This window comes from Triticum aestivum, chromosome 6B, assembly GCF_018294505.1.
Source record: "Triticum aestivum cultivar Chinese Spring chromosome 6B, IWGSC CS RefSeq v2.1, whole genome shotgun sequence".
Lineage (NCBI taxonomy): Eukaryota > Viridiplantae > Streptophyta > Magnoliopsida > Poales > Poaceae > Triticum > Triticum aestivum.
Genome location: NC_057810.1, coordinates 665,880,566 through 665,952,654, shown reverse-complemented (window position 1 = coordinate 665,952,654; position 72,089 = coordinate 665,880,566). Strand labels below are relative to the sequence as shown.

Sequence of the window (72,089 nt, the reverse complement as noted above, 5' to 3'; positions counted from 1 at the left end):
GATAAGACATAGACCCGGGGGCCATAGGTTTCACTAGAGGCTTCTCTCGAGATAGCATAAGTATTACGGTGGGTGAAAAAATTACTGTCGAGCAATTGATAGAAAAGCGCATAGTTATGAGATTGTCTAGGCATGATCATGTATATAGGCATCACGTCCATAACAAGTAGACCGACTCCTGTCTGCATCTACTACTATTACTCCACACATCGACCGACTCCTGCCTGCATCTAGAGTATTAAGTTCATAAGAACAAAGTAACGCATTAAGCAAGATGACATGATGTAGAGGGATAAACTCATGCAATATGATATAAACCCCATCTTGTTATCCTCGATGGCAACAATACAATACGTGCCTTACAACCCTTTCTGTCACTGGGTAAGGACACCGCAAGATTGAACCCAAAGCTAAACACTTCTCCCATGGCAAGAAAGACCAATCTAGTAGGCCAAACCAAACTGATAATTTGAAGAGACTTGCAAAGATAACTCAATCATACATAAAAGAATTCAGAGAAGATTCAAATATTATTCATAGATAAACTTGATCATAAACCCACAATTCATCGGATCTCGACAAACACACCGCAAAAAGAGATTACATCGAATAGATCTCCACAAGAGAGGGGAAGAACATTGTATTGAGATCCAAAAAGAGAGAAGAAGCCATCTAGCTAATAACTATGGACCCGTAGGTCTGTGGTAAACTACTCACAACTCATCGGAGGGGCAAGGGTGTTGATGTAGAGGCCCTCCATGGTTGACTCCCCCTCTGGCAGAGTGCCGGTGAAGGCTCCAAGATGGGATCTCGTGGATACAGAAGGTTACGGCGGTGGAAATTGTGTTTCGTGGTGCTCCTGGATGTTTTCGGGGTCCGTAGGTATATATAGGAGGAAGAAGTATGTCTGTGGCTGCCCGAGGGGCCCACGAGACAGGGGGTGCACCCTACAGGGGGGCGGCCCCCTATCTCATGGGGTCCTCAGGAGCTTCTTGACTTGCACTCCAAGCTCTCCGGATCACGTTCGTTCCAAAAATCAGGCTCCCGAAGGTTTCATTCCGTTTGGACTCCATTTGATATTCCTTTTCTTCGAAATACTCAAATAGGCAAAAAAACAGCAATACGGGTTGGGCCTCCAGTTAGTAGGTTAGTCCCAAAAATGATATAAATGTGTAAAATAAAGCCCATAAACATACAAAAGGGGTAATATAATAGCATGGAACAATCAAAAATTATAGATACGTTGGAGACGTATCACAGCCTCGCGAGGGAGGCTGGAGGGATCAGCCTCATGAGGATCGCCCTCAGGGCAACACAGGCCTCCCTCCTCTGCCACCACCACCGAGAAGGAATGAAGACCATCATCAGGACGAAGGGGCTGGGGGCTTCCAGGAGCCGCGCGCAATCGCTTGCATCTTGGGCGGCGCTCAGGCCCCAGCCTCTCAGCGCATCTTCAAATAGTTTGCTCGTGAGGTGAATGCAGTCCTCCCCAAGCTTGAGGCCACGCGCCCTCTCAGGTGGTCAGCGTGCACTATCATGTTCAGCTCAGCGGATCAGCTCAAGTGCGCAGCCACGGGCGGAGTCCACCCGATGCTTTGCTCCCCAGTCATCAGCAATGTGCAAGTCACCAGGACCCTCATCGATGGCAGCAGGACTCAACGTCCTGTCCGTCGAGACATTCAACAATCTCCAAGTGCCATATGATCAGCTTCAGCCAACCAAGCCTTTCTCAGGAGTCACTGATGGTTCCACCATTCCAATAGGGCAAGTTCGCCTTCCTGTCACCTTTGGGCAGCGCAACAACTACCACACCGAGCTCATCGACTTCGACGTCACCCACATTCGCCTGCCATACAATGCCATCCTTGGGTACCCAGCTCTGGCCAAGTTCATGGTAGTGACTCACCATGGCTACAATGTCCTCAAGATGCCAGGAAGTAGTGGAGTCATCACGGTGCCTTGTGAGGAGAGAGATGCGGTGTGTTCTCTTGAGCGTGCTTTTCAAGCCGCAGCAATCGAAGACCTAGATCACAGGAGCGGAAGACTTCCCGAGGCAGTCCCTAAGAAGAAGAAGGCATCACCCGATCCGAACCCTTGGGAGGTAGGCCCCTCCAATAGCGTTGTGTCAGGATCCGCGCCCGATCAAGGGGTGCCTCCTTCTGTCGCATAGGAAGGCGCGTCCGGCGCCCTCCTTGGGCAAGGCTAGGGGGCTCTCTCCTGGAGGGCCACCGACTTTGCCAAGGTCACAAGGGAGGCACTCGGGCACCACTTGGAGGCGTGCTTCAAAGCACGTTTCCCTCAGGAAGGAACGAGGCAAGGAGGGCCAAGCCCTCGGGAGTTCATCACGAGAAGCGTTCAGGAGCTGCAGGAGTCAAGAGTCATGAGTGGCAGCCGCCGCTTACCCGCCGTAGCTCCCCATCCAGGCAGGGATGGTGGGTTGTGCGTCTGCATCGACGTACCAGGGCTCAACCGAGCTGCATCTCAAGAGCGCCTCTGGCCTTCGTGCGTGGGGTGTTGTGAGGGTCCACCTCACAGCTACGTTCGCATGCCTTTCAGCCTGCCGAACGCAGTTGCCGCTCACTAGTGCCTGCTGAGGAGCATTCTGGAGGCTCAGGAGGTCAGGCATTCCGCAGTCCTGGCAGGGGTGGAGATGGCCTTTGAAGAGCCGCCTGCGCCCCTGGAGCCTTTCGAGGCTCCTGGGCCTGGGTGCTCGTGAGGACCGGCTTCCGCAGCGCGCGTCGTCTGCTACTTCAGCATTCCCTCATCTCCAACTTCATCAGGTGACATCCTTTGAGTTTCATTTTCAGCTGGGAGCGCCCCTAGGGCTGCATCATTCCCAGGCCGCGTGGGTCCGTCCCTGCGACATGTATCTCTTTTGTTCATGCCTTTAGGTTACTTTGTTGGGGGCGCCCCTCAGGCTGCATTATCCCAAGCCACTCGGGCCTGACCTAGTGGCATGTATCTTTCTCGCATCTATTCAGGTCGTGCATTTGACCCGCCATGATTATTACTTGATGCCTGTGACGACGCCCTTCTTCCCTCATGCCAACCGCTTGCACGTTAAAAGAGGGGTACCTGAGCATCGCGACTCATGGACTCTTACTGGCTCTCCAGCCCTCACCTCCTGGCCTTGTCCACGGCATCGCAACCTGGCATACCAGCGACGGTTGAGCTCGCTCGAGGGCCGGGACCTGAGGACGTAGAGCATCGGCATCTAACCAAATTTGCAGGAGCACATTACAAACAAAGGCCCAGAGCCAAGCGCAACCCTCCTTGAGGTAGGGCCCCGTGAGTCCCGCGCTGGCTCACGGGTGCCCAGATACACCTCGTCAAGCCCTACCATGCTAGCCACATGTCAGGGCGGGGCTGTACACGCCCCGGGGACTCCTCCTGGAGGGGAGCCCCCTCCCACGCACCAGTGGAAGCACCATGCTCCATGCTGGCTGACGACACTACCGAGGAGCGGCTATGCCCGTACACATACGGAAGCGCTATGCTCCGCGCTGGTGATAAACAACTGAGGATGGCCCACGGTCGCATCAACCTCAGGGAGCCCAGAGCTCAGTGTATGGCCCTATCGTAATGCCTCCCCTCGAGAGTGCCGTGCGAGGGGGCTGCGCACGGGGGCTGCGCCCGGGCCACGCCCGAGTGCACGCCACCCAGCCAGGCCCCTCGGGCCTGGTTCGTCGCGCGCCCTTCCCTGAGCGGAGCTAAGGTACGAAGGCCGTTTGAATGTCAAGGGGGACTCCTGAGCATCGCGACTTAGGAGCCTAACTGCTGATGTAGCCCCTCACTCCTTGGTCCCGTCCTGGTTTCCGGTCGGGGCTAATGGCGGTTGAGGTATGCGCGGGGCCGGGCCCTGCCGACGTAGAACGGTAGATCCACTCCTATGCCTCCCCTCCCTACTTATTGTTCGCGCGTCAAGGGGGACTCCTGAGCATCGCGACTCAGGAGCCTAACTGGTCACGTAGCCCCTCACTCCTTGGTCCCGTCCTGGTTTCCGGCCGGGGCTAACGGCGGCTGAGGTATGCACGGGGCCGGGCCCTGTCGACATAGAAAACAGGCAAGTAGGAAGGAAAAGCGCAAATCTCAAGGAATTCAGAAGCAAATATTACAGTCCATAGGTTGTTTTCACAATGTCAAACACAAGTTTAAACGCCTCCATGAGGCACGATGCATGTTGCAGGAACTAAAACAGGATAGAAGCCGCGGAGGGGTCACTTTTTGGCGGTGCCATCGCTGGTGGTGGAGTTGTGCTGGGCGGCTCCACCTCCCGAAGCCCCAGGGTTGGCAGCATCTCGCCTTGGTCTGGTGCTGAAGGCGTGGAACCTCGCCAGCAGGGCTTCCTCTTGACCCTTCACTGCCTCAGCAGCAGCAGCGGCAAGCTTGCCGCTCGCAGGCTCCAGCAGGCTGTCAAGATCGACATCGGGGTCGTGAAGATAGACATGGGTGAAGACACGCGCCAACGCTGCAGAAGAAAGGACACGCGCCTCGGCCTCGGCCGTGGGGCCAAGGCCGTCCGTGACATCTTCAAGTGCGCGGACTAGGAAGGGAAGCAACTTGGCAGGGCCATCCTCGGCGCCAGCTAGCGGCTTTTCTAGGCCGCCATCATAAAGTGTCTTCAGCGAGGCGTGAGCCCTCTCCTCCAGCTGCGCGAAGGCCACACGATCCTCGTCCAGGACCCTCGCCTTGCCGTCCAGCTTGATCCTCTCCGCCTCCAACGCCTTCTCCAGCGTCTCCAATTGACCACGACTTTCATCAAGCTCGGCGTCCCGGTCCCTGACAGCAGCTTCTCGAGTCTTCATCTCCTTCTCCTTCTCCTGGCGGTCACGGACCTCCTTGGCAAGCTCGTCACGCAGGCCTTGCAGCTCTCTCTCCAGCGCCTTGCAGCGGCCCCGGACATCCACAGCCTCACCCAAGGCGGTGTCGCGAGTGGCCTTGGCTTGGAGGATGGCCTGCTTCTCCTCATCGCAGGCCGTCACGGCCTGGACCAGCGCCGCTCAAACAGAGGCATCAAAGCGGACCCAGCGAGAGGCCAACTCCAGGCGCCCGGCCACCAGGCGGGGGTCGGCGCCCTGGAGATCTTCTCGTAGCCGGTCCAGCTCAGCAGCAGCACGATCCAAGACAGTGGAAGGTGTCGGGGAAACAATGGTTGGCGGAGTAGGAGGAGAAGATGGCAGCGTGATCACGACATTAGGCGTCGGGACCTTTTGGGCCCCGGCGGCCGCAGCAGTGGCATCGGGCATGGACGCCTAGGGAGTCGCCTGGGCCACGGGGGCTAGGGCCACGCCAGCGTGTCCCACCTAGCCTCGCGAGGATGAGTGGGCAGGGGAGGCTCGAGCCTTGCCACCTCCTTCCTCTGCGGACGGAGGCATTGCCCCAAGTGAGGCCTCTAAGGCCCCTTTCAGCCTTTTCACTGCAGGCACCGGCCTAGCCAAAGGATGCGGATGTCAAGCCTCGGCAACAGAAGCAGGAAGCAAAACAAAAATCAAGCACTTACTGGTCATTGTTCACGGACTCAAGCAGCCTCCGGCTGAACTTGAAGCCCGAGAGCCAACTGCTGGGGTCAGCCTCAGGAGACTCGAAAGCAGGGGGGACGTTAGAGGAATTGAAGCTAGCTTCAGGCCGCCTTGGAGCCGGAGCAGACCCGCGGGGAACCATCCTCGTCCTATCCTTCCTTGGGACCGGGGGCGAGCTCTCCCCGTCTCGCTCCCCGCCTCGTCGTCGTCCGGCATGAGGCGAAGGGCGCGGGACCTGCGCTGAGGAAGGGACTTCCCTGACTCTCCGTCGGTCGCCTCAGAGTCGGACTCCTCTTCCTCCACCTCTTCTTCCTCCTCCATGCCGGAGTCGCTGAAGGTGGGCATGGAGTTCACCACCCGCTCCCAGTCACCACGAAGGAACAGGGGTACAGGAGCACCCTCCAGTCTCACCACATCTCCTCCAACCAAGGAATGGAGGACCGCGGCCAGATCTTCGTCGGCCAGGGCTGCGGAGCTTAGGAGGAGGGCGGCATCGGCTTCCCCGAGCCTCCACAGTGGGAGCGAGTGTTCCCGAAGAGGAGCCACCCGGTGCTCCAGGAACTCCCTCAGGAGCGTCGCCCCGGTCAGCTTCGCTGCCGCCAGGTTGCCTGGCCTCAGGTCCGCGTCCATCCTCTTCAACACCGGCATTGCGCGGGGATCGACGAGCTCCACGCAGGACCAAGCATCAACGGCCTTAGGCTGCCCCGTAGGCAGCACCAGCCAAGGGTGGATGCGCCCAACATCCACCATGACCCACTTGCCCTGGAAGCCTTCGATCCTCTTCCCAGGCTTCGAGATGGCATTGGAGCTGGAGTATGCGACAAAGCTCACGCACACGAAGATGGGGCCACGAGAAACCCGAAGGTAAAAGTAATGGCGCAACAGGGCCACCGAAGGCTTTACCCCAACGTGGGCCTCACAATAATAGGCGAAAATCGCCAGAAGGAGAACATAGTTGGGGTGGAGGTCCAGAGCTTGCAAGTTGTATTGGCGAAGAACAGCAAGGAAGAACTCTGAAAAGGGAGGCACCAGCCCAGCAATGATGGCGCTCACGAAGAGCGGGTAGAAGGTGCTCCCCTTGTCTTCAGGCAGGGCGGAGCCGACCTTGAGCACGGCTGCCCCCTCGTTGCCCTGTGCCACCATCATCTGGCGCGTGAGGGCAAGGTTCTTCTCCGACACGTTCGGAGGATCCAGAGCGGGTGAGTACCAGGCCTCGGCTGGAGTCTGGCGAGGCGCCATGGCTTGCCGAAGGTGCGGGATTGAAGCAGATCTGGAGGATTTCGGGAGCAAGAAGGAGGAGATCTAGAAAGGGGATCTGGGACAAATGACTGGTGAAGGCAAAGAAGGTCCGGGGCCGCCCTTTTGTCTAGACACACAGTTGCCGAGGCGTCATGGGGAAGCGAGGACGCCCATGTCCAATCAACCGCCACGCGGCGCCCAAGGCCACAGGCTGTTGGGGCCCGTGGCGCTTCGCACTTGCCCCTTCGCTTCTCTGCTAAGCCAAGTCCGGGCACGCCTTGGGCCCGGGGGCTACTATCGGTGTTCTGGGAATGGGGGTACCCAGACTTGCCTGCCTGCGGCCTATAGCGTGGCTCAAGGAATGGCCCAGTCCGGCCCATCTTCGCCAACGCAAGCTCAAGACCCTCGCGAGAGGCCAAGCCTCGCAGGGCAAACGACGGGAAGCTTCCTCAGGCGCAGCCTCGTCAGGCTGGCTCGCGAGGAGGCGGAGAGATCAAGGCGGGGTACCTCACGAGGTGCCCGTGACGCAAGCCATGACGACCGAAGCCAGGCGGGCGCCAGGCGGGTGCCGGCCTGGGCAGTGTCCTTGTTTCCCCTTCGGTGCAAAGGGGGCAAGAACAGGCCAAGGCATTAGGCAAAGGTTACCATTTCGGTGCAACAAGACCAAGACCAGCAGAACGGCAGGACGGAGGTCATCGTGGAGCCCAGGAAGGCATCATTGTCAGAGCCCTTTGGCAGGCGAGGACCAACTTTAGTCAGGATAAGTGTACTAGATGTTCCCCTTCAAAATGGCCAATTGTTGGCGCCCTTCCCGCTCAATATTTGGGAAGAGGACCAGGGCCTTGCTCTATAAATAGGACTATCCGCTCTCAAGGCAAAGGGGACGGACGGAACGGGACGGAGAGAAGAAGAGAGACAAACAGAGAGGGGATCGACCATTCGAACCCTAGCCAGAACCACCACACCAACGCAAGAACTCCTCCCCTCGCGAGGTTGTTCTTCCCTTGTATTGTTCATCATCAGCCCCTGAGGCAATCCACACACCACACACTGGAGTAGGGTATTACAGCACAATGGTGGCCTGAACCAGTATAAACCTTGCGTCCCTTGTGTTGTTCTTCGTGTAGCCTAGATCCTTTGCGAGGCGACGAGACATGAGCCAGTAGGGGGAGTGATCTCCGCGCGCACCCCAAAGTTCGAACCTTAAGGGTCTGCCGGAACCCGAAATCCGACAGATGTGTGCACCATCATCATATTCCCATCTGCATCTAGTTCGGTTCTTTTGCCTGTTTTGTGCCATGTCATCTGTCTGGCCGTCTCTTCAACCATGAAAAGACGTTGAAGTCTTGGTACGATTGGCATATATCGAAGAACATTAACGGGTATTTTGGTCTGCGTCTTCTCACCCATACCGTTATCTACCACAACATACGTGGAAGAATTACAAATGGGACAATAGTTCAAGTCCTCATACTAAAGCCTAAATAAGACACATCCTTTCTCACAGGCATGTATCTTCTCATAGGGCATCTTAAGAGCATGGACGATTTTGTCTGACTGGTACAGGTTTGGAGGTAGCACATGGCCTTTGGGTAGAAATCGTCCGAAAACGGTCATCATTGCATCGTAGCATTCTCTGCCCAAGTTGAATTGAGCCTTCAAAGCCATTATTTTTGAGATGGCATCCAGCTGACAAAGCTCAGTGTGCTCGTGGAGAGGATGTTTTGAGGACTCCAACATTTCAGTGAAGGCCTTTACAGATTCCTCCATCTCCTCGTCCGAGTCCCGAGCATCGTCAAAGTCTTGCATCATGTATGCGGTCCCGGTACCATGCTCGTCGGTGCGACGACGAACCACCTCGGCTCTGGCACATTGGGCAGACTCACCATGTAATGTCCAGACCGTGTAACCAGGCGTAAAACCAAACTTTTGGAGGTGTTTAATCATTTCAAGCTCATCCCTCTGATTATAGTTGTTGCACCGGACACAGGGGCACCAGCTAAATTTCTGGCCATTTGCAAATGCAGCTGTAACAAACCCCTTAGTTTTTGTTAACCATTCCTTGGTTCAAACATACTGACTAGTGTAACCGGTGTACATCCACGCACGATCACTCATATTGACTTCCTACTGGACACACAAGAAATATATACATAATTAGGCAAACCATATCCATCAGTTAATGGAGTTTGTTAGTTTTATTACGTCCATGCAACCTACACGCTAATAGGTAAGGATAGGTCCTAATCCCACCTGAGTATGGGTAGATCGGGTTCGTTTTCCAATGCTCTGCTCCGGATCCGACGCAAAATTTCGGCAGCACCTCCCCGCTATTCTCCTAATACACGTCTCGGCAATAAGCAGAGAGGATGTGTACCCGGAGAACAACAGGGAGGCACTGGCAAAATTCTGCATCGGATCCGGAGCTAAGCATATGGGAAAACGAACCCAATCTACACATACTCGGGCTATCCATGGATAACGTTGGACAATTCGAAAGAATCACAATTATAAATATGCAAATGCATGCATATTTATAGAAGTAACCCTTTCGAATGGGAGACGCATAGTGGTTACGCGTACTGATGATTGACACCTATAGCTAGCAAGTTTCATCGGCACGAAGACCGGAACAGAGCAAATGAAGGGGGGAGGAGGAGATGTCATTTGTGCTCACCAATGAACGTAGGGGCGGAGCTCATCGAACACTAGACCCTCGCAACGACGAAATAACTGCATATTTAAATCGAAAGATGAGTAACATAGCAAGTATTCGACATCGACGGCCACATGTACCTCGCACTGATGATACTTGCTATTTACGATACCATCGACACCGAGGAACCCTCTAACCCGCTTGTCCCCGGGTAAACTAAATAGCAACTACCATCGGTGCAAGGTACATGAGGCGGTTGGTGTTGAACACTAGATCCACATCCCACAAGTGAAGCCGGCGCCCGGCGTCCCGCAACAATAGTTCTGCTGGCCGATGACGGTCGAACACCTTGGCGAATTTGTCTGGCAGCCTCTGCGATGAGGATTAAAACCAAGTTTTGCAATTTTCAAACAACCAAACCATTTCAACACTTAGCTTTCAATCGTCATCTCTAAGGCTGCCAGACAAATTTGCAATGGTGTTCGACCGCCATCGACGCCGAGAACTGTTGCTGCTGGACGCGGGACCCCTGTGTCACTTGTGGGACGTGGATGTAGTATTCGACACCGACGGCCACATGTACCTCGCACTGACGATACTTATTATTTAGGGTACCATCGACACCGAGGAACCCCCTAATTAACCCTAAATAGCAAGTATCATCGGTGCGAGATACATGTGGCGCTCGGCGTTGAACACTAGATCCACATCCCACAAGTGAAGTCGGCGCCCGACGTCTTGCAACAATAGTTCTGGTGGCCGATGACGGTCGAAGACCATCGCGAATTTGTGTGGCAGCCTCTGCAATGAGGATTAAAGCTAAGTTTTGAAATTTCAAACAACCAAACCGACTTGAGTCAGTTTGGGTGTTTCAAGTTTCAACACTTGCCTTTTAATCATCATCGCAGAGGCTGCCAGACAAATTCGCGATGGTGTTCGACCGCCATCGACACCGAGAACAGTTGCTTTGGGACGCCGGACGTCGGTGTCACTTGTGGGACGTGGACGTAGTGTTCAACACCGACGGCCACATGTATCTCGCACCGACGATACTTGCTATTTAGGGTCTTCTTCTTCTTCTTCTTTCTTCTTCTTCCTCCTCCCTCCTCCTCCTTCTACTCCTCTTCTTCTCCTAAACTAAACTAAAACTAATATAAAATAAACTAAAATAAAATAAAATAAAACTAAAACTAAAACTAAACTGAAAATAAAACTAAAACTAAAACTAAAACTAAAACTAAAATAGAAACTAAACTAAAAGAAACTAAAAAACTATAGTAAAAAGGGGGGGGGAGAACAAACCTGCAGGGGATCGTCGGTGGAGGGCGAGGTCGGCTGATGGGGCGGGGCGGCGCAGGGGCCGCGGGGAGGAGGGCGGCAGCGGGGCGGGGCGGCACAGGGCCCCGGGGAGGGTCCGGCACCTGGACGGCTCGGCGCTGGCCTCTCTGGCGATGGGGCGTGGCGGGGCAGCGGGGCGACGGGGCACGACAGGGTTCCTCTTCACGGGGGGGAGGGGGAGGGCTGGACGGCGGTGGGGGCTGGGTTCGGGGGACGGGGTTGGTCGGCGGCGGCGGCAGCAGCGGGGAAGGAGAGAGGCGGGCGCGCGGGAGGGAGACAGAGAAAGAGAGAGATAGGGAAGACGGCTCGGCCCATTAAGTGGGCCTTCTTTGCCGTCTGCTAGCAGACGGCAAAGAGGGCAGACGTTAGGGCTGGCCTACGTCTCCTCTTTGTCGTCCGTTGGCGTACGGCAAAGAACCTGACCTAGCCACGCCATGCCCTATGGGGCCCACCTGACGGCAAAGAAACAGCTGACGGTAAATAGCCTTTTTGCCATCTGCCCTTTCTTTGCCGTCCGCTTTGTGGAAGCGGATGGCAAAGAGCCTCTTTGCCGTCAGCTGGTGGATGACAAAGAGGTGGCAGACGGCAAATTGCCAGATTCCAGTAGTGTAGGACTTTGGCGCACAAAGATGGTGAATTATGCAATATCCTCCAAGCTTGTCTAGCTAGCATAGCAAGATTAAAGGAGTATAAGTCTCTAAAGCCCAACCCATCGTCCTTTTTTGGTTTAGACATTTTCTCCCATGACACCCAAGGAATTTTGTTTTGCTTATCCATTTGACTCCACTAGTATCGCCCTATCATGGAACTTAGTTCCTCACACAAGGCCTTTTTTATGTCAAAACATGCCATTGTGTAAACCGGTATTGCTACCTTAATTAGTATCTCCTTTCCAGCTTTTGACAACATCTTCTCCCTCCAGCCCTGTATCTTTTTCCACACTTTCTCCTTTATATACTCAAGGTCTTTTTCCTTGCTTTTACAATGTAGGTTGGCATTCCTAGATACTTTGATGACAGACCCTCTACCGAAACATGTAGAATCTGTCTTACTTCCTCTTTCTGCCAAGGTTTAATGTTCTTGCTATATAGAATTGATGATTTCTCTTTATTTATCATTTGTCCCGAACAAGCTTCATAGGTATCTAGTATGTAGTTTACTTCACGAGCATTGCTAGCATTCGCTTCCATTAGGAGCAGTGAGTCATCTACGAATTAAAGATGGTTCATGCTAGGTGCTCCATAGCAAATCGTGATTCCTTTATCTCCCATTTTGTTCAGCATCATAAATCATGGATGAGAAGCCTTCAGCACACAATAAGAAGAGATAAGGAGATAAGGGATCCATGCATTTCAATGTAACTTTTCCTAGAATTTCAATGTAATTTTCATGCTTATCTTTGTATTTCTTCATATTTGAGGTTCATTCTTGTTTAGCTTTGCTTGAATTAAAGTGGTTTTTATCTTTGACTAGTGTGATTATTCTATGTAGTTCCTGGGTTATTTTCATTTGCAATTCCTTAATGTGATTATTCTTTCCTTCAATGCTCGTTTGTACTAGCACTATAACAAGCTCTGCTTTGAGTTGTTTCTATGCATGCCTTCATCTGATAAGGCTTGTGTTCTTTTATGCTGATAGGTTTGTGTCTATATCTAGGACTTCATCTGAATTTGCCTGTATTTTCTGTACTTATTCTGTTCAGCTTTTGCTTGAATTATAGTGGATTAACTCTTTGGATTACAATGTAATACCTCTCACTTTATTTGTAATACTCCCTAGACTTGGAGTGTAATATATCCTAGAATTACATTTTAAGATACCCCAGATTAACGTTGTGATATCCCCCAAAATTACATTGTAATTTAGCTCTGAAATCTACACTGTAAATTCCTGCGCTTTAACATTGTAATTCCTGTGATTTTTCTTTGTATCTTTGCCCATTTAACTATGTAACCCGCCTCAGAGTTTCACTGTATTATGACTATTTTTACGATGTAGTTCGTTTGGTTCTCACACTGTAATTTTGCCCCAGAGTTACAATGTAACCCCTCCAGTTTTACCCTGTAATTTTTAGCTTTCATTTTGCATTATATTATGATTGGGATGTAATACGTCTCCAACGTATCTATAATATTTTATTGTTCCATACTGTTATATTATCATTCTTGGATGTTTTACAATCATTTTATAACAACTTTATATCATTTTTTGGGACTAACCTATTGACAAAATGCCCAGTGTCAGTTGCTGTTTTTTGCTTGTTTTTTACATCGCAGAAAATCAATACCAAATGTAGCGAAACTTTTTAGAGATTTTTTCTGGACCAGAGAACACCTATTGGGCCAAAGAAGTATCAAAAGGGAGCTCCGAGGGAGCACAACCCATCATGGCACGCCTGGGGCTCAGGCGCACCCAGGTGGGTTGTGCCCACCTTGGTGGCCTCCCGCACCGCCTCTTCGCCCTATAAATCCCCAAATATTCCAGAAACCATATGAGAGTCGATGAAACACAATTACAGCCGCTGCAAGTTACAGAACCACGAGATCCAATCTAGACACCATCATAGAGGGGTTCATCATCCTCATTAGTGCATCTCCGATGATGCGTGAATAGTTCATCATAGACCTACGGGTCCGTAGTCAGTAGCTAAATGGCTTCCTCTCTCAATTGATTCTCAATACAATGGTCTGTTGGAGATCTATTTGATGTAACTCTTTTTTGCAGTGTGTTTGTTGGGATCCGATGAACTTTGAGGTTATGATCAGATCTATATATCCATGAAAGTTATTTAAGTTTTGATCTCTTATATGCATGATTATTTATAACCTCTTTATTCTTCGAATCTTTGGTTTAGTTAGGCCAACTAGATCGATTTTTCTTGCCATGGGAAGAGATGCATTATGATGGGTTTGATCGTACGGTGTTCTTTCCCAGTGACAGAAGGGGCAGCAAGACACGCATATATCGTTGCAATTAATGATAACAAGATGGGGGCTATTCCTACATGAATAGATCTCGTCTACATCATGTCATCGTTCTTATTGCATTACTCCGTTTCTCCATGAACTTAATGTTGGAAATATGCCCTAGAGGCGATAATAAAATGGTTGTTATTGTATTTCCTTGTTCATGATAATTGTCTATTGTTCATGCTATAATTGTATTAACTGGAAACCGTAATACATGTGTGAATACATAGACCACAACATGTCCCTAGTGGGCCTGTAGTTGACTAGCTTGTTGATCAATAGATGGTTACGGTTTCCTGACCATGGACATTGGATGTCATTGATAACGGGATCACATCATTAGGAGAATGATGTGATGGACAAGACCCAATCCTAAGCATAGCACAAGATCGTGTAGTTCGTTTTGCTAGAGCTTTTCTAATGTCAAGTATCGTTTTCTTAGACCATGAGATTGTGCAACTCCCGGACACCGTAGGAATGCTTTGGGTGTACCAAACATCACAACATAAGGTGCTCTACAGGTATCTCCAAAAGTGTCTGTTGGGTTGGCACGAATCGAGACTGGGATTTGTCACTCCGTATGACGGAGAGGTATCTCTAGGCACACTCGGTAATGCATCATCATAATGAGCTCAATGTGACTAAGTAGTTAGTCACGGGATCATGCATTATGGAACGAGTAAAGTGACTTGCCGGTAACGAGATTGAACGAGGTATTGGGATACCGATGATCGAATCTCGGGCAAGTAACATACCGATTGACAAAGGGAATTGTATACGGGATTGATTGAATCCCCGACATCATGGTTCATACGATGAGATCATCATGGAACATGTGGGAGTCAACATGGGTATCCAGATCCCGCTGTTAGTTATTGGCCGGAGAACTATCTCGGTCATGTCTGCATGGTTCCCGAACCCGTAGGGTCTACACACTTAAGGTTCGGTGAAGCTAGAGTTGTTATGGGAAATAGTATGTGGTTACCGAAGGTTGTTCGGAGTCCCGGATGAGATCCCGGACATGACGAGGAACTCTGGAATGGTCCGGAGGTGAAGATCGATATATTGTACGAAGGGTATTGGAGTCCGTAATTGTTCTGGGAGTACCGGGTGACGACCAGCGTGACCGAAAGGTGTTTCGGAGGCCCCGACAAGTGTTGGGGGGCCTTATGGGCCAAGGGGAGGGGGCACACTAGCCCACTAAGGGGCTGTGCGCCCCTCCCAACTCCTCTCACATAACCTGGAGAGGTGGGGGCGTCTCCCCTAGGGCAGCCGCCCCTCCCGGCTTGGGGGGCAAGTTTCCTAGGGGTGGGGGCACCCAAACCCATCTAAGGTTTCCCCTGTGGCCGCCACCCATCCCCTAGGGAACCCTAGGGCGCCTCCTCCACCCCCTTCCCCCTATATATAGTGAGGGAGAGAGAGGGCAGCCGCACCCTTCCCCTGGCGCAGCCCTCTCCCTCCTCCAACACCTCCTCCTCCTCCGTAGTGCTTGGCGAAGCCCTGCTGGAGAACCATGAGCTCCACCACCACCACGCTGTCGTGCTGTCAGAGTTCTCCCTCAACATCTCCTCTCCCCTTGCTATATCAAGGAGGAGACGTCCCCTGGCTGTACATGTGTTGAACGCGGAGGCGCCGTCCGTTCGGCGCTAGATCGGATCTTCCACGATTTGAATCGCCATGAGTACGACTCCATCATCCGCGTTCTTGTAACGCTTCCGCTTAGCGATCTTCAAAGGTATGAAGATGCGCATCCTCTCCCTCTCTTATTTCTAGAATCTCCATAGATTGATCTTGGTGATGCGTAGAAAATTTTGAATTTCTGCTACGTTCCCCAACAGTGGCATCATAAGCTAGGTCTATGCGTAGATTCTATGCACGAGTAGAACACAAGTAGTTGTGGGCGTTGGTTTGTTCAATTTGCTTACCATTACTAGTCCTATCTTGATTCGACGACATCATGGGATGAAGCGGCCCAGACCGACCTTACACGTACGCATACGTGAGACAGGTTCCACTGATTAACATGCACTTGTTGCATAAGGTGGCTAGCGGGTGCCAGTCTCTCCCACTTTAGTCGGATCGGATTCGATGAAAAGGGTCCTTATGAAGGGTAAATAGCAATTGGCATATCACCGCTGTGGCTTTTGCGTAGGTAAGAAATGTTCTTGCTAGAAACCCATAGCAGCCACGTAAAACATGCAACAACAATTAGAGGACGTCTAACTTGTTTTTGCAGGGTATGCTATGTGATGTGATATGGCCAAAAGGATGTGATGAATAATATATGTGATGTATGAGATTCATCATGTTCTTGTAATAGGAATCACGACTTGCATGTCGATGAGTATGACAACCGGCTGGAGCCATAGGAGTTGTCTTAATTTATTGTATGACCTGCGTGTCATTGAAAATGCCATGTAATTACTTTACTTTATTGCTAACTGTTAGCCATAGTAGTAGAAGTAATAGTTGGCGAGACAACTTCATGAAGACACGATGATGGGGATCATGATGATGGAGATCATGGTGTCATGCCGGTGACAAAGGTGATCATGCCGCGCCTCAAAGATGGAGATCAAAGGCGCAAAGATGATATTGGCCATATCATGTCACTTTATGATTTGCATGTGATGTTTGTCATGTCTACATCTTATTTGCTTAGAACGATGGTAGCATAAATAAGATGATCCCTCATTAAAACTTCAATAAAGTGTTCCCCCTAACTATGCACCGTTGCGAAAGTTCGTTGTTTCGAAGCACCACGTGATGATCGGGTGTGATAGATTCTAACATTCACATACAACGGGTGTAAGCCAGATTTACACACGCAAAACACTTAGGTTGACTTGACGAGCCTGGCATGTATAGACATGGCCTCGGAACACAAGAGACCGAAAGGTCGAACATTAGTCATATAGTAGATACGATCAACATGAAGATGTTCACCGATTATGACTAGTCCGTCTCACGTGATGATCGGACACGACCTAGTTGACTCGGATCATGTATCACTTAGATGACTAGAGGGATGTCTATCTAAGTGGGAGTTCATTAAATAACCAGATGAACTTAATTATCATGAACATAGTCAAAAGGTCTTTGCAAATTATGTCATAGCTTACGCTTTAGTTCTACTGTTTAAGATATGTTCCTAGAGAAAATTTTAGTTGAAAGTTGATAGTAGCAATTATGTGGACTGGGTCCGTAAACTGAGGGTTATCCTCATTGCTGCGCAGAAGGCTTATGTCCTTAATGCATCGCTCGTTGTGCTGAACCTCGAGCGTCGTCTGTGGATGTTGCGAACATCTGACATACACATTTTGATGACTACGTGATAGTTCAGTGTGTAATGTTAAACGGTTTAGAATTGAGGCACCAAAGACATTTTGAAACGTCGCGGAACATATGAGATGTTCCAAGAGCTGAAATTGGGATTTCAGGCTCATGCCCACGTCAAGAGGTGTCAGACCTCCGACAAGTTTCTTAAGCCTACAAACTAAGGGAGAAAAGCTCAATCGTTGAGCATGTGCTCAGATTGTCTGAGTACTACAATCGCTTGAATCAAGTGGGAGTTATCTTCCAGATGAGATAGTGATGGTTCTCCAAAGTCACTGCCACCAAGCTACTAGAGCTTCGTGATGAACTATAACATATCAGGGATAGACATGATGATCCTTGAGCAATTCGTGATGTTTGACACCGCGAAAGTAGAAATCAAGTAGGAGCACCCATTGTTGATGGTTAGTAAAACCACTAGTTTCAAGAAAGGCAAGGGAAAGAAGGGATACTTCATGAAACGGCAAATCAGTTGCTGCTCTAGTGAAGAAACCCAAGGTTGAACCCAAACCCGAGACTAAGTGCTTCTGTAATGAGGGGAACGGTCACTGAAGCAGAACTACCCTAGATACTTGGTAGATGAGAGGGCTGGCAAGGTCGACATAAGTATATTGGATATACATTATATTAATGTGTACTTTATTAGTACTCCTAGTAGCACCAGGGTATTAGATACCGGTTCGGTTGCTAAGTGTTAGTAACTCGAAATAAAAGCTTGCGGAATAAACGGAGACTAGCTAAAGGTGAGATGACGATATGTGTTGGAAGTGTTTCCAAGGTTGATGTGATCAAGCATCGCATGCTCCCTCTACCATCGAGATTGGTGTTAAACCTAAATAATTGTTATTTGGTGTTTGCGTTGAGCATAGACATGATTGGATTATGTTTATCGCAATACGGTTATTCATTTAAGGAGAATAATGGTTACTCTGTTTATTTGAATAATACCTTCAATGGTCTTGCACCTAAAATGAATGGTTTATTGAATCTCGATCGTAGTGATACACATGTTCATGTCAAAAGATATAAGATAGTAATGATAGTACCACATACTTGTGGCACTGCCATTTGAGTCATATTGATATAAAACGCATGAAGAAGCTCCATGTTGATGGATCTTTGGACTCGCTCGTTTTTGAAAAGATTGAGACATGCGAACCATGTCTATTGGTATATATGCATGAAGAAACTCCATACAGATGGATCTTTTGGACTCACTTGATTTTGAATCACTTGAGACATGCAAATCATACCGCATGGGTAAGATGACTGAAAGGCCTCGTTTTCAGTGAGATGGAACAAGAAAGCAACTTGTTGGAAGTAATACATTTTGATGTGTGCAGTCCAATGAGTGCTGAGGCATGCAGTGGATATCGTTATGTTCTTACTTCATAGATGATTTGAGTAGATGCTAAGTATATTTACTTGATGAAACACAAGTCTGAATTATTGAAAGGTTCAAGTAATTTCAGAGTGAAGTTGAAGATCATCGTGACAAGAGGATAAAATGTCTATGATATGATCATAGAGATGAATATCCGAGTTACGAGTTTGGCACACAATTAAGACATTGTGGAAATTGTTTCACAACTAACACCGCCTGGAACACCATAGTGTGATGGTGCGTCCGAACATCATAACTGCACCCTATTGGATATGGTGCATACCATGATGTCTCTTATCGAATGACCACTATCGTTTATGGGTTAGGCATTAGAGACAACCGCATTCACTTTAAATAGGGTACCACGCAATTCCGTTGAGACGACACCGTATGAACTATGGTTTAGAGAAACCTAAGTTGTCGTTTCTTAGAAGTTTGGGGCTGCGACGCTTATGTGAAAAAGTTTCAGGCTGATAAGCTCAAACCCAAAGCAGATAAATGCATCTTCATAGGACACCCAAAAACAGTTGGGTATACCTCCTGTCTCAGTTCCGGAAGCAAAAGGGATTGTTTCTAGAATCAGGTCCTTTCTCGAGGAAAAGTTTCTCTCGAAAGAATTGAGTGGGAGGATGGTGGAGACTTGATGAGGTTATTGAGCCGTCACTTCAACTAGTGTGTAGCAGGGCACATGAAGTTGTTCCTGTGGCGCCTACACCAATTTAAGTGGAATCTGATGATATTGATCATGAAACTTCGGATCAAGTCACTACCAAAACTTGTAGGTTGACAAGGATACGTACTACTTGAGAGTGGTACGTAATCCTGTCTTGGAGGTCATGTTGCTAGACAACAATGAACCTACGAGCTATGGAGAAGCGATGGTGGGCCTGGATTCTGACGAATGGCTCGAGGCCACAAAAATCCGAGAGAGGATCCATGTATGAAAACAAAGTATGGACTTTGGAAGAACCACTTGATGGTCGTAAGGCTGTTGGGTACAGATGGATTTTAAAAGGAAGACGGACAATGATGGTAAGTATCACCATTAAGAAAGCTCGACTTGTCGTTAAGATATTTTCCGACAAGTTCAAGGAGTTGACTATGATGAGACTTTCTCACTCGTAGCGATGCTAAGAGTCTGTTGGAATTATATTAGCAATTACTGCACTATTTATGAAATCTTGCAGATAGGATGTCAAAACATTGTTTCATCAACGATTTTCTTGAGGAAAGGTTGTATGTGATACAACCAGAAGGTTTCGACAATCCTGAAAGATGCTAACAAGTATGCAAAGCTCCAGCAATCCTTCTAAGGAATGGAGTAAGCATCTCGGAGTTGGAATATACGCTTTGATGAGATGATCAAAGATTTTGGGTTTATACAAAGTTTATGAGAAACTTGTATTTCCAAAGAAGTGAGTGGGAGCACTATAGAATTTCTGATGAGTATATGATGTTGACATATTGTTGATCAGAAATGATGTAGAGTTTCTGGAAAGCATATAGGGTTATTTGAAAAGTATTTTTCAATGGAAAACCTGGATTAAGCTACGTGAACATTGAGCATCAAGATCTATAAGGATAGATCAAAATCGCTTAATAGTACTTTCAAACAAACACATACCGTGACAAGATTTTGAAGGAGTTCAAAATAGATCGGCAAAGAAGGAGTTCTTGGCTGTGTTATAAGGTGTGAGTATTGAGTAAGACTCAAGACCTGACCACGGCAGAATAGAGAGAAAGGACGAAGGTCGTCCCCTATGCTTTAGACGTAGGCTCTACAGTATGCTATGCTGTGTACCGCACCTGAAGTGTGCCTTGCCATGAGTCAGTCAAGGGGTACAAGTGTGATCCAGGAATGGATCACAGGACAACGGTCAAGGTTATCCTTAGTAACTAGTGGACTAAGGAATTTTCTCGATTATGGAGGTGGTAAAAGAGTTCGTCGTAAAGGTTATGCCGATGCAAACTTTGACACTAATCTGGATGATTCTGAGTAGTAAACCGGATTCGTATAGTAGAACAGTTATTTGGAATAGCTCCAAATAGAGCGTGGTAGCTGCATCTACAAGATAACATAGAGATTTGTAAAGCACACACGGATCTGAAAGGTTCAGACCCATTGACTAATAACCTCTCTCACAAGCGAGATATGATTAAACCCTATGGGTGTTGAATTCATTACAATCACATAGTGATGTGAACTAGATTATTGACTCTGGTGCAAGTGGGAGACTATTGGAAATATGCCCTAGAGGCAATAATAAAATGGTTGTTATTGTATTTCCTTGTTCATGATAATTGTCTATTGTTCATGCTATAATTGTATTAACTGGAAACCATAATACATGTGTGAATACATAGACCACAACATGTCCCTAGTGAGCCTCTAGTTGACTAGCTCGTTGATCAATAGATGGTTATGGTTTCCTGACCATGGACATTGGATGTCATTTGATAACGGGATCACATCATTAGGAGAATGATGTGATGGACAAGACCCATCCTAAGCATAGCACAAGATCGTGTAGTTCGTTTGCTAAGAGCTTTTCTAATGTCAAGTATCATTTCCTTAGACCATGAGATTGTGCAACTCCCGGATACCGTAGGAATGCTTTGGGTGTACCAAACGTCACAACGTAACTGGTGGGCTATAAAGGTGCACTACAGGTATCTCCGAAAGTGTCTGTTGGGTTGGCACGAATGGAGACTGGGATTTGTCACTCCGTATGACGGAGAGGTATCTCTGGGCCCACTCGGTAATGCATCATCATAATGAGCTCAATGTGACTAAGTAGTTAGTCACGGGATCATGCATTACGGAACGAGTAAAGTGACTTGTCGGTAACGAGATTGAACGAGATATTGGGATACCGACGATCGAATCTCGGGCAAGTAACATACGGATTGACAAAGGGAATTGTATACGTGATTGATTGAATCCCCAACATCATGGTTCATCCGGTGAGATCATCATGGAACATGTGGGAGCCAACATGGGTATCCAGATCCCGTTGTTGGTTATTGACCGGAGAACTGTCTCGGTCATGTCTACATGGTTCCCGAACCCGTAGGGTCTACACACTTAAGGTTCGGTGATGCTAGAGTTGTTATGGAAAATAGTATGTGGTTACCGAAGGTTGTTCGGAGTCCCGTATGAGATCCCGGACATGACGAGGAACTCCGGAATGGTCCGGAGGTGAAGATTGATATATTGGACGAAGGGTATTAGAGTCTAGAATTGTTCTGGGAGTACCGGGTGATGACCAGCGTGACAGAAAGGTGTTTCGGAGGCCCCTACAAGCGTTGGGGGGCCTTATGGGCCAAGGGGAGGGGGCACACAAGCCCACTAAGGGGCTGTGCGCCCCTCCCAACCCCTCTCAAGTAACATGGAGAGGTGGGGGCGCCTCCCCTAGCGCAGCCGCCCCTCCCGGCTTGGGGTGGGGGCGCCCAAACCCATCTAGGGTTTTCCATATGGCCGCCACCCATCCCCTAGGGAACCCTAGGGCACCTCCTCCACCGCCTTTCCCCCTATATATAGTGAGGGAGAGAGAAGGCAGATGCACCCTTCCCCTGGCGCAACCCTCTCCCTCCTCCAACACCTCCTCCTCCTCCGTAGTGCTTGGCGAAGCCCTGCTGGAAAACCACGAGCTCCACCACCACCACGCCGTCGTGCTGTCGGAGTTCTCCCTCAACTTCTTCTCTCACCTTCCAGGATCAAGGAGGAGACGCCCCCGGGCTGTACATGTGTTGAACGCGGAGGCGCCGTCCATTCGGCGCTAGATCGGATCTTCCGCGTTTTGAACCGCCACGAGTACGACTTCATCATCCGCGTTCTTGTAACGCTTCCGCTTAGCGATCTTCAAAGGTATGAAGATGCTCATCCTCTCCCTCTCTTGTTGCTAGAATCTCCATAAATTGATCTTGGTGATGCGTAGAAAATTTTGAATTTCTGCTATGTTCCCCAACACTTAATACACTAGATGCATGCTGGATAGCGGTCGATGTGTGGAGTAATAATAGTAGATGCAGGCAGGAGTCGATCTATTAATCTTGGACGTGGTGCACATATATTGATCATTGCCTGAATATCATCATAATTATTTGAGGTTCTATCAATTGCCCACAGTAATTTGTTTACCCATCGTGTTTTATTTCTTGAGAGAAGCCACTAATAAAATCTACGGCCCCTGGGTCTATTCTTTATTTGCCTTTGAGATCTATTTTTATTTGCTTTTATTTTCAGATCTATTATTCTAAAAACCAAAAAAATACCTTGCTGCACTTTTTATTATTTATTTTATTTCACGTTTTATCGAGATCTATTTATCCAATCTATCACAAATATATCCTCTCGATTTGACAATTTCCTACGCTGTTACCTGTAAGAGGGATTGACAACCCCTCATAACCGTCGGGTTGCATGTATTTGTTCTTTGTGTGCATGTACTGTTTACATAGTGTTGCTTGGTTTTTCTACTGGATTGATAACCTTGGTTTCATAATTAAGGGAAATACCTACCGTAACTGTGTTGCATCATCCCTTTCCTCTTTAGGGAAATACCGACGTAGTTCAAGCGACATCAAGATGCAAGTTGAAGGAGGGTCCTAGGAGTCACCAACTGTTTCCTGATTTTGTTATTTTTCTTTGTCAGGTGCTTTGTGGTCCAGGAACGAGGAAAGGAGCGTGGGCGACGTGTCCAAGAGGCTTTTGTGATAGTTACGTGGTTTTGTTTTGGTTAACACACAGAACCGAGTCAGATTTTTAGCAACCTGATCCGTTTTTTTTTGTTGGAAATGCAAACGTACAATTTCTCGATGGTATTGGGACATACATGTGTCAAGACTTGATTTGCCGGGAAATTTGAATGAAATCAAACTAAAAATCAGTCAAGTGCTAAATAGACATTCCATTTTTTTTAAAGCATGCTGTGTTCATGCTGTGTTTTGCAGTGATGCTTTCCCTTCAAGATGGTCGTATGATGCATTGTACAGTCCAACCCAATAAGCCTACTAGCCCAGTGCGCCCGCCAGTGCACGCATCTCACCAGGTCCACACATATCCCCTACAAAAAATAAATAAAACGAAGCACTCCTGTACCACCACCGGCCCCTCTCTCTCTCTCCCGCACGCGCACCCGGAAGCCTCGCTTCCGCCGCCGCCGTCGCTGCCGCTCCGCGCCGCGACGCAGACTCGCCCCGTGCTACGCTACGCCCGGAGCTCCCGGCTCTCGTCGGCGCAGGTAACCCTAGACTCCCGGATTCCATCTGATTCCACCCTACCTAACCCTCCATGGCGTCCAGTTTCGGAACCCTAGAAACCCGTCGGCCAGTTGTTACGGCCGCCTCGTTGCGATGTTCCGAGCTAGACGAGCGATTGGTCGGCTTGATTTCACAGCTCCTTGGTCTCGGCAGTTTTCTACGGGTTCAGTCCAATTCCTCCCGATTGGGTGTTTTGGGGATCCTTCGAAATATTCGTGGAATCACCCCCCTCAGTTTTTGCGTTTGTTTTCCGCACGATGTTAGGTAGTATCTCGATGTTGAAAATTCGGGGACCTTTAGTTAAGGCTGTAATTGAATTGGTGGACTCTCCAGATCTTCAGATTTCAGATCTGGGCCTAGGCTATTGTTACTGTTTTGTCTAGATTTGAATTGGGGTAACTAGAGTGACCGTTCTCCGTAAATAGTTCAGGGAATTTGCTAGATATACTTACGTTGTGTAACATGCAGTTGGTGATCTAACAGTGTATATAGTCTTGTCGGCCTTTCGTGCAGTGTTGCTCATATACCTCGGGACGAGGAATCCTCATTATAACTGGTTTCTCTCTTTACTAAACCCAGGGATTTGTTCACCATGGCCCGCTTGTATGTTGGCAACTTGGATGCCCGGGTGACTGCTGGGGAACTTGAAGACGAGTTCCGTGTGTTTGGAGTTTTGCGAAGGTCAGTACAGTTTGCGTTTGCAGTATTTTCTTTATATGGAATTTTTTTGATGCGTGAATTCACTTATTGTGTACCGCAAGGATAATCATGCATGCCAGTGCTTATAGAGGGATGTTGGATCTTTGAATCAATTATGTTGTTGACAATTAAAGTTGTTATTTAGTTAATTTCATTCATGTTTGAATCGACTCTTTTTGCAATTGATATGTTCAAATATGTCCTACTATCCAGTGACATGCTTTCTACTTCTAGAGGTGCTTGTCTTAAGAACTCCTATCTCTGATGTACAAGTATGGACTTTTAAATTGAGTTTTTGGACCACCGAGACATGCTGCTTATTTAAGTGTGTTTGAACCTTGAACACATTTTTCTTTAAAATAGTGTGGTTCAGAACTTCATATCTTTTGAGGTGGAGACCTGTATCATTCAGCTGATGAGATGATCAGTTGTTCCTTTGTAACTACTCAAATGGCTTGGTGTAGATTAAGATTTTCTCAATCTCTTGACATGTTGGACTGACTCTTGTGTTCAATGTAGTGTCTGGGTTGCACGTAAGCCACCTGGTTTTGCGTTTATCGATTTTGATGACAAGCGGGATGCTGAGGATGCACTTCGTGATCTAGATGGTAATGTAACCATTTCTCTTGTGGAGGCTTGTTTGAATCTTGGGCAGGACATTACATCATTACTTTGTTTCCTGGATCTGATTTTAATGGCAAATGTCTGATTAGCAAAAGCATGTAGAACTTGCAGTCTTTTTTGCTCATCTTTTTGGTTAAGGAAGCAAGCTTTCAATGGTTAGAACTTAGAAAATAATCTCTTTTCTTTTAAACTTAGAAACTAATCTCTTTCCTTTCAGATTATATACACATCCTAGCCACTAGACAATCTTTCTGAGTTCTTAGATCATGAACTTCGCTTTTTCAGATGCACACTTTGTTATCTCATCCATGACCGTAGATTGTAATCTAAAGTATTGTTTCTCTTTTAATAGGCAAGAATGGATGGAGGGTTGAGCTGTCTCGCAATGACCGTGGTGACCGTGGAGGTCGTGGTGGTGGTGGTGGTGGCGGCGGCGGCGGTCGTGATCGTGGTGGGTCTGATATGAAATGCTATGAATGTGGTGAATCTGGGCATTTTGCTCGTGAATGTCGTCTGCGTATTGGTTCTGGTGGTCTGGGCAGTGGAAGGCGTCGCAGCAGGAGCCGCAGTCGCAGCCGCAGTCCTAGGTACCGTAGGAGTCCGAGCTATGGCAGAAGGTAACAAATTTTGTTAATGCATTCAGTATTTTAAGTCTTTTTTTTAGGTTAGCTCTGTTCATTTCGTTGTATACTGTTTATGTTAAAAATGGTTGCTTGTTCTTTAGAGTTCTTTTACCTACCATGACAAGCTCGGGTGCCTGATTTTTTTACTTTTTGCTATTGTTGCTTATGTGCGCCTTCTACTTTGTGCTCATTTATGCCTAGGATTATGATTGAAGGAATGAACTCTTAGAAACTAACTACTCTGCAAACAGAAGTTACAGCCCTCGTGATCGCTCTCCAAGACGCCGCAGTGCTTCTCCAGCCCCAGCCCGTGGTCGCAGCTATAGCAAGTCACCGGTCCGTGCCAGGGATGATTCTCCTGATGCTAAAGGGTAATGCAGATTCTGTGGAAATATCACCTGTCTGCTTTGTTGCATTTCTTCATAAAAAATACCGTGTCCTATTCTCATACTGGACTGCTCTCCCAGGTATCGCCGCAGCCGGAGTTAGACCTGAAGCCTGTGTCCGATGCATTGTTCTTTGAGAGAAGTTACTCTTTAGCTCTGCCTGCTAGGAGTACTGAGACCTGACGTCAACTTCTTGACTTCGGTTAAGGTTTCAACTTTATCTATAGTTATGTTTGCTTCTGATTCTGTCATTAAAAAACTTATGTGGTGGATGTGGTATGCAACTGAGACCTATTACCTTTCTTTCTGTGTGTTAAGAAGGCATCGTCCTGCACTTCTGCTTAAACGACTCAGCCAACTACGGCTCTTCAGTTGTTGTCTTCGTGGTTTTGTTGTTCGCTCTTCATTCTTCGCACGCCCTTACTGCTTCGCGCATCCTCCATTAGTCCCTGCCTGCGATGCCTCTGACGTTCTTCGTTGAAGAGCTGCCTTCAAAATTAGTAATCTCTTTATCTCAAATTGATAAGTTTGGATGTGCTGACAAGTGCAACTTGTTAAAGTAACCGGAGCATTGGTTTTGTATATAGAGCCAGGAGTCAACAAGGTATTGACCGTGCAGCACTTGAGTGAAACTAATTCTACATCTTGTTCATAGGGAGAAAAATGGGCCTTGAGCTGCGCTCTGTAGTAGAGCATCAAGGAATTTGATGAGGCTGGCTTCATCGAGAGTCATCCACTTAAACAGTTTTGTGGACTTCATCTTGGCTTCACCGAGAGTCAATCCATTTAAACAGTTTCGCGGACTTCATCAGCAGTCATATTCTTCGCTGTCTGAATAAGTCTGCCTGCTGCCTGCACTGCACTGCACTGCACAGGCTCGACTTCATCTTCATCTGCGCGCTTCATTTGTTATCCTCGACAACTACACTGCATAATCTCCGTCTTCTACTTGCTGCGTGCACTGCATAGTCGCCGTCTTCTGCCTGCTGCCTGCACTGCGTAGTCTCCGTATGGGAATGTCTTGCCATCTCCAAGATGGGATGCATTCTTGCTTTCAATATTAGGCAAGTCCTTAATTGTTATTGAAGTACTTGTGACCTAATATTGCATTTAGTATGAAACTACTGTGTACTGGCCATTCAGCACAGTTGTACTTGTACACCTTTTTACATTAGACATCGAAAGATAAATTTCATGTGCTGGAAATTGCTGTGAAACCACCTTCCGTTTTATCAAATGTTTTTGTTTGTCATCTCTGGCAACTGTCTAATTTGTTCCAGTGGCAGCCTCAATTAAGTTTGCTAGTGGCTGCACAGGCAGTCAGGTTGAATCTTTGTGTGCATACTCTTAGAATGCCTTATGTTTGTTTGGGCATATCCATGGGAATTTTTTCGTTTGGCACTAAGTTGGGTCATCTATTTTGGAACGGAGGGAGTAGCTCCTATCTTTGCCTGAAAAACGACTGGGTGTTAGTCGATTCGGGTGGCGCCATTGGATTTCATTCAACAATTGCCATGCCCCCTTCTTCCTAGAGCCAATGGTTTTCTTCCTGTTGCTTGATCCAACACTGGCCAAATTGCCTGCCGCCCGGTGCTCGCTGCTGCCTCTGTTGTGCTGTGGACGTCCTGACCTTCACTCTAAGCACTCCCACCATCAGTCTTCGGTGTCGACAGCCCACCTTTCTCCCCGAACCTATCGGCTGCTTGGGCCTTTCTTCAGCCAAAATCCACCAAGGCGTTTCAAAATAAAATAAAATAATAATCCACTGAGGCAAGCTGCATTTTCAGTCAACTTATGGGTAGCAAATGCAAATTTGGAATAATAATAAAATAGTTATTTTTGTTCTTGAAAATCGTATCCGTGTTCAGATCATGGTGATGGTGTCATGCTCATGCCACAGTAATAGTTTTCAATCGCCTTCACTCTCTGGCCTTTTCTTCAGTGGCACATGTTTCATTCTACTCACTCCGTTCCTAAATATTTATCTTTTAGAGATTTCAAATGGACTATCACATACAGATGTATATAGACATATTTTAGAGTGTAGATTCACTCATTTTGCTCCATATTTAGCACTTGTTAAAATCTCTAGAAAGACAAATATTTTGGAACTGAGGGAGTAGTTTGTCTTCGTAATAACTTTTTTGTTTGGGGTTAGCATTGGTCTCGTGAGATGCCGTTGCTAACGAACTGCCTGACGTCTATTCGTAATGTTTTTGTTCGTCGGCGTGTCGGCATAAGCGTGATTGATGATTAAGAAGCCGCGCGAGGGTAATTGAGAAAGCCTGACATCTTGTCTTCTCCGTCAGTTCTTCCTCGTTCTTGCAGGCTGCCGTCCAAGTCGTAATCCCAGGGAAAAGAAAAGAAAAAGAAATGCTTCTTCTGCGAAGTTTCCGCTCCTTTTCGACGTTTTTGTCTGCACTGTCGTCCTTTCGAAGCACCGGTGGGGAAACGACCGTTGACTCGAGCCCTGCCGCTGCAAAGCGAAATGACGGAGTGAGGTCGCGGGCAAGACGACCATTGCTGGCCGAGTGAGCCACTACCCAGTACTAGTGCATAGCGTTGCAATTGGGGCACAGTGACCTTTTTGTCCAACTCTGATGATACTTTTCATAATTATTAACATGATTCTTCCATTCAATTCTCGATGATATTTTTCATAATTAACATAATCCCTCATCCAAAGAATGATAATCTTTTTCCGTAAAAAAGAAAGAAAAAGAATGATAATCTTCATAAATAATGTGATGATAATCTTCATAATTAACGTGATCCTCCCAAGAAAAAAAGTTAGGGTTTGTGCCTCTCGCCGGCGCCGGCGCAGGTCCGCCTCGTCTCCGGTGGCCCTAGGGCCATGGAGGTGCGGTGGATCCTGGCAAGGGCCGGCGGGAGGGCTCCGTTTTTAGTCGTTTTTTCAATCTTGTTAGGGTTTGTGTCCTACTCAGGAAGGTGAGACGGTGGCGGCTCCCTGAAGATGGAATAAAGGTCTCCCCGCCTAGCCCCCGCTCTGGCGGTGCGTTTAGCATCGTTGGTGGGTGTGTGGATGTATGTCTCCGTCAGATCTATCTTTGGTGGATTTGCTCAGATCTCGTCGTTGTTCGTCTACGTTTGCGTGTCTTTAGTTTGGATCCTTTCGATCTACGTTATTTTTCATTGGCGGCGGTTGCTGTTCTGGGGTGCTGGTCCTATGAGGCCTTAGCACGACGACTTCCCGACTGTCTACTACAACAAGTTGTGCCCGGCTCCGGCGATGGAGGGGCGATGACAGCGGCGCGTCTTCGGCTCGCTTCGGTGCTTGTAGTCGTCGCTAGGTGGTTTATGAATCTGGATGTAATTTTTATTTCTGGTATTTGTTGTACTGCCATGATTAAAGATGAATAGATTGGAAGTTTTTCTATAAAAAAATAAATAAAAATAAAATTAATATGCAGGTGTGGGCGACGTAGAAATTGGTGAGATAATTGAAATGATTTTTGACATTAATGGTTGCGTGCGAAACGAACAAAGCGACTACTAACTCTTTCTTTTAATACTACTCCCTCCGTCTAGGTGTGTATGTCACCTTACGAAAACCAAATGATTCCAAAACACTTAGCCACAGTACATTAATTCACTCCTCGTTTATTGTTTCGTGACATATCAACCAATAAAAGATGTGAGTCATACATGCTTTCAATGACTTGAAACTACTATATATGACATGTAGTGATTAGTTCATTGCATCCAATACTATTAATTAACAAAAATATATATTAAATTCTCTCGTTTTCTCCTCCGCCTTGGTCGTGGTGCATAACCTAAGATAACTTATACACCTAGATGGAAGGAGTAGTAGAGAGAAGTAGTGATTCTAACTAGAGTATCTTCAACATCTTCCCTTTCCCTAATAAAGGATAGCTATATATAAGTTGACACAAAAACGCACTTCAACAATTCTGCTATACCAATATTTTTTAGGATCTCATCCAAAACACACCCCATCTTCTCTAGTTTTTTACCTTCTCATATATCCCAAGTCATGGTGGTGCGAGCCAACCGCCTAAGAGCACCTCTAGCAGACCTCGCAAAATCCCGACCCGCATAAGTCTTTTGCAGTTCGCGGAAAAGGGTATATGCAGGCCGGTGTGAGCGAGGACAGACTCAGACCCCGTATAATCAACCCGTAAAAAAGAATATTCTTTGAATATACCGAACAGACCCAGAACTAGCTTTTTTTTTTTGTCGTCCTCTTTCTCGCGTCAATCCGGCGGACAGGCGGACGAGGCAAAACGTGAGGCGAGCGCGGCGCGGGCGGAGGCCAGGGCGGCCGGGGCGAGTGCTGCGCGCGCGGAGGCAAGGGCGACGCGAGCGGTGGCCGGATCGAACGGATGGCGCATCGAGCTAGCTAGCTAGCTCTTCGAATCCATTGAGCTGCTAGCTAGCTAGCTCCGTTCGAGAGCCGCGGAGGCATGGGCGAGCGCGGCGGCCGGGACAGAGGGCCGGCCGGCTATCGGCCGGGCGCGGCGGCCGGGCGAGCTTCATGGCATTGGCGGGAGTAAAGATTCCTCAACCGTCAACGTTGACCGGTATGCAGGGCCCTGGCAAAGTTGTCCTCAAAACTGTATATACGAGGATTTCACGTTCGCGTTTACAGGGCCCTTTAATTTTTTTTAAGGGTTGGACGATTTTAAGGGGTCTGTTCGGGCTCATTTTTTTGACTGAAACTGCAAAAAATGATTATTTTGCAAGTTTGACCATTTATATGGGGTCTACTAGAGTTACTCTAAAGCTTCATCGGTCGAAACGCCAGAGCAGCAGCCGTCGGACACCCCTATCGCTGTCGACGATCGTCGGGCTGCCCCATCTGCCGCCGCCATGGGGCCTGTCGCACCACCTCCCCTGCCCTCTAGCACACCATGTTACAAAATAACTATATTTTTCTGTCCGAAAATACTTGCCATCAAAATAGATAAAAAAAGATGTATCTAGAACTAATATATGTCTAGATATATCCCTTTTATTCATTTTGATGTCAAGTATTTCCGGACGAAGGGAGTATATGAGGGTTTTTTTCTTAAAAAAAAGTTCTATGTAGGAAGGCACTGTACACGCCCTTGCCGGCCGCTACCAAAGCAATTAAACGCAGACCTACGGGCAGGAAGTCTCTGTCCGGTCGTCCACTTTGTCGCCTCCCTCACTCGAACTCCTCGGCCTCGCCGGCTCTTCAGTCCCGCCCTCACCGCCTTGATCACATCCCACCGCGGACTCAGAGGAGACCAGCCACCCGCTGTCTCGCCGCCGGATTCTGCTGCTGATCGAGTTGGCGCACTTGCTTCGAGCGGCCGGCCTCTTCCTGGCCGGCGTAGCTTGGCTGACTGGCATCGTGCTGAGCCGCTGAAGCAGACGGAGGACGAGATGGCGCTCGGCAGGCAGCGGATCGTGAGGTGAGCCGCGGGAGCTAGCTCTCCGGTCTGTTTGCTTTTTGCTTCCGCGCGTGCTTCGGGCATGGAGCTCGACAGGATAACTCTGGTTCGTATTATTATTAGTCTATTGTAGTACTAAATCTTTGAGGCCCTGTTCGGATAGCCGTTTTCGTTTTAAATACCCTTCGTTTTTATTTACTTCACATATTAGCTTTGGTCAAAGTCAAATTTTGTAAACTTTAACAAAGTTTATAGATTAAAATATTAACATATACAATAAAAAATCAATACCATTAGATTCATTATTGAATACACTTTCACATCATATAGGTTTGTAATTGTGAATGTTCATATTTTTTCTATAAATTTGGCAAAATTTTATGAAGTTTGACTTCAGTCAAACCTAGTATGCAGAATAAATAAAAACAGAGAGAGTACATGTCTCGGCCCGTCGTTTTATTTCCAGATGTAAATTGCTCAGTGGCAATATGCGTGTAGCTGAAACGGCTCCGTATCGAATTACATCCATTCCAAGCGCGTCCTGAGTTGGTAAGCTACACTAGCATGGAGCTTCTCCCCCTATTTGGTTGATCTGGTCGGTAGAAATTAGCATCACCTACACTAAACGACGATGCAAAATGTTTTCATCTAAACTAAAAAACTGTCGATGGAGAACTAAATTTATTTAAAGTAGAATGTTGCTCTGTTTACATGATATACTCCCTCCGTTTCTGAATATAAGTCTTTTTAGAGATTTTACTGTAGACTACATATGGAGCAGAATGAGTGAATCTTCGCTCTAAAATATGTCTACATCTGTAGAATGAAGAATATTTCTTCTGAATTGTAAATAATTATAGTCCATGTTGTTAGTAAGGAACAAGAGTCCATTTTCTTGTGCACGGTTCAGATGTTGGGGCAATCTGGTGCTAATTAAGGTCCAATCCGACTAATTTTTTGTGCTGCTCCCATTATTTACAGGTTCGATGAGGAGATGGGGATGCCACCGCCACCAATTCAACAGAAACAGGCAGCATTACCTGCTATTAAACTTGGTGTCGCGAGCTCAGGGAACATACCAATTCAACAGAAACAGGCAGCATTCCCTGCTAGTATTAAACTTGGTGTCGCGAGCTCAGGGAAGAACAAGATTTTCGACCCATCAAGTGACTTCATCTTGACGTGGAACCGTGTTTTCCTTTTTTCGTGCTTCCTTGCTCTATTCATAGACCCCCTGTACTTCTACATCCCAAAAATTGTCTACGGCGCCGCATATTCCTGTGCTGGGACAGACAGACATTTAACCATCATCCTTACATTCTTCCGATCAATTACCGATCTTTTCTATGTGATTCACATCATAATTAAGTTCAGAACTGCATTTATTAAAACGAGCTCAACCTTGGGGATTTTTAAAGGAGGAGATCTTGTCACAGACCCTGAAGAGATTGCATGGAAATATTTGAGATCTGACTTTGCAATTGATGTAGTGGCTGCATTGCCTTTGCCACAGGTAACTTGCTAATCTCCTTTCTTGTTCCAAGTGGAATGTACTTAAGTAGTACTAATGAAGTAATGATCCCTGGTTTTAGGATTTTGGTCAAGTATTTGCAATATTTGATCTTATTTAACACGGATATGCTATATTAAGTGTGAGATTGTAAGATAGGGATGAACTCAAATAATTTTCTTCATTGCAATTGCAATACGAACATTTTGTGAAAATGTGTGAGTGCAGCACTCCACTGGACACGGTGAAGAAGTATGATAGGCATTCAACCATTCTCTCTCTAAACCAGCCCTTGGGATTGTCTGTAAAGGACATTCCAGAAAAAGATTACCTGAAATTAAATTTCTGCAGTTTCAGTAGAGTGGGTTATTGTAAAGATTTTTTTTCTTTCTTTTTTCAAAACTTTGAGGGGCCTCAACCTGATGGTGTGTTCCTGCACCCACGTTCATATTAAGTTATGTTACTGGTTCAACATGGGCAAATTCCTTTCCTGAAATGAAATTCGAGATTCTAATGCAGAAATTGTGAATTGTTTATGTTCTGTAAGGGCAAATATCTTGTCTACTTATGAATCTACTAATGTGCAGATCATAGTTTGGTATGTCATACCAGCTATCAAATATTCCATTGCTGAGCACAACAATAACATCCTGGTGCTTATAGTTCTTGCTCAGTATCTTCCAAGACTATATCTCATATTCCCTTTAACTTATGAAATTATCGAAGCTACTAAAGTTGTTACAAAGACTGCTTGGCAAGGGGCTGTATACAACCTGCTGCTTTACATGATAGCTAGTCATGTACGCTATCTGTATACTTTCATATGCAACCTTTCATCGTTTCATATGTTGAAGTTCACCAAATTCGTGTTAAATGTACTGCTCAAGTTTTTATTTTTTAGTTCATTTATTTATTATGTCGCAAGTTTCTTAGTATCCCTGTTCCACTTCATTCAGGTGTTAGGTGCACTATGGTACTTGCTATCTGTTGATCGCCAAACAGCTTGCTGGAAAATAAGTTGCAGGAATGAAACTAGGTGCGATATTAGGTACCTACATTGTGATATGACACCAAATCAGAAATGGGCTAGTACAACTGATGTCTTCCATAGCTGCAATGCTAGTGATACCAGCATCACCTTCGACTATGGCATGTTCCTGCCTGCACTGTCCAATCTAGTGCCTGCTCAGAGTTTCTTGATAAAGTTGATCTATTCCTTTTGGTGGGGTTTACAGAATCTAAGGTATTTCTGTACTGGACATCTTGATATCAAACTAGAGTACTAAGTGAGAACTTACGTTGCAATTTCCTTTTACAAACCAGTAGCACTTTGATACCATTATATACTTATGTAAGTTGAAAGCTTTGATGAAAACCTAGGATCTTACTCTTTCAGTTTCGGCTGAATAACATTGGGAAATTAACTTAGAAGTTCCTGTAGTGTTATCATAATCTTTTTATCAGTTGTGAGGATTGATAAGTGGCTCTCTGACATGGTATATCTCCCTTCCATTTTCTTGACAGTTGCTATGGCCAGACTCTTTCTGTTAGCACCTACGTTGGTGAGACACTGTTCTGTATATTCTTGGCAGTATTCGGTCTTGTTTTGGAATCATCTGGTATGGTCTTGTTTGCATATGTGATTGGAAATGTGCAGGTACATTTTACATCTTGCGCTCTCTATATTGTAGAAGTTCATTATTCATGTGCATGAAGTTTACCATTTTAATCATCTCTAGTATTATTGTTAGAAATAAATCTAGTAGGATTGACGTGATTGGATCTCAAGCCCCTAGTCATTAGATCACCTAGTTGCATAGATCAGAGAGATAGTTTAGGATCTTACTACCAATGGAAGCAACCATTGGTGAAGGCGATGCGAAGTCCCGTGCTTGCTCGATGCAAGTATGATGCAGGCTCAGTGTAGATGCTCGCAGCGGGTAGCGGCATCCCTCTAGGCGCCAGCGGCACTGCCCTAGCACCGGAGCAGAGGTAGGAGAAGGCCTTCCCGTTGCACAGCTCTCCCTCAGATCGGATTAGGGTTTTGGGATTTAGGAGGGCGGAGTAGACGCACGTGAACAGGTCAGGTTGTGAGTGACTGGCTGACACCCCTCTTTATATGTGGCGCTGGCGATCAGGGGACCTAAACCACGTTGGTTTGGGTCGCCCCCGATCAGGGCGCGTTAGTTGGGTCGAGGGGGTACGAACGTTGGTTCGTGACCTCCTCCCCTTAACGTAACTTATATTCTGGTTTATCTCTTTGGCCCATTGGGCCTTAGATCAATTCCAACATTCTCCCCCTTGATTATTAGGCTCAATAACTTTTGCCCATTCTCCATAGGAATGATATACCAGAGTAAGGTGTTACAACAGCCGATGAAAGGCCATTGAAACTCAATAATCATAGCACACATCCTATTTCGAAATGGGAAACATTTTGACTTAACATGAGTAGTTTATATTAGCGGTCCCATAATTCCAGGATCAAAAGGCTTCCATTAAACCCATGCTGGCTACGTGCTCACCAAAAATATTGGGTGGTAAGCCTTTAGTAAGAGGATCCGCAAGCATACGTGTCGTACTGATATGATATGCTTAACAATAATAGTTTGATCCTGGATTCTATGTTGAACAACACGGTACTTTAGGTCAATGTGCTTGGCAGCAACACTTGACATGTTGTTATTCGCATAGAAAACCGCGGGTTCATTATCGCACTACAATGTTAGTGGTTTGGAAATATTGTCAACCACTTTAAGTATGGGAAGGAAATTCTTTAGCCATACAACCTGCCCAGTGGCCTCAAAACATGCTAGATATCCCACCTGCATCGTAGATGAGGTAACTATCGTTTGCTTGGAGCTTTTCCACGATATGACTCCTCCTGTGAGTGTGAATATATAATCTGATGTGGATTTCATACTATCCACACACCAAGCAAGATCAGAGTCTGAGTAACCAATAACTTCCAGGTTATCGGACTTTCTATATGTAAGCATGAAATTTTTAGTACCTTGCATATAACGCAAGACTTTCTTTGCCACCTTCCGGTGGTCCGGTCCTGGATTAGATTGAAATCTGCTAAGCATCCCGGTTACAAAAGCTAAGTCAGGGCTGTTGGGAAACGTAGCATGCAATTTCAAAAAAATTCCTACGCTCACGCAAGATCTATCTAGGAGATGCATAGCAACGAGAAGGGGAGAGTGTGTCCATGTACCCTTGTAGACCGAAAGCGGAAGCGTTTGACTACGTGGTTGATGTAGTCGAACTTCTTCTCGTTCCAACCGATCAAGCACCGAACGTACGGCACCTCCGAGTTCTGCACACGTTCAACTCGATGATGTCCCTCAAACTCTTGATCCAGCAAACTGTCGAGGGAGAGTTTCGTCAGCACGACAGCGTGGTGACGGTGATGGTGAAGTGATCCGCGCAGGGCTTCGCCTAAGCACTATGACAATGTGACCGGAGGCGTAAACTGTGGAGGGGGGCGCCGCACACGGCTAGGAATCAATGTTGTGTGTTCTAGCGGTGCCCCCCATGTATATATAGGTTGGAGTGGTGGATAGGCAACCAAGGGGGCGCCCAAGTAGGAGGAATCCTACTTGGGCCCCTAGTCCAAGTCGGCCTCCCCCCTTTCCTTTTACCGAAGGGGGAAAGGGAAGAAAGGGGGGAGGAAGGAAGGGGGGGGGGGCGAATCCCCACCTCCTTCTCCTATTCGGCCTCCTTCCTTAGGGGGGGGGGTGCACCACCCCTTGTGGGTTGGTGTGCTTCCCTCCTATGGCCCATAAGGCCCATTATTCCCCCGGGGGGTTCCGGTAACCCCCGGTATGCCCCGAAACACTTCCAGTGTCCGAATATCATCATCCTATATATGAATCTTTACCTCTCGACCATTTCGAAACTCCTCATCATGTCCGTGATCTCATCAGGGACTCCGAACAACATTCGGTCACCAAATCACATAACTCATATAATACAAAATCATCATCGAATGTTAAGCGTGCGGACCCTATGGGTTCGAGAACTATGTAGACATGACCGAGACACCTCTCCGGTTAATAACCAACAGTGGAACCTGGATGCTCATATTGGTTCCCACATATTCTACGAAGATCTTTACCGGTCGTACCGTAATGACAACATACGTTATTCCCTTTGTCATCGGTATGTTACTTGCCGGAGATTCGATCGTCGGTATCTTCATACCTAGTTCAATCTCGTTATCGGCAAGTCTCTTTACTCTTTCCGTAATGCATAATCCCACAACTAACTCATTAGTCACATTGCTTGCAAGGCTTATCATGATGTGCATTACCGAGAGGGCCCAGAGATACCTCTACGATACTCGGAGTGACAAATCCTAATCTCAATCTATGCAACCCAACAAACACCTTCGGAGATACCTGTAGAGCATCTTTATAATCACCCAGTTACGTTGTGACGTTTGATAGCACACAAGGTATTTCTCCGGTATCCGGGAGTTGCATAATCTCCTAGTCGAAGGAATATGTATTTGACATGAAGAAAGCAATAGCAATAGAACCGAATGATCAACATGCTAAGCTAACGGATGGGTCTTGTCCATCACATCATTCTCCTAATGATGTGACCCCGTTCATCAAATGACAACACATGTCTATGACTAGGAAACTTAACCATCTTTGATTAACGAGCTATTCTAGTAGAGGCTTACTAGGGACACTGTGTTTTGTCTATGTATCCACACATGTATCAAGTTTTCGGTTAATACAATTCTAGCATGAATAATAAACATTTATCATGATATAAGAAAAATATAAACAACAACTTTATCATTGCCTCTAGGGCATATTTCCTTCAGTCTCCCACTTGCACGAGAGTTAATAATCTAGATTACATTGTAATGATTCTAACACCCATGGAGTCTTGGTGCCGATCATGATTTGCTCGTGGAAGAGGCTTAGTTAATGGGTCTGCCACATTCAGATCCGTATGTATTTTGCAAATCTCTATGTCTCCCTCCTTGACTTGATCACGGATGGAGTTAAAGCGTCTCTTGATGTGTTTGGTTCTCTTGTGAAATCTGAATTCCTTCGCCAAGGCAATTGCTTTAGTATTGTCACAAAAGATTTTCATTGGACCCGATGCACTAGGTATTACACCTAGATCGGATATGAACTCCTTCATCCAGACTCCTTCATTCACTGCTTCCGAAGCAGTTATGTACTCTGCTTCACACGTAGATCCCGCCATGATGCTTTGCTTGGAACTGCACCAACTGACAGCTACCATTCAATATAAATATGTATCCGGTTTGTGACTTAGAGTCATCCGGATCAGTGTCAAAGCTAGCATCGACGTAACCATTTACGACGAGCTCTTTGTCACCTCCATAAACAAGAAACATATCCTTAGTAATTTTTAGGTACTTCAGGATGTTCTTGACCGATGTCCAGTGATCCACTCCTGGATTACTTTGGTACCTCCATGCTAGACTTATAGCAAGGCACATATCAGGTTTGGTACACAGCATAGCATACATGATAGAACCTATGGCTGAGGCATAGGGAATGACTTTCATTTTCTCTCTATCTTCTGCAGTGGTCGGGCATTGAATCTGACTCAACTTCACACCTTGTAATCCAGGCAAGAACCCTTTCTTTGACCGATCCATTTTTAACTTCTTCAAAACTTTATCAAGGTATGTGCTTTGTGAAAGTCTAATTAAGCGTCTCGATCTATCTCTATAGATCTTGGTGCCTAATATATAAGTAGCTTCACTGAGGTCTTTCATTGAAAGACTCTTATTCAAGTATCTTTTTATGCTATCCAGAAATTCTATGTCATTTCCAATCAACAATATGTCATCCACATATAATATTAGAAATGCTACAGAGCTCCCACTCACCTTCTTGTAAATACACGCTTCTCCGAAAGTCTGTATAAAACCATATGCTTTGATCACACTATCAAAGCATATATTCCAACTCCGAGATGCTTGCACCAGTCCATAAATGGATCGCTAGAGCTTGCACACTTTGTTAGCACCTTTAGGATCAATAAAACCTTCTGGTTGCATCATATACAACTCTTCTTTAAGAAATCCATTAAGGAATGCAGTTTTGACGTCCATTTGCTAGATTTCATAATCATAAAATGCGGCAATTGCTAACATGATTCGGAGAGACTTAAGCATCGCTACGGGTGAGAAAGTCTCATCGTAGTTAACTCCTTGAACTTGTCAAAAACCTTTCGCGACAAGTCAAGCTTTGTAGACAGTAACATTACCATCAGCGTCAGTCTTCTTCTTAAAGATCCATTTATTCTCTATGGCTTGCCGATCATTGGGCAAGTCAACCAAAGTCCATACTTTGTTCTCATAAATGGATCCCATCTCAAATTTCATGGCCTCAAGCCATTTATGGGAATCTGGTCTCATCATCGCTTCCTCATAGTTCGTAGGTTCGTCATGGTGTAGTAACATGACTTCCAAAACAGGATTACCGTACCACTCAGGTGTGGAATGTGCTATGGTTGACCTACGAGGTTCAGTAGTAACTTGATCTAAAGTTTCATGATCATTATTATTAGCTTCCTCTCTAGTTGGTGTAGGCATCACTGGAACTGATTTCTGTGATGAACTACTTTCCAATTCGAGAGAAGGTACAATTACCTCATCAAGTTATACTTTCCTCCCACTCACTTCTTTTGAGAGAAACTCCTTCTCTAGGCAGGATCCATTCTTAGCAACAGAGATCTTGCCTTCGAATCTGTGATAGAAGGTGTACCCAACAATTTCTTTTGGGTATCCTATGAAGACGCACTTCTCCGATTTGGGTTCGAGCTTATCAGGCTGAAGGTTTTTCACACAAGCATCGCAACCCCAAACTTTAAGAAATGACAACTTAGGTTTCTTGCCAAACCATAGTTCATACGATGTCGTCTCAATGGATTTAGACGGTGCCCTATTTAAAGTGAATGCGGCTGTCTCTAATGCATAACCCCAAAACGATAGTGGTAAATCGATAAGAGACATCATAGATCGCACCATATCTAATAAAGTACGGCTACGATGTTCGGACACACCATTACGCTTTGGTGTTCCAGGTGGCGTGAGTTGTGAAACTATTCCACATTGTTTTAAATGAAGGCCAAACTCGTAACTCAAATATTCGCCTCCGTGATCAGATCGTAGAAACTTTATTTTCATGTTACGATAATTCTCCACTTCACTCTGAAATTATTTGAACTTTTCAAATTTTTAAGACTTGTGTTTCATTAAGTAGATATACCCATATCTGCTCAAATCATCTATGAAGGTCAGAAAATAGCGATACCTGCCGCAAGCCTCAACACTCATCGGACTGCATACATCGGTATGTATTATTTCCAATAAGTCAGTGGCTCGCTCCATTGTTCCGGAGAACGGAGTCTTAGTCATCTTGCCCATGAGGCATGGTTCACAAGCATCAAATGATTCATAATCAAGTGATTCCAAAATCCCATCTGCACGGAGTTTCTTCATGCGCTTTACACCAATATGACCTAAACGGCAGTGCCACAAATATGTTGCACTATCATTATCAACTTTGCATATTTTGGCATCAATATTATGAATATGCGTATCACTACGATCGAGATTCAATAAACCATTTATATTGGGTGTATGACTATAGAAGGTTTTATTCATGTAAACAGAACAACAATTATTCTCTAACTTAAATGAATAACTGTATCGCAATAAACATGATCCTATCATATTCATGCTCAACGCAAACACCAAATAACATTTATTTAGGTCAAACACTAATCCGGAAGGTAGAGGGAGTGTGCGCTGGTGATCTTATCAACCTTGGAATCACTTCCAACACACATCGTCATCTCGCCCTTAACTAGTCTTTGTTCATCTTGCAACTCCTGTTTTGAGTTACTAATCTTAGCAACTGAACCGGTATCAAATACCTTGGGTTACTACGAACACTAGTAAAGTACACATCAATAATATGTATTTCAAATATACCTTTGTTCACTTTGCCATCCTTCTTATCCGCCAAGTATTTTGGGTAGTTCCGCTTCCAGTGACCATTCCCTTTGCAGTAGAAGCGCTCAATTTCAGGCTTAGGTCTAGCTTTGGGCTTCTTCACGTGAGTGGCAACTTGCTTGTCATTCTTCTTGAAGTTCCCTTTCTTTTCTTTTGCCCTTTTTCTTGAAACTAGTGGTCTTGTCAACCATCAACACTTGATGTTTTTTCTTGATTTCTACCTTCACCGATTTCAGCATCGCGAAGAGCTCGGGAATCGTTTTCGTCATCCCTTGCATATTATAGTTCATCACGAAGTTCTAGTAGCTTGGTGATAGTGACTAGAGAACTCTGCCAATCACTATCTTATCTGGAAGATTAACTCCCACTTGATTCAAGCGATTTTACTACCCAGACATTCTGAGTACATGCTCACTGGCTAAGCCATTCTCCTCCATCTTGTAGGCAAAGTACTTGTCAGAGGTCTCATACCTCTCGACATGGGCATGAGTCTGAAATACCAATTTCAACTCTTGGAACATCTTATATGCTCCGTGGTGTTCAAAACGTTTTTCCTGGTTCTAAGCCGTAAAGCATGGCACACTAACTATTAAGTAGTCATCATATCGAGCTTGCCAAACGTTCATAATGTCTGCATTTGCTCCTGCAATAGGTCTTTCACCTAGCAGTGCATCAAGGACATAATTCTTCTATGCAACAATGAGGATAATCCTCAGATCACGGACCCAGTCCGCATCATTGCTACTATCATCTTTCAACTTAGTTTTCTCTAGGAACATATCAAAAACATAGGGGAGCTACAACGCCAGTTATTGATCTACAACATAGAAATGCAAATACTATCAGGAATAAGTTCATGATAAATTAAGTCCAATTAATCAAATTACTTAAGAACTCCCACTTAGATAGACATCGCTTGAGTCATCTAAATGACTATGTGATCCAAATCAACTAAACCATATCCGATCATCACGTGACATGTAGTAGTCTTCAATGGTGAACATCTCTATGTTGATCATATCTACTATATGATTCACGTTCGACTTTCGATCTCCAGTGTTCTGAGGCCATGTCTGTACATGCTAGGCTCGTCAAGTTTAACCCGAGTATTCCGCATGTTGATAACCCACAAGTATAGGGGATCATTTTGAGCCTTCTTCGATAAATAAGAGTGTCGAACCCAACGAGGAGCTAAAGGCAGAACAAATACTCCCTCAAGTTCTATCGACCACCGATACAACTCTACGCACACTTCACATTTGCTTTACCTAGAATAAGTATGAAACTAGTTTGTAGGAGTGACGCTAGAACTACTTTGCAAGAATAAAACTTGAAGTACTTTGCAAGATAATAAAAGTTAGGTGTTTAGTGAAAGGGTTTGTGTTGATAACAAGTACTGGTAATCATTCTTGTAATTTTATATGAGGGAGGCATGAGCTAACATACTTTCTCTACTTGGATCATATGCACTTATGATTGGAACTCTAGCAAGCATCCGCAACTACTAAAGATCATTAAGGTCGTGAAACACAACCATAGCATTAAGTATCAAGTCCTCTTTACTCCCATATGTCATACCCCACTTACTTGGGTTTAAGCTTCTGTCACTCTCGCAACCCACCATTAGAGAACCATGAACACATTGCAACACCCTACAGCAGGGGCCCCTCACGTTTGCGCGAGAACGGAGGGCACCATAGGACAACACCATAAATAAATTATACAATCATACCAACCAAGAACCCATAGGACAAAACGGATCTACTCAAACATCATAGGATAACCATAAATCATTGGGAAATAATATGTGGAGTTGAGCACCATGTTTAAGTAGAGATTACAGCGGGGAGAAGAGGTGTTACACCGCTGCATAGATGGGGAGAAAGTTGGTGTTGATGGTAGCAAGATTGTTGACATAGATCTCCGTCCCGATAGTTGCCCTGGCGGCACTCCGGCGCCACCGGAAGCGAGGGGGAGAGAGCCCCCCTCCTTCTTCCTCTTCCTTGGACTCCCCCTAGATGGGAGGAGAGTCCCCCCTCTGGTCCTTGGTCTCCATGGCGGTGGAGGGCAGGAGCCCCTCCGAGATTGGATCTCCCTCTCTGTTCTCTTCTGTTTTGCGTTCCCGAGATCTGGCCATTCACGGTTTCTTAAATTCCCGGAGATCCGTAACTCCGATTGCGCTGAAATTTTTACATGATTTTTTCCATAAAGTATCTTTCTTGCGCCAGAAGAAGGGCCCCAACCGACCTTTGAGGAGGGCACAAGACACTTGGGCGTGCTAGGGGGTGCCTGGTATGCCCTGGTGGGTTGTGGGCTCTGTAGGCCCCTGTTTGCGTTGATTCCACCTCCCAAAAATCACATAAATTCCAAAATAAATCTCTGTAAATTTTTATCACGTTTGGACTTCATTTGATATAGATTTTCTGCGATACAAAAACATGCAACAAACAAGAACTGGCGCTGGGCACTGGATCAATAGGTTAGTCCAATAAATCATATAAAAAGTTTCCAAAAGTGTATAAAAGTTTTATAATATTGGCATGAAACAATCAAAAATTATAGATACGACGGAGAGGTATCAACATCCCTAAGCTTAATTCCTGCTCGTCCTTGAATAGGTAAATGATAAAAAAATAATTTTCGATGTGGAATGCTACCTAGCATAAACTTGATCATATATCTAATCATGGCATGAATATTAAGACATAAGTGATTCAAAGCTATAGTCTATAATTTGACATAAAGGCATCAATACTCATGCATCCCAACAAACAATCATGTCTTTCAAAATATCAATGCTAAAGAAAGCTATCCCTACAAAATCATATAGTCTTGTCATGCTCTGTCTTCTTAACACAAAGTATTTATCATGCACAACCCCGATGACAAGCCTAGCAATTAGTTCATACTTTTTAACGCGCTTCAACTTTTACAACGCTCACGCAATACATGAGCGCAAGCCATGGATATATCACTACAGGTGGAATAGAGTACGATGATATGGGTAAATATAAAGAAGACAAAAAAGTAAGAAAGTCTCACATCGACGCGGCTAATCAACGGGCTATGGAGATGCCCATCAATTGATATCAACGTGAGGAGTAGGGATTGCCATGCAACGAATGCACTAAGAGCTATAAGTGTATGAAAGCTCAATATGAAAACTAAGTGGGTGTGCATCTAATCCTATAATGAAAAATTCCCACTAGTATATGAAAGTGACAACATAAGAGACTCTCCATATGAAAAACATGGTGCTACTTTGAAGCACAAGTGTGGTAAAGGATACTAACAATGCCCCTTCTCTCTTTGTTTATTATTTTTTTCTTCATTTTTCCTTTTTCTTTCTTTCTTTTCTTTCTTTTCTTTCCTTTTTCTTTTCTTTTTCTTTTCTTTCTTTTTCTTTCTCTCATTGTCCGGAGTCTCATCCCGACTTGTGGGGGAATCATAGTCTCCATCATCCTTTCCCCACTGGGGCACTGCTCTAAAAATGAATAATGATGATCATCACACTTCTATTTACTTATAACTCAAAAGAAATAAAAATTACAACTTGATACCTATGACAAAGTATGACTCTATATGAATGCCTCTGGCATGTACCAGGATGTGCAATGATCTAGCATAGCATGTATGAAAAATGATGAATGGTGGATGAGCCACAACTACTATGTTAGCTATATGATCATGCAAAGCAATATGATAATGAATGCTCAAGTCATCAAATGGAAGCGGTGGAAGTTGCATGGCAATATATCTCAGAATGGCCATGGAAAAGCCATAATAGGTAGTAAGGTGGCTGTTTTGAGGAAGATATAATAAGGCTTATGTATGATAGAGCGTATCATATCACGGGGTTTGGATGCACCTGCGAAGTTTGCACCACGTCTCAATGTAAGAAAGGGCAATGCATGACACCGTAGAGGCTAGCAAATTGCGGAAAGGTAAGAGTGCGTATAATCCATGGACTCATATTAGTCATAAAGAACTCATATAGTTATTGCAAAAGTTTATTAGCCCTCGAAGCAAAGTACTACTACGCAGATAGATTGATAGGAAAAGACCATCGCTCGTCCCCGACCACCACTCATAAGGAAGACAATCAATAATAAATCATGCTTCAACATCACAACATAACGAGAGACTATACGTGCATGCTTCAGGAATCACAAACGTTAACACCAATATTCTTACTAAACACAACCATTTACTAGTACCTCCCACATATTACCATCTCTATATCGCAAAACTATTGCAAGGAATCAAACAGATCATATTCAGTGATCCATAAGTTTTATGTAGGGTTTTATGACTAACCATGCAATTGACCAATTCCTGTTGACTCTCTAAATAGATATAAGTGAAGCATGAGAGTTTAATTCCTTCTACAAAATACCATGCTCTAATAAATATAAGTGAAGCAAAAGAGCATTCTTCAAACAGCGGTTTTCTATGTGAAGAGGAACATGCAATCCAAACTTCAAATGATATAAGTGAAGCACATGAAGCATTCTATAAAGCCATACTCAAAAGATATAAGTGAAGTGCAATTATCGTTCTATAAATCAACCATGGACTATCTCATACCAGCATGGTGCATAAAAGAAAAGTGAAAAATAAACACAAAAGACGCTCCAAGATTTACACATATCACGTGAACGAAATGAATCCGAAAACATACCGATACTTGTTGAAGAAAGATGGGATGCCTTTCGGGGCATACCCAAGATTAGATGCTTGAGTATCCTTGAATATTTACTTGGGGTGCCTTGGGCATACCAAAGCTTGAGCTCTTTCCTCTCCTCCTTCTCCTCACATCGAGACCTCCTCGATCTTAGAACACTTCATCCACACAAAACTTTAACCAAACTTTTAGTGGCGGGGTTAGTGAATATGGTAATGAAATCCCATGATGTACTGTTGTAACATTATTGTATAATTATAAACAAACATTACCCACTGTATTCTATCACAATTCTATGGCCCCAAGTCAAGGAGGCTTCAACAAGAATTTAAACATACGCAAATAATGAAGCTATAACAGCAATCTGTGAAAACATGACAGTCTGTAAAGATTCAAACATCCACCATACTTCTATAACTCTAAAAATTATGAAAACATTAGGAACAATAAACATTTTGTATAGAAAGACAGTACAAAAGGTTTCAGAACTGTTTGACATTCCAGTAAAAAATATAAAATCGTGCAGTACAACCAAAGTTTATGTTTTGCACCGCACAAGCCAACAAGCAATTTAAACATCCTAAAGGCAAATCTTGGCACATTATTTTTCTAATACAATGGGATTGTACAAGGGGATAATTATTTTTGTTGAAAAGTTCCTGTAATTAAGATTCACAAAGTTTCCGTGAGCATGACCAAAGTTCAAGGAGCTCCCCCATTTCAATAATGCTTGACTCTCTCAATTTCACTTTCCTTTTTGAAAAGTTTTGGGTTTCCCTCTATGTTTTTTTGTTTTTAAACTTTATAAAAGAACTCAACAGAAATAAATGACTCTCTAAAACTTCCGGGTTGTCTCCCTGGCAGTGCTTTCTTTAAAGCCATTAAGCTAGGCATAAAGTGCTCAAGTAATGAATCCATCTGGATCCCAAGGTATATCAAAGCCAATTTTAATTAACAATGATTTGGCATTTAGTAATGAGCACAAAGCAACATATATCATGCAATGACGAAGTCTAACTCTCTTCTTATGCATCGGCATGTCACAAAATAACAATTCATGCACATCAAGTAAAGGCCAATACATAGCATAACCAGTTTCTTGCAATTTCTATCGTGTTGGAAATATAGAGAGGCGGAGATGTAGTTCCTCTCTCATAATAATTGCAAGTAGGACCATCAAGCACATGCACATTATATTCATCAAAATCATCATGTGTAGTAGTAGAATGCAACCCATCAATATAATCCTTAATAAGTGCAAACTTCTCCGATATAGTGTAGTCTGGAGAATTCAAAAAGATAATAGGACTATCATGTGTGGGTGAAATAGCAACAATTTCATTCTTAACATATGGAACTATAGCAAGTTCATCCCCATAACCATAATTCATATTGGCATCTTGGCCACAAGCATAGCAAGCATCAATTTCATCGAAAAGGGATATTTCAAATGAATCAATGGGATCATAACAATTATCATAGCATTCATCCTTCGGTAAGAACGAAGGGGCATTAAATAATGTATGAGTTGAAGAGTTACTCTCATTAGAAGGTGGGCACCGGTAGCTAATCCGCTCTTCCTCCGTTTGTTCTTCGCTCTCCTCATCATCTTTTTCATCCAATGAGCTCACAGTTTCATTAATTTCTTCTTCCATAGACTCCTGCAAAATATTAGTCTCTTATTGGACAGCGGAGTTATTCTCAATAAATACATCAATATTGTAATTGTATTTATAATTATCATAGCAACATTTAAGGATAGCAAGATTTTTAGGTCTATAAACTAAATCATCAAAATCTTCAAACTTTTTAAACAAATATTCAATTTCATAAGCACCCTTAAAAGCAACAAATTCTTCAATTCGTTCCACATCATAGCAATCGTATATACCATTAGCATAAGAAGCTACGGTTTCATTATCATTAAATTTGCATGAAAAGGGAAGATGTGGAGCATTCATCCTAGAGCAACAAGTATAATCATATCTAGAGCATAGATTCCAAGCATACCACTTCAATACATGAATTTGATCCCATAACAATTTCCCTTTATGAATCAAGCGATAATTCCTAAAGTATTCACGTTTATCCCACGTTACTCCCATTATATAGTTGAATGGGGTTTTCTCAGGATTATCAAAGTAGTGCGTAATATCTTTCACATAACAAGAATCGAGGGTTTTAGGAGGTTCCCCATCTCCATGAGTAGCAGGTACAACTAATTTTTTTAGTGTTTCGTGTTCCATATCCATAACTAAAGATAGAGAACAACTTAGAATAGGAAATAAAAACTACTTGGTGATAAAGCAAACAAGCACACACGAGAATATTCACCCCATGCTATAACTCCCCGGCAACTGCGCCAGAAAAAGGTCTTGATAACCCACAAGTATAGGGGATCGTTTTTAGCCTTCTTCGATAAATAAGAGTGTCAAACCAAACGAGGAGCTAAAGGCAGAACAAATATTCCCTCAAGTTCTATCGACCATCGATACAACTCTACGCACACTTGACGTTTTCTTTACCTAGAACAAGTATGAAACTAGTTTGTAGGAGTGATGCTAGAACTATTTTGCAAGAATAAAACTAGAAGTACTTTGCAAGATAATAAATGTTAGGTGTTTAGTGAGGGTTTGTGTCAACAAGAAAGTTATTTGTCCCCAGGCAACCGATAACAAGTACCAGTAATCATTCTTGTAATTTTATATGAAGGAGAGGCATGAGCTAACATACTTTCTCTACTTGGATCATACGCACTTATGATTGGAACTCTAGCAAGCATCCACAACTACTAAAGATCATTAAGGTTGTGAAACCCAACCATAGCATTAAGTATCAAGTCCTCTTTACTCCCATACGTCATACCCCACTTACTCGGGTTCAAGCTTCTGTCATTCTCGCAACCCACCATAAGAGAACCATGAACATATTGCAACACCCTACAGCGGGGGCCCCTCACGTTTGCGCAAGAACGGAGGGCACCATAGGACAACACCATAAATAAATTATACAATCATACCAACCAAGATCATGATTAACCCATAGGACAAAACGGATCTACTCAAACATCATAGGATAACCATAGATCATTGGGAAATAATATATGGAGTTGAGCAGCATGTTAAGTAGAGACTACAACAGGGAGAAGAGGTGTTACACCATTTCATAGCGGGGGAGAAAGTTGGTGTTGACGGTAGCAAGATTTTTGATGTAGATCGCCGTCCCGATCGTTGCCCCGGTGGCACTCCGGCGCCACCAAAAGTGAAGGGGAGAGAGCCCCCCTTCTTCTTCTTCCTTGGCCTCCCCCTAGATGGGAGGAGAGTTCCCCCTCTGGTCCTTGGTCTCCATGGCGGCAGAGGGGCGGGAGCCCCTTCGAGATTTGATCTCCCTCTCTGTTCTCTTCTGTTTCGCGTTCCCCAGATCTAGCCCTTCACAATTTCTTAAATTCCCGAAGATCCGTAACTCCGATTGCGCTGAAATTTTTACACGATTTTCCCCCATAAATTATCTTTCTTGCGCCAGAAGAATGGCCCCTATCGACATTCGAGGAGGGAACAAGACACCCGGGCACGCCAGGGGGTGCCTGGCACGCCCTGGTGGGTTGTGGGCTCTGTGGGCCCCCGTTTGTGTTGATTCCACCTCCCAAAAATAACATAAATTCCAAAATAAATCTCTGTAAATTTTTATCGCGTTTGGACTTTGTTTGATATGGATTTTCTGCGATACAAAAAACATGCAATAAACAGGAACTGGCACTGGGCACTGGATCAATTGGTTAGTCCAATAAATCATATAAAAAGTTGCCAAAAGTGTATGAAAGTTGTATAATATTGGCATGAAACAATAAAAAATTATAGATACAACGGAGACATATCACATGTGCAAAACTGTCTTGCACCCGTTGTATGTGAACATAGAGCTTATCACACCCGATCATCACATGGTGTCTCGGCACGACGACCTGTCGCAACGGTGCATACTCAGGGAGAATACTTATACCTTGAAATTTTAGCGAGGGATCATCTTATAATGCTACCGCCGTACTAAGCAAAATAAGATGCGTAAAAGATAAACATCACATTCAATCAAAATATGTGACATGGTATGGCCATCATCATCTTGTGCCTTTGATCTCCATCTCTAAATCACCGTCATGATCTCCATCGTCACCAGCTTGACACCTTGATCTCCATCATAGCATCGTGGTCGTCTCGCCAACTATTGCTTCTACAACTATCACTAACGCATAGTGATAAAGTAAAGCATTTACATGGCGTTTGCACTTCATACAATAAAGCGACAACCATAAGGCTCCTGCCAGTTGCCGATAACTTTTACAAAACATGATCATCTCATACAATAACGTATATCACATCATGTCTTGACCATATCACATCACAGCATGCCCTGCAAAAACAAGTTAGGCGTCCTCTACTTTGTTGTTGCAAGTTTTACGTGGCTGCTATGGGCTTCTAGTAAGAACCATTCTTACCTACGCATCAAAACCACAATGGTGATTTATCAAGTTTGTTGTTTTAACCTTCAACAAGGACCGGCCGCAGTCAAATCCGATTCAACTAAAGTTCGAGAAACAGACACCCGCCAGCCACCTTTATGCAAAACTAGTTGCATATCTGTCGGTGGAACCGGTCTCATGAACGTGGTCATATAATGTTGGTTTGCGCCGCTTCATCCAACAATACTGCCGAATCAAAATAAGACACTGGTGGTAAGCAGTATGACGATCACTGCCCACAACTCTTTGTGTTCTAATCATGCATATCATCTACGCATAGACCTGGCTCGGATGCCACTGATGGGAAACGTAGCATGGAATTTCAAAAAATTTGCTATGCTCACGCAAGATCTATCTAGGAGATGCATAGCAACGCAAAGGGGAGAGTGTGTCCACGTACCCTCGTAGACCGAAAGCAGAAGCGTTTGACAACGCGGTTGATGTAGTCGAACTTCTTCTCGTTCCGACCGATCAAGCACCTAACGTACGTCACCTCCGAGTTCTGCACACGTTCAACTCGATGACGTTACTCGAACTCTTGATCCAGCAAAGTGTTGAGGGAGAGTTTCGTCAGCACGATGGCGTGGTGACGGTGATGGTGAAGTGATCCGAGCAGGGCTTCGCCTAACCACTACGACAATATGACCAGAGGCGTAAACTATGGAGGGGGGGGGCCGCACATGGCTAGGAATCAATGTTGTGTGTTCTAGCGGTGCCCCCCACATATATATAGGTTGGAGAGGAGGAGAGGCAGGCAAGGGGGCACCCAAGTAGGAGGAATCCTACTTGGGCCCCTAGTCCAATTTGGCCTCCCCTCTTTCCTTTTATCGGAAGGGGAAAAGGGAAGAGAGAGGGGGAGGAAGGAAAGGGGGACCGAACCACCACCTGCTTCTCCTATTCGGCCTCCTTCCTTAGGGGGGGGGTGCACCACCCCTTGTGGGATGGTGTGCTTCCCTCCTATGGCCCATAAGGCCCATTATTCTCCCGGGGGGTTCCGATAACCCCCCGGTACTCTGATATGTACCAGTATGCCCCGAAACACTTCTGGTGTCTGAATATCATTGTCCTATGTATGAATCTTTACCTCTCGACCATTTCGAGACTCCTCGTCATGTGTGTGATCTCACCCGGGACTCCGAACAACATTCAATCACCAAATCACATAACTCATATAATACAAAATCGTTATTGAACGGTAAGCATGCGGACCCTACGGGTCCGAGAACTATGTAGACATGACTGAGACACCTCTCCGGTCAATAACCAATAGCGGAACCTGGATGCTCATATTGGTTCGCACATATTCTACGGAGATCTTTATCGGTCGTACCGTAATGACAACATACGTCATTCCCTTTGTCATCGCTATGTTACTTGCCCGAGATTCGATTGTCGATATCTTCATACCTAGTTCAATCTCGTTACCGACAAGTATCTTTAATCATTCTGTAATGCATCATCCCGCAACTAAGTCATTAGTCACATTGCTTGCAAGGCTTATGATGATGTGCATTACCGAGAGGGCCCAGAGATACCTCTCCGATACTCGGAGTGACAAATACTAATCTCGATCTATGCCAACCCAACAAACACCTTCAGAGATATCTGTAGAGCATCTTTATAATCACCCAGTTACGTTGTGATGTTTGATAGCACACAAGGTATTCCTCCGGTATCTGGGAGTTTCATAATCTCATAGTCGAAGGAATATGTATTTGACATGAAGAAAGAAATAGCAATAAAACTGAACGATCAACATGCTAAGCTAATGGATGGGTCTTGTCCATCACATCATTCTCCTAATGATGTGATCCCGTTCATCAAATGACAACACATGTCTATGGCTAGGAAATTTAACCATCTTTGATTAACAAGCTAGTCTAGTAAAGGCTTACTAGGGACACTGTGTTTTGTCTATGTATCGACACATGTATCAAGTTTCCGGTTAATACAATCCTAGCATGAATAATAAACATTTATCATGATATAAGGAAATATAAATAACAACTTTATTATTGCCTCTAGGGCATATTTCCTTCAAGGGCGTGTACATACTTGAGCATACATGATGCTTCGACAGCTGAAGCATAAGGAACCGACTTAACCTGATCAGTTTCATTTTGGTTACTTGGACATTGGAATGTCCCAAACTTATCATCCTTGACTATGGGGCAGGTGAGATAGAGCACTTACGCATATTGTATTTCTTTAGCACTCTCTCAAAGTATGCCTTCTGCGATAGTCCTAATGTTCCTTTGGACCTATCTCGATGTATCTCAATGCCAAGGACATACGAGGCTTCACCGAGGTCCTTCATGTCAAATTTTGTGGATGTAAATCTCTTGGTCTCATGCATAATATCTTTATCGCCGCAAGCCAATAGAATATGATTCACATATAGGACTAAAATTGTGAACCTACTGCCTTTAAATTTAACATATATGCAGTTGTCCACTTCATTTTCTTTAAAACCAAAAGTTCTAATAATCTTGTCGAACTTGAGGTACCACTTCCTTGAAGCTTGCCTCAAGTCATATATGGATTTCTTTAAATGACATGCCATATGTTCTTTTCCTTCCATGACAAAACCTCCAGGATGAGTCATGTAAACTTCTTCGTTTAAGTCACCAATTCAAAATATCGTCTTGACATTCATTTGATGCAGCTCTAAATCATAATGAGCTACAAGTGCCATGACAATTTTGAAATAATCTTTGGCTGGCACATGTGAGAAGATCTCCTTATAATCGATCCCTTCTCTCTGTGTAAAACCTTTTGCTACAAGTCTTGCTTTGAAACTTTCGACGCTCCCTTTGGAATCATATTTGGTTTTGTAGACCCACTTGCAGCCTACCCTTTTGGCTCCATCAGGAACTTCTACTAAGCCCTGAACATCATTCGAGATCATAGATTTCGATTCGTCTTCCATGGCCACCAACCATTTGGATGAGTCTTCACTTTTAGTGGCTTCCTTATATGAGGTCTGATCTTGTACCTTCCCTATGTCATTTTCATCCTCACACATGAAAGTGACATAATCGCTAGAGATGCCATTTTTCTTTTCCCAATGTGATCTTCTCATAGGCTCATTAATTAGTATGTGCATTTCTTCTTGCCCGAGAAGGTTGAGGATTAACACTAGGTTGAGGATGATCATTTGGCTGAGGGTCCTCATCATGCTGAGGATCTTCATTATGCTGAGGCTCCTCGTCAGATTGAGTATCCACTTCAGGTTTGGGATCACTAGTAGGTGTCTCATACATATTAGGCATAGGGATAAAGTTCTCTTGGATAGTCAGGGATGGAACATACACCCGCTTCTCCTCAAGATCAATCACCGTAACACTTCATTATCCTCAAAAAACACCGCTTGCCTGGTTTCCACAAAATTGATGGTATGACCTGGGCAATAAAAGCGATATCCTTTTTTTACGAGGGCACCCAATGAAAAAACAACTAACTGTCTTTGGGTCCAACTTCTTAATATGTGGATTGGTCACGTTAGCTTCAGCTGGGCAACCCCACACACGCATGATAATTCAAACTCGGTTTCTTTCCCGCCCACATCTCATAAGGTGTGCCCGGTGCTGACTTAGTTGGAGAAAGATTCAGGATGTGTGCATCTGTTTTCAATGCCTCCATAGAAAGACTTATTAGTAAACTTGCATGACTAAGCATGCTACATACCATATCCATCAGAGTGCGGTTGCAACGTTCAGTCACGCCATTTTGCTAAGTTCACCAGGCATTGAATATTGGGTAATAATTCCATTTTCAGCAAGATATTTCGAGAATGGTCATGGACTTTGCTCATAAGGAGCATGCCTGCCATAATATTCTCCCCACGATCAGAATGTACTACTTTGATCTTTAGATTGAGTTGATTTTCAACCTCGGCTTTATAAATCTTAAATTTTTCCAAAGCCGCTGAAGGAGTGGGATGTGAACAACTTGCCTTAGTGCATTGCTTAGGCTTTGGAGGATTCTTTTTGAAGAACTGTATTTTGTTAGGCACATCATTGCTATGAGCATTATTCTCATGCTTCCTTTTTTCAGAGTTAACATGGAAAGCTTGATCTTTCTGTTCACTCTCATTCTCTCTTCCTCCTGAACGCAATGTGCAATGAGTTCAGGTAGTTTCCATTTGATTTCAAGAGAATTATAGTTTATCTTGAATGGATTGAACTGTGAGGATAATGACCTAAAAACTAGGAGCACAAGAAGCTCTTCGTTCAAGTCACACTTCATGGTTTTAAGCTTTGCCGCGGCATTTCTCATACTTAAAATGTGCTCCCTCACGTGCCCATATAATATTTTGCAAGCAGCTTGTGCAAAAGCTCATCTACATACACTCTCTCTGAGCCCTTAAATTGTACTTCCACCGATTTCAAATATTCGGCGGCATTTCCTTTAGCGGGAATAGCACCTTTAATTAATCTCAGTTGAGATGGAGAAGTTCATAATTAGGAGCAGCATTCTATTTGACCTCTCCCACTTCTCAATTTTAGCATCATAGGCTTTCTTAAGCTCAACATACCCAGTGACACCCTTTTCAGGTTACACTAGTTTACTTTCCCTCAGTGCGGGGTCAACCTCATGCCATCCAAGTGCAATAGCAACAAGTCCTTCCATGTTTGGAAGTTGTTTCCCGTGAGTGGCTTGATGTTTTGAAAACCACGAGGACTGGGAGCTATCATCATTTCAAAATATCATAAGTAAAGGAAAAGAACATCATAATTAAATTAAATTGCATACAAATTAACCTACATTAGTTTGAGCAATTTTCATGCAAAAATCAACTCCAAATTATATCACTGTTGGGCATAAAATAATAAGGAATCAACAGGGTGATTCAAAATTGTAAAAGAACATTGGTCTCTATCACAAAAAAGGATAACATTTATATGCCATAAAATGGCACAAACATTAATTTCATAAGAGTTTTCTAAATAAAATTTCTCGTTGGTTCCATTTCATTTAGAAAACTAAAGCATAATTTATAACATAATTTTTCTAGCTATTTTTAATTTAATACAATGCAAAACATTTGGAGGATAATCATTACACCAAAAATGCACTGAACAAAAAGAAAAAAGAACGCCCAGAATTTTAGTTTGCCTAATAGCCCACGGCTACCCATTATGCAGCGGTCCAACAGCGAAAAACTCATAAAAGAAAAAACTGGTCACGCTGGGCCAAGACAACCTGGGCTGAGGCCCAGTCGCAAAAACGGCTCGTCAAGCGACCGAAGGCTCATACGATCTTGTCCATCGGATCGAGCCGATGGCCTCGATTGCCCCAAAGCGAAGCAAAACCAGGACCGGGTCAAACCCTAGCCCCCCTCCACGATTAACCCGGATCGACGACGACACCACGGTGGCGAGTGGCTCCCCCGCCATGGCGGCCCAGTGGTTACGCTCAACGAAGCAGCGTGCCGCGGACTGAGTCCGGGGCGCTCCTCCGGCGAGCGTGGCTACTGGCATCGTGAGCATGACGTTCTGAGGCGCGTGCAAGGAGGCATTTCACCAGTGTCTGTCGGCACAATCTTTTGGCGGGGATGGCCACGTGCTGAGGTGAACCACCCACGGCACGCGCGCATCCATTAGGGCACAGCGTCGATGGCTGCCACTCCATCATTCCACGCGACGTCCCGAAGGACGGCGATGTCCGGCTACGGCGTACACGCACGGCGGCGGCCGTGTGGACCCGGAAGGTCGGCGTCATCTGGGTGAGCCCGTCACCTTTTCTCTTCTTTCAATTTCATTCATCATTTGGGCTCTGATTTGGGATTTGCATTTCTAGGGTTTGAACAACATTGGGGGGGGGGGGATCTAGGGTTTCGGTTTCACACGAAATTGGTGAAAAATATTGGATTTTACATAATCATGGAATCCCCTCCTAATTGCTTAACCAAGCTAATAGTGCTAATTGAACATTTAACTTAAAAGCGGAAGCATGGCTTAATTACTCTAACCGAAAGGATTGAGCATCTTCAGTAGATAATTAGCACTAACTCGTAGCCTATTAGTCATTAACCGAAAAGTATAAACCCTAGGCATTAAGCATTGACTGTAACAGAGGAATTTAATCTTGACCATGAACCATAAACTTAAACCACAATCGTTAGTACGTAATCATGATCAATGATTTAAACATATCATATTTAGGGATCTAATTTAGGCTTAATTAGCTCAAGATCCATTGTTAGAAAAAAATCCAGTAGGATTGACGTGATTGGATCTCAAGCCTAGTCATTAGATCACCTAGTTGCATAGATCAGAGGGATAGTTTAGGATCTTACCACCAATGGAAGCAGCCATTAGTGTAGGCGATGCAAAGTCTCGTGCCCGCTCGATGCAGGCGTGATGCAGGCTCGGTGTAGATGCTCGCAGCAGGTAGCGGCGTCCCTTCGGGCGCGAGTGACACTGCCCTAGCACCGGAGTAGAGGTAGGAGAAGGTCTTCCGGTCGCACAACGCTCGCCCAGATCGGATTAGGGTTTTGAGGTTTAGGAGGGCAGAGTAGACGCACGTGAACATGTCAGGTCGTGCGTGGCCGGCTGCCACCTCTCTTTATATGTGGCGCTGGCGATCAGGGGACATAAACCATGTTGGTTTGGGTCAGCCCCGATCAAGGTGCGTTAGTCGGGGTCGAGGGGGTATGAACTTTGGTTCGTGACCACCTCCCCTTAACGTAACTTATATTCTGGTTTATCTCTTTGGCCCATTAGGCCTTAGATCAGTTGCAATAAATGGCGGTAGGTATGTCGTTTCATTTGGTTTCATTCTCCACCTCCTTCCAAAACCATGTCCTGCATTAACTCAATCAAATCAAATCATACCAAAACCTCAACTAAATCAAAACTTTATTTGCCTTCCCCACCCATAGCCGAATCAAATCAAATCATACCAAAACCTTAACTAAATCTAAAATATTCTTGCCTGCCCCTACCCATACTCAAATCAAATCAAATCTTACCAAAAGTCTAGAATATGGTGGGTGTAAGGTATATATCGGGCACGATTGATGCTGAACCACTATAATATGTATGCCCACGTTGCAATGCACGGGCAATTACAACTGTTTTTTAGAACATAATATCTTACATTGTTATCATTGCAGACCTCCCTCCAATCTATCAATGTGACAAGGGAGGATGAGTGGAGGTTACACCAAAGAGATGCGGAGGAGTGGATGAGACGTCGTCAACTTCCTAATGAACTGCGGGAAAGAGTTAGACGATTTATGCAGTTCAAGTGGCATGCAACTCGAGGTGTGCATGAAGAGGATGTATTGAAGTTTCTACCAGAGGATCTACGACGTGACATTAAACGCCACCTTTGCTTGGAGCTTGTTCGCCAGGTAACTACTTCTACACGATTTTTTTTTGAAAGATAGGGGTTTCCCCCTGCCCTAACTTTTATTAAAAAGCAAAGGCGAAACCAACTACTTCTTCTACACGATTATATGTAAATACACAACGAATCCACGTTTGAAACTTCCTGGTTTGCCTTTTGGACTGGACTTCTTGTTATCATTTGTCATGTGCTAATCTCTCTTCTATTGTGAGGTTTCAGGTTCCCTTTTTCTCCCAGATGGATGACCAACTTCTAGATACCATCTGCGCGCGTCTTGTATCATCACTGTGCACAAAGGGCACATACATTGTTCGTGAGGGTGATCCGGTGACTGAGATGCTTTTCATCATTCGTGGAGAACTAGAAAGCTGGACAACAGATAGCCTCACAGGCTTGTTCACTTCAATTAACCTTAAAGCTGGTGATTTCTGCGGTGAGGAACTTCTTGGGTGGGCTACTGTCCCGAAGCCTACCGCCAGGTTGCCATCATCCACTCGTACAGTGAAGGCGCTCACAGAAGTGGAGGCCTTCTCACTTAAGCCGGAGGATCTGAAGTTCGTGGCCATGCAATTTAGCAGTTTGAACAGCAAGAAGTTGCAGCACAGTCTCCGTTTCTACTCACACAAGTGGAGAACCTGGGGCGCGCGCCTCATCCAAGCTGCTTCGCGGCGGTACAGGAGGAGAAAGATGGCCAAGGGCCTGAGATCAGGAGACGCTAATGGTGAAGACGACCCTCCACGGAAGAAGAATCTGTAAGAACGATGGCCACGAAAATAATGGCTGGGAACATGAAAGGGCTTCAGGCCATAAAAGACCTGTCTACACTAAAGAAGCCGGAGGAGGAGCCAGATTTCCCAGCTGAACCTTATGTGTAAGGTAGTAACTTATATCCTGTCCATAACGGGCACTGATCCTGCTAGCTCTGCTGCCAGTTAGTCAGTCTTTGCCGCATGGAGGGGACTATACCTAAAAAGATTTTCGCGCCGCTTTATATATAAAGCACCGACTAGAGATACAAATCCGGATACAACACACTATCAACCCACACAACACACACATCCAAGGCAAAATACAAGGATTTGATGCATTGCAACACTACCCAATCGACCACCAAGCACATTACCAAAAGGAACCACTTGAGATCCACGAGGACCTTTCGAGACCGAGAAGAAGTGAAGCGGGACAATGACGAAGCATGGACACCAAGGCGGAGCCTTCAAGAAGGGCATGGCACCGAAAGTCGCCACCGCTCGATCCCGAAGACCAAATTTTCACGCGGAGCAACGTGGAAAGAAGAGAACACCACGACGGAGCCTTCATGAAGGAAACGACGCCCGCGGCCGCCGCCACCATCGGCCGGAGGAGACCGGGCAAGTTATGCACTCCGGTGTTAACCCTCCGCCAAACCACCATGCTATGCCAAACATCACCAACCATGTCACCCATGTGACCATGGCTGCCTGACCGCACCCAAGATGCATGCTCCGCCCACGAACACCACGTCTCCTGCCGCCTGGGCCGCCGCTCAGCATCCAAGCAATTCCATGAACACCCAAAGGCCTTGGCTTTGGCCTAACTGGCAGCCCCCGCCAATGGAGCAACCATCAACTGCCCTACCTCGTACATCGCCAGAACCCCGCCAAAGGGCACACGACCGAGGAAAGGGGGAGGAGGAGCAGACGCATCCGGACCAGTGCACCCCCGCACCGGTGACGGGTGGCCATCGGGGCCTCCCATCCCCCCGAGGACTCCCCACCGGACACATCTCTGTGTCGCCTCACCATGGCGGCCAACGCAGCTCGACGCGAGGCCACCAACGACAGCTCGCCCAACCATCGACAAGGAGCGTGAAGCCAACCCTCATCCGCAGCCAAGAGAGCTCACCGGAGAGCCACCCCGCGCCGCCCGCCGTTGTCCAGGGGCCGAAACAGGGGAGGCCAGACTAGAGGTCAGCCAGCACGCACCACCAGCTCGCGTGCCCGCCCCGAGTCCGTCCACCGCGCCGCACGCCCACGCCCGCCGGCGAGGCGCCGACGCGCCAGATCTGGCCGCGCACAGACCAGGCCGCCACCGCAGCCACGAGCGAGAGCCACACCGTGAAGCCCACCGCGCTGCCGCCAGGCCCTGACTACCCCGCTGCCAGGGCCTGTCGTCGCGCCTCCGTGCCCCTCACCAGCGCGAAGCACTGCCGGACGCCGTTAACTCGCGCCAACTACCTCCGAGAGGGATGGAGATGGAGCCCGCCGCCATCGGCGCCGGCAGGCTGCTAGGGTTTCATCCCTAGTCGCCACACGGGAGTGACGCTGGGAGGGGAGGGGGGTGGTGCCGTTTAGACTAAAAAAAGAATGTTTGACAAGGTTCCCCTGGAGGGGACTGTAGTCTGGTTATAATTAGGATTCGCAGAACCGGCCTTTGATCCGAGGATGCTAATTACTCCACGTTGTACATTCAGATGTATCTGTGTTTGTAACATCATTGGCACGCGCCGCTATGCTGACTGCCAGAGCTTCAAATAAATTCTACAAAAATGCTAGACATACAAAGACTTACACGCTTTTACACGTTCCTTTCATTTAACAACCAATCACAAACCTCTCCCCCCCTAATTTTCAGGGGGGTGGGCCGCCCCGCTCACCTATTAACCAATCAAGATTAACCATCCTGTAAAAGCCTGTAAATCGTTTGTACGTGTAGCATTGCCGTAAATTCTAACGTTGAAGCCATAGTCTGACCTTGCTATTCTTGTTTAAGATATGAGCGACTCCACTTCGATATTAGCAGCTCTGATGCAGAGGCTGGGCGTAATCCTTCTTTTTTATTTTTATTATAAAACTTCGATATCAGCATCATTTAGGTTCTGGATATGCTTTCCACTGCGCTTTCATTAACGTCATATGCTGTCACAGTGGCAGCAGTGACCTATGGAGGATTTGGACGACAAATTTGAAACCTGTGAAGGCAATCATATTTGGTGACCGAGTGTGGAGGCCGGCCTATGCATGCGTGAATCTATTTAAGGTTGTAAGAGCAACTCTAGTAGACCCCGCAAAAAGGCCCCGACCTGCAAAATAACCGTCAAAATACGGGTCGGCACGGAAAATCCCGTCCGAACAGACCCTGCAAACGCAGTCGGCCCGCAAAAAAAATTGAGGGGCGCATCAAAAACTCGTCCCCAACCCGCGAATACACGCCCCACTCCCCCGGCCCGTCGGTGCCCTCCATATAGCGGGAGCGGTTGGTGGGGAGGACATTTGAGTCCGCGCTTTTCCCCAGCAACCACCTCCCCTCTCCACCTCGCCCCACCGACCCGCCGCCGCCCAAGATTCTGGCGAAAGTAGCTGGTGGGAGCACGTCGAAAAGCCGCCACACGCACGAGGTTGCCCTCCGCCACCCCCTCCCTCTCCTCCTGCGTCGGCAGGCCGGGAGCAGCGGATCTGCGGCCCTTCAGCGGCCGAATTTGGCTTTCCCAGCCGCCGGCGGCTGCGCCAAGCGATGAAATGGTCGGGGAGCACCTCGCGCAGCGCCGGCAAAGGCGCATCTCCGCATGCTGGTGCGGCTTCGGCCTGTCGCCGCCGCCGCCGGTTTGCCGGCATGGATTCGGCCGGCCGGCCGCCGGGCTCGGCCCCTCGCGCAGAGGCTCTGTGGCTCGCCGATGCCGCTCATACAGTGCGGCGACTGCGCATGGACAGTGCAACGACTGACTTCGGGCACGCCGAAGCACCCCGAATGGGTGTTCTTCAAATGCGAAAACTACGGGGTGAAGGAAATATGCCCTAGTGGCAATAGTAAAGTTGTTATTTATATTTCCTTATTTCATGATAAATGTTTATTATTCATGCTAGAATTGTATTAACCGGAAACTTAGTACATGTGTGAATACATAGACAATACATAGTGTTCCTAGTATGCCTCCACTTGACTAGCTCGTTAATCAAAGATGGTTATGTTTCCTAAACATAGACATGTGTTGTCATTTGATGAACGGGATCACATCATTAGGAGAATGATGTGATGGACAAGACCCATCCGTTAGCTTAGCATTATGATCGTTACAGTTTCATTGCTGCTGCTTTCTTCATGACTTATACATGTTCCTCAGACTATGAGATTATGCAACTCCCGAATACCGGAGGAACACCTTGTGTGCTATCAAACGTCACAACGTAACTGGGTGATTATAAAGATGCTCTACATGTGTCTCCGAACGTGTTTGTTGGGTTGACATAGATCAAGATTAGGATTTGTCACTCCGTGTTTCGGAGAGGTATCTCCAGGCCCTCTCGATAATGCTCATCACTATAAGCCTTGCAAGCAATGTGACTAATGAGTTAGTTGCAGGATGAAGCATTACGGAACGAGTAAAGAGACTTGCCGGTAACGAGATTGAACTAGGTATGATGATACCGAAGATCGAATCTCGGGCAAGTAACATACCGATGACAAAGGGAATAACGTATGTTGTTATGCGATTTGACCGATAAAGATCTTTGTAGAATATGTAGGAGCTAACATTAGCATCCAGGTTCCGCTATTAGTTATTGATCGGAGATGTGTCTCGGTCATGTATACATAGTTCTCGAACCCGTAGGGTCCGCACGCTTAACGTTCGATGACGATTTGTATTATGAGTTATGTGTTTTGATGACCGAAGTTTGTTTGGAGTCCCGGATGAGATCACAGACGTGACAAGGAGTCTCAAAATGGTCGAAACATAAATGTTGATATATTGGAAGGCTATATTCGGACACCGGAATGGTTCCGGAGAAGTTTGGGTATTTTCCGGAGTACCGGGAGGTTACCGGACCCCTCCCCCCCCCGGGGGGGGGAGTTGATGGGCCTTAGTGGGAAGGAGAGGCAGCAGCCAGGAGGTGGCGCGCGCCCCCCCAAGCCTAGTCCAAATTGGAAAAGGGGTTGGGGCGCGTCCCCCCTCTCCCTTCCTTTCCCCTTCTCCTTTAGGTGGAAACCTACTAGGACTTGGAGTCCTAGTAGGATTCCCCTTCTCCCGGCGCGCCTAGATTGGCTGGCCGGCCTCCCCATCCCTCCTTTATATACGGGGACAAGGGACACCCTAGAACACACCAAGTTTTGCCTTAGCCGTGTGCGGTGCCCCCCTCCACAGTCACACACCTCGATCATATCGCCATAGTGCTTAGGCGAAGCCCTGCACCTATAACATCATCATCACCGTCGCCATGCCATCGTGCTGATGGAACTCACCCTCGTCCTCAACTGGATCAAGAGCACGAGGGACGTCATCTAGCTGAACGTGTGCTGAACGCGGAGGTGCCATACGTTCGGTACTTGGATCGGTTGGATCGCGAAGACGTTCAACTACATCAACCGCGTTACTAAATGCTTCCGCTTTCGGTCTACGAGGGTACGTGGACACACTCTCCTGTCTCGTTGCTATGCATCTCCTAGATAGATCTTGCATGATCGTAGGAAACTTTTTGAAATACTACGTTCCCCAACAGTGGCATCCGAGCCAGGTCTATGCGTAGATGTTTTATGCACGAGTAGACCACAAAGAGTTGTGGGTGATAATAGTCATACTCCTTACCATCAACGTCTTACTTTGATTCGGCGGTATTGTTGGATGAAGCGGCCCGGACCGACATTACATGACCGCGTTCATGAGACTGGTTCTACCGACGTGCTTTTGCAGATAGTTGGCTGGCGGGTGTCTGTTTCTCCAACTTTAGTTGAATCGAGTTTGACTACGGCCGGTCCTTGTTGAAGGTTAAAAGAGCACACTTGATGAAAAATCGTTGTGGATTTGATGCGTAGGTAAGAATGGTTCTTGCTAGAAGCCCGTAGCAGCCACGTAAAATTTGCAACAACAAAGTAGAGGACGTCTAACTTGTTTTTGCAGGGCTTGCTGTGATGTGATATGGTCAACACATGTTGTGATATAAATTATTGTATGAGATGATCATTTTTTGTAACAGAGTTATCGACAACTGACAGGAGCCATATGGTTGTCGCTTTATTGTATGAAATGCAATTGCCATGTAATTGTTTTACTTTATCACTAAGCGGTAGTGATAGTCGTAGTAGCAATAGTTGGCGAGATGATAACGATGCTACGATGGAGATCAAAGTGTCAAGCCGGTGACGATGGAGATCATGACGATGCTTCGGCGATGGAGATCATGAGCACAAGATGGTGATGGCCATATCATGTCACATATTTTGATTGAATGTGATGTTTATCTTTTATGCATCTTATTTTGCTTAGTACGGCGGTAGCATTATAAGATGACCCCTCACTAAATTTCAAGGTATAAGTGTTCTCCCAGAGTATGCACCATTGAGATAGTTCTTCGTGCTGAGACACCATGTGATGAACGGGTGTGATAGGCTCTACGTTCACATACAACGGGTGCAAGACAGTTTTGCACATGTGGAGTACTCGGGTTAAACTTGACGAGCCTAGCATATACAGATATGGCCTCGGAACACTGGATACCGAAAGGACGAGCATGAATCATATAGTAGATATGATCAACATATAGATGTTCACCATTGAAAACTACTCCATCTCACGTGATGATCGGGCATGGTTTAGTTGATATGGATCACGTGATCATTTAGATGACTAGAGGGATGTCTATCTAAGTGGGAGTTCTTAAGTAATATGATTAATTGAACTTTAATTTATCATGAACTTAGTCCTGATAGTATTTTGCAAATTATGTTGTATATCAATAGCTCGTGTTATAGCTTCCCTATGTTTATTATATGTTCCTAGAAAAAAATAAGTTGAAAGATGATAGTAGCAATGATGCGGACTGGGTCCGTAATATGAGGTTTATCCTCATTGCTGCACATAAGAATTACGTCCTTAATGCACCGCTAGGTGACAGACCTATTGCAGGAGCAGATGCAGACGTTATGAACATTTTTCTAGCTCAATATGATGACTACTTGATAGTTTAGTGCACCATGCTTTACGACTTAAACCGGGACTTCAAATTTTTTTTGAATGCCACAGAGCATATAAGATGTTCCAAGAGCTGAAATTGGTATTTCAGACTCATACCCGTGTCAAGAGGAATGTGACAAGTACTTCACCTAAAAGATGGAGGAGAATTGCTCAGCTAGTGAGCATGTGCTCAGAATGTGTGGGTACTACAATCACTTGAATCAAGTGGGAGTTAATCTTCCAGATAAGATAGTGATTGACAGAGTTCTCTAGTCACCATCACCAAGTTACTGGAACTTCGTGATGAACTATAGTATGCAAGGGATGACGAAAATGATTCCCAAGCTCTTCGTGATGCTGACGAAGGTAGAAATCAAGAAAGAGCATCAAGTGTTGATGATTGACAAGATCACTAGTTTAAAGAAAAGTGCAAAGGGATAGAAAGGGAACTTCAAGTAGAATGGCAAGAAAGTTGTCACTCCCGAGAAGATGCCCAATGCTGGACCCAAGACTGAAACTGAGTGCTTCTACTGCAAAAGGAAATGGTCACTAGAAGCAGAACTGTGAAGGAAATATGCCCTAGAGGAAATAACAAAGTTATCATTTATTTCCTTATTTCATGATAAATGTTTATTTTTCATGCTAGAATTGTATTAACTGGAAACTTAGTACATGTGTAAATACATAGACAAAACATAGTGTCCCTAGTATGCCTCTACTTGACTAGCTCATTAATCAAAGATGGTTATGTTTCCTGACCATAGACATGTGTTATCATTTGATGAACGGGATCACATCATTAGGAGAATGATGTGATGGACATGACCCATCCATTAGCTTAGCATTATGATCGCTACAGTTTCATTGCTACTGCTTTCTTCATGACTTATACATGTTCCTCAGACTATGAGATTATGCAACTCCCGAATGCCGGAGGAACACCTTGTGTGCTATCAGACGTCACAACATAACTGGGTGATTATAAAGATGCTCTATGGTGTCTCCGAAGGTGTTTGTTGGGTTGGCATAGGTCGAGATTAGGATTTGTCACTCCGTGTATCAAAGAGGTATCTCCGGGCCCTCTCGGTAATGCTCATCACTATAAGCCTTCCAAGCAATGTGATTAATGAGTTAGTTGCGGGATGAAGCATTACAGAACAGGTAAAGAGACTTGCCGGTAACGAGATTGAACTAGGTATGATGGTACCGACGATTGAATCTCGGGCAAGTAACATACCGATGACAAAGTGAACAATGTATGTTGTTATGCGGTTTGACCGATAAAGATCTTAGTAGAATATGTAGGAACCAATATGAGCATCCAGATTCCGCTATTGGTTATTGACCGGAGATGAGTCTCGGTCATGTCTACATAGTTCTCGAACCCGTAGGGTCCGCATGCTTAATGTTAAATGACGATATGTGTTATGAGTTATGTGTTTTTGATGACCGAAGTTTGTTCAGAGTCCCGGATGTGATCACAAACATGATGAGGAGTCTCGAAATGGTCGATACACAAATATTGATATATTGGACGGCTATATTCGGACACCGAAAGTGTTCCAGAGAAGTTTCGGATAAAACCGGAGTGCTGGAGGGTTATCGAAACCCCCCGGGGGAACTAATGGGCCTCAACGGGCCTTAGTGGAGAGAGAGAGGGACGGCCAGGGCAGGCTGCATGCCCCCTCCCCCTTAGGTCCGAATTGGACTAGGGAAGGGGGGGAGGGCGACGCCCCCCTTTCCTTCTCCCTCTCCCTCTCCTTCCTTCCCCCTCTCTCCCTCTTGGTGGAATCCAACTAGGACTAGTAGTCCTAGTAGGACTCCCCTTGTGGGGCGCGCCCTAGGAGGGCCGGCCGGCCTGCCCTTGTTCCTTTATATACGGGGGCAGGGGGCACCCTAAGACACACAAGTTTCTCTCCCAACCATGTGCGCTGCCCCCTCCACAGTTACACACCTCGATCATACCATCGTAGTGGTTAGGCAAAGCCCTGCGTCGATAGGATCATCATCACTGTCGCCACGCCATCGTGATGACGGAACTCACGCTCGTCCTCAATTGGATAAAGAGCACGAGGGACTTCATCGAGCTAAACGTGTGCTGAACGTGGAGGTGCCATACATTCGGTACTTGGATCGGTTGGATCGCAAAGACATTCGACTACATCAACCACGTTATTGAAACGCTTCTGCTTCCGATCTACGAGGGTATGTGGAAACACTCTCCCCTCTCGTTGCTATGCATAACCTAGATAGATCTTGCGCGATCGTAGGATTTTTTTTAAATTACTGCGTTCCCCAACAAACTACCCCAAACATTTGGCAGATAAGAAGGATGGCAAAGTGAACAAAGGTATATTTGATATACAGGTCATTGATGTGTACCTTACTAGTGCTCATAGTAACCCCTAGGTATTTGATACTTGTTCGGTTGCTAAGATTAGTAACTCGAAACAGGAGTTGCAGAATAAATGGAGGCTAGTTGAGGATGAAGTGACGATGTGTGTTGGAAGTGGTTCCAAGATTGATATGACCATCATCGCACACTCTCTATACTTTCGGGATTAGTGTTGAACCTAAATAAATCTTATTTGGTGTTTGCGTTAAAGCATGAATATGATTAGATCATGTTTATTGCAATACGGTTATTCATTTAAGATAGAGAATAATTGTTATTCTATTTACATGAATAAAACCTTCTATGGTCATACACCCAATGTTGATGGTTTATTGAATCTTGATCGTAATGATACACATATTCATAATATTGATGCCAAAAGATGCATAGTTGATAATGATAGTGCAACTTATTTGTGGCACTGCCGTTTAGGTCATATTGGTGTAAAGCGCATGAAGAAACTCCATGCCGATGGGCTTTTGGAATCACTTGATTATGAATCATTTGATACTTGCGAACCATGCCTTATGGGCAAGATGACTAAACTCTATTCTCCAGAACAATGGAACGAGTTAATGACTTATTGGAAATAATACATACCGATGTATGCGGTCCGATGAGTGTTGAGGCTCGTGGTAGGTATCATTATATTCCGACCTTCACAGATGATTTGAGCAGATATGGGTATATCTACTTAATGAAACACAAGTCTAAAACATTTGAAAAGTTCAAGGAATTTCGGAGTGAAGTGGAGAATCATCGTAACAAGAAAATAAAGTTTCTACGATCTGATCGTAGAGGCGAATATTTGAGTTACGAGTTTGGGCTTCATTAAAACAATGTGGAATAGTTTCACAGCACACGCCACCTGGTACACCACAGCCTAATGGTATGTCCGAACGTCATAACCACACTTTATTAGATATGGTGCGATCTATGATGTCTCTTACCGATTTACCACTATTGTTTTGGGGATATGCATTAAAGACAACTGCATTCATGTTAAAAAGGGCACCATCAAAGTCCATTGAGATGACACCATATGAACTGTGGTTTGACAAACAAACTTAAGCTATCGTTTCTTAAAATATGGGGATGTGATGCTTATGTAAAAAGGCTTCAGCCCCATAAGCTCAAACCCAAATCGGAGAAATGTGTCTTCATATGATACCCAAAAGAAACTGTTGGGTACACCTTCTATCATAGATCCGAATGCAAGATATTCGTTGCTAAGAATGGATCCTTTCTAGAGAAGGAGTTTCTCTCGAAAGAAGTGAGTGGGAGGAAAGTAGAACTTGATAAGGTAATTGTACCTTCTCCTAAATTGGAAAGTAGTTCATCATAGAAATCAGTTCTAGTGATTCCTACACCAATTAGTGAAGGAGCTAATGATGATGATTATGGAACTTCAGATCAAGTTACTACCGAACCTCGTAGGTCAACCAAAGTACGATCCGCACCAGAGTGGTACGGTAATCCTATTCTGGAAGTCATGTTACTAGACCATGATGAACCTATGAACCATGATGAAGCGATGATGAGCCCAGATTCCGTGAAATGGCTTGAGGCCATGAAATCTGTGATGGGATCCATGTATGAGAACAAAGTGTGGACTTTGGTGGACTTGCCCGATGATCGGCAAGCCATAGGAAATAAATGGATCTTCAAGAGGAAGATGAACGCTGATAGTAGTGTTACTATCTACGAAGCTCAACTTGTCGCAAAAGGTTTTCGACAAGTTCAAGGTGTTGACTACAATGAGATTTTCTCAACTGTAGCGATGCTTAAATCCATATTGCCATATTTTATGAAATCTGGAAAATGGATGTCAAAACTGCATTCCTTAAATGAATATTTCTTAAAGAGTTGTATATGATGCAACCAGAAGGTTTTGTCGATCCTAAAGGTACTAACAAGGTGCGCAAGCTCCAGCGATCCATCTATGGACTGGTGCAAGCATCTCGGAGTTGGAGTATATGCTTTGATGAGTTGATCAAAGCATATAGTTTTATACAGACTTGCGATGAAGCCCGTATTTACAAGAAAGTGAGTGGGAGCACTACAGCCTTTCTGATAAGTATGCGTGAATGACATATTGTTGATTGGAAATGATGTAGAATTTTCTAGAAAGCATAAAGGAGAGTTTGAAAGGAGATTTTCAAAGAAAGACCTCGGTGAATCTTCTTACATATTGGGCATCAAGATCTATAGAGATAGATCAAGACGCTTGATAAGATTTTTCAATGAGTACATACCTTGACAAGATTTTGAAAGAGTTCAAAATGGATCATTCAAAGAAGGAGTTCTTGCCTGTATTACAAGGTGTAAAGTTGAGTAAGACTCAAAGCCTGACCACTCAGAAGATAGAAAGAGAATGAAAGTCATTCCCTATGCCTTAGCCATAGGTTCTATAAAGTATGCTCTGCTGTGTACCATTGTGTACCTTATCATGTGTTTGGCAAGGGGGTACGATAGTGATCCAGGAGTGGATCACTGGACAACGGTCAAAGTTATCCTTAGTTACCTAAGAGGACTAAGGAAATATTTCTCGGTTATGGAGGTGATAAAGAGTTCGTCATAAAGAGTTACGTCGATGCAAGCTTTTACACCGATCTGGATGACTCCGAGTCTCAATCTGGATGCATATTGAAAGTGGGAGCAATAAGCTAGAGTAGCTCCATGCAGAGCATTGTAGACATAGAAAATTTGCAGAATACATACGACTCTGAATTTAGCAGACCCATTGACTAAACTTCTCTCATGAGAAAAACATGATCACACCTTAGTACTCTTTGGGTGTTAATCACATAGCGATGTGAACTAGATTATTGACTCTAATAAACCCTTTGGGTGTTGGTCACATGGTGATGTGCACTATGGGTGTTAATCACATACACATGTGAACTATTGGTGTTAAATCACATGGCCATGTGAACTAGATTATTGACTCTAGCGCAAGTGGGAAACTGAAGGAAATATGCCCTAGAGGCAATAATAAAGTTGTTATTTTATATTTCCTTATTTCATGATAAATGTTTATTATTCATGCTAGAACTGTATTAGCCGGAAACTTAGTACATGTGTGAATACATAGACAATACATAATGTTCCTAGTATTCCTCCACTTGACTAGCTCGTTAATCAAAGATGGTTATGTTTCCTAACCATAGACATGTGTTGTCATTTGATGAACATGATCACATCATTAGGAGAATTATGTGATGGACAAGACCGATCCATTAGCTTAGCATTATGATCATTACAGTTTCATTGCTACTGCTTTCTTCATGACTTATACATGTTCCTCAGACTATGAGATTATGCAACTCCCGAATACCGGAGAAACATGTTGTGTGCTATCAAACATCACAACATAACTGGGTGATTACAAAGATGCTCTACAGGTGTCTCCGAAGGTGTATGTTGGGTTGGCATAGATCAAGATTAGGATTTGTCACTCCGTGTTTCGGAGAGGTATCTCTGGGCCCTCTCGATAATGCTCATCACTATAAGCCTTGCAAGCAATGTGACTAATGAGTTAGTTGCAAGATGAAGCATTACGGAACGAGTAAAGAGACTTGTCGGTAACAAGATTGAACTAGGTATGATGATACCGACGATCGAATCTCGGGTAAGTAACATACCGATAAAAAATGGAACAACATATGTTGTTATGCGGTTTGACCGATAAAGATCTTCGTAGAATATGTAGGAGCCAATATGACCATCCAGGTTCCGCTATTGGTTATTGATCAGAGATGTGTCTCGGTCATGTATACATAGTTCTCGAACCCGTAGGGTCCGAACGCTTAACGCTTGATGACGATTTGTATTATGAGTTATGTGTTTTGATGACCAAAGTTTGTTCGCAGTCCTGGATGAGATCACGGACGTGACGAGGAGTCTCGAAATGGTCGAGACATAAAGATTGATATATTGGAAGGCTATATTTGGACATCGGAATGGTTCTGGAGAAGTTTGTGTATTTTCAGGAGTACCGGGAGGTTACCGGAACCCCCCGGGGAGTTGATGGGCCTTAGTGGGCCTTTTCGAAGGAGAGGCAGCGACCAGGAGGTGGCGCCCCCCCAAGCCCAGTCCGAATTGGACAAGGGGTTGGGGTGCGGCCCCCCTCTCCATTCCTTTCCCCTTCTCCTTTAGGTGGAAACCTACTAGGACTTGGAGTCCTAGTAGGATTCCCCTTCTGCTGGCACACCTAGCTTGGCCGGCCGGCCTCCCCCTCCCTCCTTTATATATGGGGGCAGGGGCACCCTAGAATACACCAAGTTTTGCCTTAGCCGTGTGCGGTGCCCCCCTCCACAGTGACACACCTCGATCATATCATCGTAGTGCTTAGAAGAAGCCCTGCGCCGGTAACATCATCATCACCGTTGCCACACCGTCGTGCTGACGGAACTCATGCTCGTCCTCAACTGGATCAAGAGCACGAGGGACGTCATCGAGCTGAACGTCTGCTGAACACGGAGGTGCCGTACCTTCGGTACTTGGATCGGTTGGATATCGAAGACGTTCGACTACATCAACCGTGTTACTAAACGCTTTCGCTTTCGGTCTACAAGGGTACATGGACACACTCTCCCATCTCATTGCTATGCATCTCCTAGATAGATCTTGCGTGTTCATAGGATTTTTTTGAAATACTACGTTCCCCAACACGGGGTACGTGCTGTTTTCATTCGGCTCATTTTGGATAGCTCATTATGTTAGCTCATTTAGAACATCATCATGCGTGTAGGAAGATGGATGCTTATTTTGGTTTTGGGAAGGCGAATACATTGATTTATTGATACAAAGAAAGTTAATAGACGTTCGTGCACTCCTTAGTGCAATCGAAGGCAATGAAACGCATGCATGTGCAACTAGAGGGGAAGCAACGTCTACTTCTTTCTTAGAACCAAAGAAGAAGAATGAAGAATGCAAGATCAAGAATCCAGATCAACAATGAGTGCATCGGGAAGATATTGTTTCAACTCGTGGGAGCAGTTATGGAAGTTGGAAATCTTCTAAAATGCATACTTGTGGTTCTTGTTTTCTTTGGTCTTGCTATTCTAGCAAAGATTTGGCGATGTCCTATGTATGCAATGTGGTTGAAAATGCAAAGAAATGCAAATTTACATTTTGCGAGCCGGGGGGGGGGGGCACAGAGGCAGTCCCCGCAAAGCCGACCCGTAAAGCAGGATACATGTCAGCTTTGCAGGGTCTGCCTCTGCGGCCATTCGAGCCGATCG

General features: G+C 45.3%; 1 protein-coding gene and 1 pseudogene across 3 annotated transcripts; both read left to right on the top strand.

Moving 5' to 3' along the window:
- Window positions 1-23,453: 23,453 nt before the first annotated feature.
- LOC123138913 (serine/arginine-rich splicing factor RSZ21) lies at window positions 23,454-26,417 on the top strand. 3 transcript variants are annotated; one of them, XR_006469371.1, is made up of 7 exons: window positions 23,454-23,684; window positions 24,283-24,384; window positions 24,922-25,010; window positions 25,379-25,643; window positions 25,901-26,020; window positions 26,117-26,243; window positions 26,357-26,417. XR_006469371.1 is itself a non-coding variant. In XM_044558760.1 (6 exons), exons 2-6 carry the CDS (start codon window positions 24,296-24,298, stop codon window positions 26,136-26,138), a joined length of 585 nt encoding a protein of 194 aa, XP_044414695.1. In that variant the 5' UTR covers window positions 23,454-23,684; window positions 24,283-24,295; the 3' UTR covers window positions 26,139-26,417. The 3 variants fall into 3 exon arrangements, 1 of the variants encoding a protein (XP_044414695.1); XR_006469370.1 differs by having other exon boundaries at window positions 26,354-26,417; XM_044558760.1 differs by having other exon boundaries at window positions 26,117-26,417.
- A 4,773-nt stretch (window positions 26,418-31,190) lies between these two features.
- Window positions 31,191-58,548, top strand: LOC123138912 (cyclic nucleotide-gated ion channel 17-like; annotated as a pseudogene).
- Window positions 58,549-72,089: the final 13,541 nt, after the last annotated feature.

What these genes read in the sequence shown, in the direction of transcription:
- LOC123138913 (XM_044558760.1), top strand. Translation starts at nt 24,296, where the DNA reads ATGGCCCGCTTGTATGTTGGCAACTTGGATGCCCGGGTGACTGCTGGG. An exon ending in TGCACTTCGTGATCTAGATG is followed by an intron (nt 25,011 to 25,378) that starts GTAATGTAACCA and finishes CTCTTTTAATAG; the next exon opens with GCAAGAATGGATGGAGGGTT. An exon ending in GATTCTCCTGATGCTAAAGG is followed by an intron (nt 26,021 to 26,116) that starts GTAATGCAGATT and finishes CTGCTCTCCCAG; the next exon opens with GTATCGCCGCAGCCGGAGTT.